Genomic DNA, 70265 nt, shown 5'->3' on the forward strand with positions numbered 1-70265 from the left:
TCGTTCGGTTTCTCAAGTTATGAGTTACCGAGACTCTGCCCCATCCAATATGGCGCATGCGTTGACGTATCGCAGCAACGGGCCAACCCCCTCAGCGAGGCGCTACAAACAATATAAATATAACCTGTGAAAATGTATTATATGAATGCATAATTTCGTATCTTACTAATTTAACTAGCAACAACAAGAACAAAAACAATTTGAATACAAATATTTTCGGTGAATGAGCGGAACCCGGATGATGTCATTCTGCTTCCGCTAGCTTTCGTCCCCCTGGCGGTATAGTGACAGAGTTCCCACGGTTCTTCTGGGTTTCACCGTTAAAATGGAAGAAAACACGGCATCATCCAACACTTATAGACTCAGGTGTTCTATTCCGGCCCACGAAATGGACGTTCGGGGACTCGCGGCTGCTGTTTTGCCGGAAGGAGCGTTCGTTTCTGTGTCCAGAGACCGGACCGGAAGGATCTGGGTCCCAAACTCAAGGTATCTAGCGTTAGCTTGCTAGCCTACAAAACAGCTTATAAAGTGACTGTGTTGTCCTAATAGTTCATAAACATTTTACGAGGAATAACCAAATAAAGCGCTTTTCATCTCGCTGCTTTATATTGCTCTAATTTCTTCTAAAACGCGTTTGTATAAGTGCTATCCGAATTAGCTTTGTCATTCATTCAGCTGGAGCACTTGTTATTGTCCTGCACATACACTTTAATTTGTACTTACTTTATATTGCATAAATATGTAATTCAGCAAAACGCACAATTACCTATTTATGTTAATTCTTTAAAAAAAAAAGAAGCCTTTAACACAAAGTATATATAATGTTTTTTTTTTTTAAATACACGTACTATGCTTATATATTCCAAAGTTAAATTCACAATACACATAAAATTAGTAAAGTAAAATTAAATCTTTCTGCTTCTGTGTTTCTAAAAAGCTATCATTTTACCAATTAATTAATTTAAATGCTATTAATCTTTCTTTCTTTTTTTAAGGTCAGTTGAGTTCAGTTCAGATTAATAATGATGGAAAACATTTATTTGGTTTGGTCTCTTTTTTTTTAAGAGCACAAAAGGACTTTAAGGAATTGTATATATATATATATATAATTCCTTAAAGTAACGCGTGAGTAATATGTTGACCATGCTCCTTGCAGGTGTATGCTGTTTGTCCCATTCAATCAACAGCTGGAAGCGCATATCTCCTTCCAATGACACTAAAATCCACTTGTTGTTTCCTGTTTGTTGACAGCCCCGACAACGGTTTCACAGAGATGCAATGTATGTCCGGCCACTCAAATTTTGTATCATGTGTGTGCGTCATTGCCCCGAGTGAAATGTACCCCAGAGGACTCATTGCCACAGGGGGGAACGATAATAACATATGCGTATTCACACCGGACCAACCACAGCCCTTGTACACTCTGAAAGGTCACAAAAACACAGGTGAGCATGGCCATTTTAAATGACTCCTTATCCATTATATAGAGAAAACAATATTTTTCATTTGACTTAATGATTGAACTTTATAGTCCACTATATAAATGTCAACATAATATTCGGGAGTAGGGAATAAGTGTTCAGTCCGTACCCCCCTAATCCCTATTTAGGGGTATCATGCAAATGTATAACTCAGCGTCATATCTGCTGTGTGAGCTTTCAAATGTTGTATGTCCACAGTTTGCACTCTCTCCTCCGGGAAGTTCGGGACACTTTTGAGTGGCTCTTGGGACACCACTGCCAAAGTTTGGCTCAATGAAAAATGCATGATGACGCTGCAGGGCCATTCCGCAGCGGTGTGGGCAGTTGCCTTGTTGCCCGAGCAAGGCCTCATGCTGTCTGGATCGGCAGACAAAACCATAAAGCTTTGGAAAGCAGGACGATGCGAGAGGACATTTACAGGTAGCCAGCACCACGTCAACTTATTAGCATCAGTCATGGCTCTAAGACATTTGAAAAAGAGTTTCGGTGGATGATGTAACCACAATCATTTGCTTTTATTAAAGGCTCATGAAGTCACCCAGCTCTGATTCATCATCCGGAAATGACTTTTTGTATGGTTTTAGGTCATGAGGATTGCGTACGAGGACTTGTGGTGATCAGCAGCACTGAGTTCTTCTCTTGTAGCAATGACACCAGCATCAGGAGGTGGCTGGTGACAGGCGAATGTGCACACGTGTACTACGGACACACTAACTACATCTACAGCATTGCCATCTTCCCCAATAGTCAAGGTTTGTCAGCCTGGTATTAGATTTTTAAAAACACAGTCAAATGGACCCCCACTCGTGCAGTTTACTGGGACAAAATGCATCTGTTTGTATGTGTTGCTGTCCCATGTGTGTCAAGTAGTTGTTTGAAAATTAGAACATATATGCTAATTGCTAGTAGCCCGTCCATTGCGTTTTGCATTAAGCTCAAATGTGAAATATTTAATTCTGCTTTGCAATAAATGCGTGTTCACCGTAATCTGGCTTTTTTTTCGTGCTCGTTGCGCTAGATTTTGTGAGCACAGGTGAGGACCGAACCGTGCGAATATGGAGGAGCGGGGAGTGCATGCAGACAATCCGCCTACCTGCTCAGTCCGTGTGGTGCTGCTGCATCCTACCCAACGGCGACATTGCAGTCGGAGCGAGGTAAATCTTTCCAAAACTTTTTTTCCCCCCCTTTCTTTCTTAAATGCATCTTTTGGCTCACTGTCTTGTCCCGCCAAAGTGACGGCATCATTCGAGTGTTTACGGAGGCCGAGGACCGTGTGGCGAGCGCTCAGGATCTTCAGGCTTTTGAGGATGAGCTCTCGAATACCATTATCGATCCCAAGACGGGAGACCTCGGAGACATCAAAGTCGATGAGCTTCCTGGAAGGGAACACCTCAACGAGTCTGGTATTGCGTTAAAAGGAAATATTTTTTATTGAAAAGTAGGGCTGGAGTGAGAGAGTCAGATAAATCGACTTTAAAAATAGGTTGGTTGTGATTTGATCTTTATTTTTTCTGTTAGTGCACCATGTAGTGGCCGAAATGGTGGATGTCTACATCAAAACGCTCACTGACTTAGTATTTATTTAGTTAATGGGTTATTATTAAAGACAATACAGCACACATACACAGGAGAGGACGTTCTAAACTTCCTAAAAAGCATTTTGGCTGTAATTATTCCAAAATGTCACCTGCCACTCAGTTTTAGGTGTTCATCACTTAACCAGTAGAGGGCAGTCTTGCACTAAACGTGATCAGAAGAAGACAGTAACAGGCAGTTGTTGATCTCATGCAGCTAACAGCTAGCTCTACTCATGGAATAATGTTGAAGTCACTTTTAGATATAATGATGTATGTGTGAGCTAAATGGTGGTGTTTGTTTACCTTAAGTGGTAATCGCTAGCGCGCTAATGCTAATCGCGTTTGCTAACCGTTTAGCATAGACTCATTTTGTTGGTGTTTAATAAAGCATATGTATAGAAAATAATAAATTATGATGATTATTATGTGTCCACTCAATTCAACTTAGTGGATTACCCCAAAAACTAGATTCATCAATTATTTGATTGAATAATTGATATGATCATCGATTTTTAAAAAGATTAAATAGTGACAAGCATAGCACTATATCTTGATTTTTATGGACATATCGTTTGAGGCCACATTGTTGACATTTTTGTTGTTCCAGGGAATCGCGACGGACAGACACGTCTGATTAAAGATGGGGAGAAAGTGGAGGCATACCAGTGGAGTGTCAGTGAGAGTCGCTGGGTGAAAATTGGAGATGTGGTCGGTGGTTCAAACCAGCAGACCTCCAAAAGTGTCATGTATGAAGGAAAGGTGAGGCCTTGTGCTTGGTGATAAAAAAGCTTAATACACATGAGACTTTATTTTCAGGAACATTGTGTTTTGCTGTAACCCTGCAGGAGTACGATTACGTCTTCACAATTGACGTGAACGAGGGCGGTCCGTCCATGAAGCTGCCTTACAATGTGTCAGAGGACCCCTGGCTGACGGCGCACAACTTTTTGCAGAAGAACGACCTCAGCCCCATGTTTCTGGACCAGGTTGCTAATTTTATCATCGAGAACACCAAAGGACACGAAGTGGGGCCCACACAACCCGCTGGTGGCGACCCGTTCACTGGTGAAGAAGACACTTTTCCCGTTAAAAGATGTGTTGCGATGTCAGAAAATGTCCAGGACTTACTGGCATACCTTGTTCTTGTGTCAAAATGTTCTTGTTTGTTGGTCCGGCAGGAGGAGCTCGTTACATCCCAGGGGCCACGGATGGAAGGCCAAATTTCGGAGGCGATCCCTTCACAGGTGCAGTATTTGGCTTGAAAACGGACAGGTTTGGTTCGCTACTGACATGGCCTGAAAACCTCTCCTAGGCTCTGGGCGTTACATCCCTGGATCTGACCCTGATTTAGTTGCTCCTGAAGGCGTGGCAGATCCCGTCACAGGTTAGCCACTTCCTCAACTGACCCAATCGGATACAAAGAGCCAAAACTGAGATGAGGATTTCGATTGATTTCCTTGACAGGTGGGGGTGCTTATTCTTCAGAAGCACCAAGACAGAAAAGCACCAACATTTACTTCCCTATGACTGATGGCTTGACCTTTGAGCAAGCCAACATTTCACAAATCGTTGGTGAGCAATGAGCATGTTTAGCCGCAGATGAAAACTTTGGCCTTGTGACATGTTTGTGAGAAGTCTGGATTTGTTCCTTTCTGGACCAGGCAAGCTGAAAGAGCTGAACGAAGGGGCCCCTCAGGAACACAAGCTCTCCGAAGACTTCCTGGAAAGTCTGGAGAGGCTGCTGGCGTCCGTCTGCGGCCCTAACGATTGCCCGCCAACTATTCAACAAATCAACCTCCTCTGGAAGGCCTCGCACTGGCCTGAAGGTACATGAGCTACAAGAAATTTAAGTGTTTTGGGCCTATGGGGGAAATTTAAGCTTAACTTATTTGCTCCCAAAAACGGATGAATACGTTCTATTTGAAATGTTTTAAGTGTCCCAAAGTCGTATTTATGCATTTTTTAATGTTTTATTTTTATTTTTTATGCTAGAGCATACAGAAGGCTTTGATGCGGCCTTTCAACTGCAGAGAACAGTTGAGGAAATGGTAGTTATTACAAAAACGACCAGCAGCTGGCAGCAGAGCAAAATCGATCAACCAGGACCATGTTGAAAAAAAGCTAATTTACCAACAGTTCTAAACAGATTTGTAAATAATGATGAAACTTAGCTATATTCTAATGCTAAATTGCTGCAAAACGGAAACAGATAGAAATATACTGTTTTTTTCCTGATGAAAGAAGAGACTCTATTTTTTCTTTTGGTAGGTACCATGTTTTTATAGCAATAGCACACAATACTCTGTGAGCTCTGCAAAATCAGTCAAAATCCAGTAAAACAGCCGGGAGCGAAGGGAGTTGCTTGAGTGAAAATGGCTGCCAGTGAATGAGTTAATTACAGAATGTTCACTAGATCTATTTTGATTATCAAACTAAAAAGAAAAACGTCTCCTTTTCTTGTACTGAACGTGGATTTTGGGGGCGACGAGCTCAAATGTTTTTGGTCTCGGGTTTTGAAAAATAACCCCACCCACGAGCGACTTGTGGTAGCTATATTAGAAAATTGATGATGCATTTTCGCCTTATCCTGAAAGTTCACCTGAAAGCCCAGGTTTTGATTTGGAGCTGAAAATAAGTGTTTCTTCTCCATTTCTCTAGATATTGTGTTTCCAGTCCTGGATATTCTACGGCTGGCTGTGCGCCACCCGCAGGTTAATGAGAGCCTGTGCGGCGAGGCGGAGGGCGTCCAGCTGTGCAACCACCTCCTGAGCCTGATGAGGCCCGAGGGCCGCACAGCCAATCAGATGCTGGCGCTGCGGATCCTGTGCAACTGCTTCAGCAGCAGCCACGGCCTAGCGCTCCTCATGGCCCAGCGCGAAACCATCTTGTCGCGGGCGGCCGACTTGGCCGCCGTGTGCAATAAGAACATCCACATTGCTCTAGCCACCCTGGTGCTGAACTACGCCGGCTGCCTGCACAACCAACCCGACCTGGAGGCCAAAGCCCAGTGCCTCTCTGTAGCCAGCCGAGCTCTCGAGACCGTACAGGATAAGGAAGCTGTGTTTCGGCTGCTGGTCGCGTTGGGAACCACAGTGGCCTCCGACCAAACGGCCCAGGACCTGGCCCGCTCCCTGGGGGTCAGCACACAAATCTCCCGGTATTCCTCCGTGTCCGATCCCTCCAAACTCGGCGAGTGTTGTCAACTGGTTTTAAAAGAACTGCAATGATAAGAATGACAATGACAATCTTGTGAAAAATCTCTTTCTGACATCGATGAACTGCTGTGCTCATCGTCGTTTGGTGGAAACACTGACTTGTATGTTCTGCAGTTAATAAAAGGACAAATTTCAAGGTTATGTATTCTATATATTCTTTTGCAAATAGCCTTCACTTGTGTTGAATGAATGATATGGTATGTGTTTATGTAAGATGTTATCAAGGGATCAAACCTAAAATTAAAACATCACGCTGGCAATTGAAAACGTTTCCTAAAACAACTTACATGTAAGTAATTTCTTCCACAACAAACGCATTGTATTATGTACTGCGTTGTAGCTCCACTACGCTGGGAGCGCCTTGTCAAATGTGTAATAGCGGAAGTACGTCACAATACAACCGCCGAAGAAGACAACATCCGTTTTTTATAATATATATAAAGTTTGGCGGTTGATTTCACGGACCTACATACTGGTTGATATTTACGCTGTGCGCGTGCAGTAGTTATTCTTGACAAATATGTAGGAAAGTCCTTATAAGTTGACGATTGTCTCATTCTACTTTTGAATTGAAGTTGTTGGCTGTTGAAGCAAAACGAAGCTGTTTATCGCTCTTCATCGTGCCTTTTTCCCCCGAAGTAACGATGGCGAGCCAAATGCAAAAACGCAACGGCAAATATTTGTGGTTTAGTCTTCTTGAGCTGGGCTTTGAGCCTGAAGAGCACCAGAATCTCATCAAGACCGCCTCAAAACACATCAACCTGGGACCGTAAGTCTTCCCTTTGTCTATGGTGGAATATTTCCTGAAACTTTCCAGTAAATTTCTATGCAAGTTAAAATTGTGATTTATGGTGGTTCAACGCTTTAAGATTTGCCGTAAAATTCGGCATCTGGTAGCATCAAATCTGGTTGTTAAGCGAGTTGAGGAGCTTAATTTAGACATAAATTGGCAATGCTTATTTTACTCTGACCGGCAACTTTCCTGCTAGAGTTATTTTGCCGTGAACGGCTTTGATTGGTAAATCGCCGGAGCGAGGAATTATTTGCCAGCCATGAAGCTGCTATTTTACCGTGATTACAGTAGTTTGGCCGTGAATAGGTTATCTTAACGATAGCTGATTGTGGGCTGGCGTGTTTCACGGTTCAATTTTGCAGATTAACTGGCTCCCGATTCCAACTGTGGCCGCAATGTCAGTCCAGTAATATTGTGTTTCCTCTCGGCAGATTCGTCACAAGCAAGCTACATTAATTGTTCACCAAAACGGCTCGTTTATAACTTCCGACTGACTGCAAGAAATTGGAAATATACTAAAATAATTAAAAGCGCTCCCCACAACACCACTAGCTTGTACACATTTCACAGATGGAGAATTTGTACTTGGTGTGGTTATTTGCCGGTCACGGCAAAATAACCACTGCGAAAGTAATTTGCCGCCATGTGCTGGCATCCACAGTCCGCAATTATGTTAGCGACTTAGCGTATTCAAGAGTGCCAAAGTCTGGTCCCAAAGAGGGCCTATCGTGACTGTTATCATCCTTGAATCAAATGATCAGTTCGCCAGCAAGCTCTGCGGAAGCCTGATGGCAATCCTTATTATTTGATTCATGTGTGTTGGAGGAAGGAGACATTGAAAACACACTGGATGGGAGTTCGCAACCTAATAATTAATAGCAACGTGTCTAAATAGTCTCTTAAGCCACTGTCTTTACGCTTTTATTGTCTTGTGCTTAATAGGAATATGTTTGATAAACCCAACAAGGATGCATTCCACATTGTTATCCAATTTCTGTTGGAAAAACTCGACCCAACACGATTTCAGCAGACATACAAGTAAGGAGACATCTTTCAGGATACGCGTGTCCCTGTGGATTCATTTTCATGAACTCTTTCTTTTTCTTCTTTTTCTTTTTAGATTTTGCTTACCTTCCTACAGTTCTAAGCAAGATGCTGAGTTTCGCAAAGCAACCTGCGATTGGTTGCGAGAAATAATGGTGAGGACTTTTTTCCTCAACCTTCTTGATGCATATTGTTTTTTTTTGTGTATTTGTGTGTTTGTATAGGTTGAAACTGGATACCCAGGCAGCAAAGTTCTCGCCTCGTTATTACTCTCGCCTGGAGGCCCCAAATTGATCAGCTTGATGCTCCATTTAGCCATGCAAGTCATGCTGAAGGAAATGAAAACGTTCATTACAGGTAGGCCCCTTATTCAGCGACAAAAAAAATCTTGGGATTTATCGTCAGATGTTTCTTTTAGATAAAAGCTCAGTTTTAGATGCTGTCACCAAGCCGACGTCTTCGTACGGCATGGCGGTGAAGAGACTCCACCTGATCAAAAAGAGCTTTTTGAAAGAGGTGGCACATCAGGATCGCGTTTTTCTGGAGGAGCAGGAAAAAACCCGGTGAGTCCTTTCTTGAGTGTCTGAATTCAAACGCTTATAATCATTTTATTGTTTAATTTTATTAAAAGTTGAGAGTTAAGATGCTATTTGTTTTCAATGCTTTTGTTGTTGTTTTTAAACATACATTAATCTGTATTGCAATAAAAAAAATCTCAGATTTATTATAAATGGATGTTTTGGTTTTATGACAAGGCAAGCGAACCATAAATTAATATATTTATCTACTTCAATTAGAACTGTTAACTTACGAAACATTTTGATTTGCATTCGCAAGTGTTCAATGTATCACTTTTACCAAATAAGTCAGCAAATCCTAAATCAGATTACAACACTCAAATTTTCAGGTTTGATAAAATAACGATGCCGTATGTGAACATGTGCCCCGCACTTCTTAAGCATATTTATGGAAGCAATAAAGCCTACATAATAGATCAACCGAAATGAAGTTTTTATGTATACATTTTTTGTTTTGTTTACCAAAGTACAGCAGTGTAATGAAAAGTACCGGTGCACTCTTTGTGTTTGGGTAGAGATATTTCACACTCCCGTTCATGAGTTCAGTGTGTGTTTGTCTCGTCTTTTAGGAGCATCATGAATTCTCTGCAAGAGCTCACAGCTGAGAGTAAGAAGTATGACGAGCTACTCGAGTAGGTCCCCCCCCCCCCCCACCCTCTCAGCTGTTATTCTTACACGATACTGCGTTAGTCTGTTTCATCGTTTGATGTTCCAGACGCTACATTGGTGATTCTGTCCAAGAGGATTCTGCTGATAAACCAGAAACGGTACCGGTAATGTTTTAGAATGTGAGATGCGTCGGCGTGAATAAGAAAGCAAGTCGCTGCGTTCAGGTTCGATCCCTGTGGGCGGCCGTGGACGGAATGCTGTCGACGGTCGCGCCGGACCGAAAGGTGATGGAAAGTGTGCTGGCGGGAGAAGTGGACCAGTACGCGCTGGACGGCGCGAACCGCCCCCTGCAAATTCCCCGTAGCCTGCTCGAGAAGGTGGAACAGCGCCCCCAGCAGGTGAGCGCGGCGCGCCCTCCCGACTGGCCGGCACGTTGCGTGACGCCGATGTGCGTTTGGCAGTTGAGCTCGGGGAAAGCCTACGAGGCGGGCCAGCTGAACCTCCTGTGTCCCCTGGAGCTGATGAACCACGCCCTGCGCCTCCTGAAGGAGGAGCCGCGCAGTGGCCTGCCGCGGCTCAACCTGCCACAGTTGCAGCAAAAACAGCAGCAGTTGGCCCATCAGCTGCAGGAACTTGAGCTGCTCAGGTAAGCTGTGCGTAACTGGGAAAAAAAAAAAAAAAAGATTAATAAACACAATCAGATCAGCCGGAAAATACGTTGGTAACAAAAGTAAAATAATAGTACTGAATACCTGCTGTGCATTTGTTGACCTCATAGGGGCAGTGTGGTTCTGTGCATGCGCAGAAGAAGTGGCTGTTTCACTTTATGAATGGCTCCCCCCCCCAGATTAGGAAGAATATACCTTTTGCGTTTAGTTATATGTTATTCACATACAAACATAGTATTTGGTTATTTTGAAGAAATATCACTCCTGGAATTTGACGCAAATTTTCTATTAGCCTGTCAAGGGAATTTTTGTTGACTTCAGCATCAGCTCTGGTAAATGTTTCTAAAACAAAGTATTCAAATATACGATGGGTGTCGTTACTTTTGTTTGTGTATGTTATTTGTTGTATGGTATAAACCAGACTGAAGCTTTCCAAGGAGGAAATTCCTGAGGTGATGAGTGGCATCGGTGAGCTGGAAGCCGAGTCGGAGAGGAAGTGGGCAGACTCTTTTAAAGACGCGTCTTTAGTCCCATTGCTCGGTGACGATCCGGTGAGTGGTCATTTGAAGTTGACACATTTTCAAACGAAGTATGATTTTAAATCCTTTTTTTCCCCCTTCTTCTTCTTCTTCTTCAAAGGCACTTGGCTTTCTTTCACCAATGGCTCCCCTGTCATTTGGAGCAGCAGTCGACGCCAGCAACGCCAGTTGCATCTTCTCCCAGTTTCCCGCGAAGCTTCCCGGTGAGTGACGACCGACGGCGATTGCCGTCCGCTTGGGTTGGGTTGTAACGTCTCCTGTGGCTCGTGCCAACTTCCAGAGAAGTCTTCAGAGTGTCATCCGGCGGAGGATGAAAGCAATATTTCCTCAGACCTCAAAAGGTACAGCCTTTTTTTTGTGTGTTTTGTTTGTTTTTTTGTGGCGGGAGGCAGATACTTGGGCAGTCCTAAGCCATGCTCTGTCCATCACTAGTCCTCCCCATAGCATCCGTGCTCTCTGATGACTGTGGTGAGTGAAGAGAAATCCCCACAGACAGATACGGAGCAGACACCACCTCCCCCCCCCCCCCCCAGATCACAATTTTTATCGTTATTCACTACACTGGCGTTTCCGAACATGAAATGCTCCTTACCGCCATCTTGTGTTTGAAGCAGCAGCAGTTATCCAGCGGCAGAAGTCAGAAGCCCGGCCGCCGAGCCATCCGAACTCAACTCCTCTCTTGACTGGCTTCTCGACATGCCTCCGTCTGCTCGGCGAGAGTCACCGTCACCTGAGCCACCGCAGGTGCCGTTTCACTTTTGTTTTGACGGTTTTGTTTTCACGTCATCCTCATTGTCCATTCGCGACGTCTCGCCAGGCCACCGTGGGGGCGGCCGGCAGCAGTCGTTCAGAGGCGACGATGCAACCAATATTAGACTTGGAATGTGATAACCTGGCTGACCAGGTATATATATTTTTTTTTTTGGGGGGGGGGGGTCAAATAAGAACAACAATGCCGTGATCACGTTTGTGTCATAGTTTGCAGATGCTGTAATCACAACCAGTCCGACAGCAGGCAGGCCGCCAGGTTTCGAACTGGAGAACATTCTCAGCCTCCTTCATGGAGATCCCTTCGGTACCAGAAAGCAGCTTCCTCGCACGCCTGAGAGTTTGAGTGAGTTGCTTGCTGCTTTTCCCGTCACTTTCCAAGAGAGCCGAGAGATGAATTAATTCATTGACTTTGGTACTTGGGGAGAATTAGGACTGCCATTTAAAAAAAATAATAATAATAAAATCCATCCTTTCTTAAAAAATGGTGCATTTGAAACTGAAAGTGCAGAAAATGCACCATTATCAAATCGATGATTCAGCTTCTGATTTGGTCCCTGATGTCAGAAAAAAGCAAGTATTTTTGTCTGCCAACATCTGGCAAATGCCTTTTTTGGATACAACACAAACGTACTACTACTTTCATGGGTCACTCTAGAAACCGCACTTTATTTACTGTTAATAAAGTGAAATTCGGATTATTTAGGCAATTTTAAGTTGCACAAGGTCTCTAAAGGATTATCAAATTAATTGACAATTATATTGATAAAAAAAAAAGTGATTTAAAAAAAATAAACATTGTCATGATTTTATGCTTCAATTCATCCTGGTGTGCCTGCCTTGTCCACAAGGGGGCAGTATAATACAATCATTCAGACGAAAGAGTGGCATGAAACCGATTATTTTTTATTTTATTTTCTTCTTCGCTTCCTTTTGTAGTTCTGGATGTGAAGAGCTGCTGGCAAAAGGCGCTGGAGGAAGACGATGCAAAGAAGTGCGACGAGAGCGTGTTCGGGTGCCTCACTCCCCGCCCGCAGCCTTGTGGCGAGGTCGCGCGTCAGCCTGGAGATTCGTGCAGCGGCACCGCTTCAGATCGCAGCAAACGGCAGTCGTTTTGGGGCACCTTGGACACAACCGCCTCCTTCAGCCTGCAGCAAGAAACGCTGCCTGAATTGTCGAGCTGCGACAGTCTGCTGAGCCTCGAGAGCGACGAGGAAGAAGGACGCGACGGCAGCTCACCTGAGCACCTTCTATTGGCTCGTGGTGTTTCGGCTGCACGCGGTGAGCAGCCATCGCCACCTGTTGTTTTTTCACTGGATCTTGAGACACTGGAGAAGATCTCGCCACTAAAGAAGCACGACTGCCTCCCGCAACTCATCACGTTCTCCCCGATAGACGACGAGAAGCAGAAGATGTTGTCTGAAGTGCATTAACTCATTGTTCCGGTTTCACATATTCCACCTCCATTGTTTGTTGAAATTTGTTCGCGTTCACAATTTAAATGTACATCATTTACTATGGAAGACACGGTTTTCCTTTGTTTAAAATTGTTGGTTCGAATTATTTCAAAGATGGTAATCCAATCACTCAGTTGAAATGTCAGTTCCGTTTTTGCTTTTTGGCTAAAAGTTGTAAAGATATGCTATAAATGTTTGTATTTAGAAGTTAATAAAGTAATGTTTTGTGGTTAATGCATGTTTGTAGTTGATAAGTAAAAGTTTAACATTTGTTTAATCTCAATGCTACATATTTGAAAGGTGTCCATTTTTGTGTGCTAGATTAACATGGATGTTACATTTCAGAATCAGTACTTTTACTTAAGGAGTTGAAACTACACAAATGTAATACTGACAATGCAGTTGAGGGAAGTGAGGCAAATTAATACACTTTTATTGTAAAAAGAAAAAAAGTTTATTTCCGTTACAAGGCTTTACTTTGAAATCCTAAACCGGAAAAAGCACACTCGCCAGCTTGACGGAGCCTGCGTGTGTCTCCGCGTCTCCTCTCCTGTCGACTCTGGGCGGTTCCGTCCTGGCTGAGAGCTTCCGAGGAAGAAAGCGCAGCAACAAAAACTACCAGCGCAGACACAAACATGGCGCCGGCGTGCCCGAGCAAGAGCCGCGGTTGAGAAGTGTGGCAAACTTAAGTCACCCACCGGCGAACTTTCACTTGGGACCGAGCGTCGAGCTAAAAGCGCGCCCGTCCGAAGTACGGAACTTGGCGAGCGGGCTAAACAGCAACTTGCTTACATGTCAACATTGTCTTTCACGGCGGTGTAAACAGCCGGTAAGTACCGACGTATTCTTATCGAGCGTCCACTTATGAGACACTTTAGCGAATGCAAGTACAGGCGAGACGACTTTTTGAGCTTCTTTAGCTCCTTCCACCGTTCGACTGGAAGTGGAGACACTCAGCCACGTATCCACAAGTGCACAATTGTATTCCTGTGAATGCTGTTTATTTCCTACAATTACGTTGACCTAGGGGCGTTTCTTGGTCCCATGGGGTCACATGCAAGAAGGACCTTGGAGCCCGACCACACTAAAAACAAGACGATAAATGGGCAAACTGTGTACGAAGTACTTTTAAAACAACTTGACTACCAACACTGAAAAGCAAACTTCACACCCGTTGCATAAACAACAGATAATAATTGAATTGTGCAAAACAAACGTTTATTAGAGAGGCCCCATGTGGGAGATTTTCGAACCCCGTCGTTCACCGTGACGTAACACCACTAGTAAACAAACTTGGGAACTTGGATGTTTGAGGCAAAACTGTAAATAGCTTTAGCCTTCTTCTCTACCGCCGTAATTTGAACGTATGACGTGTCAGTCGAAAAGAAGATATAGAATGCTGGCCGGATTTTACATTTCAATAAGTAAGTTACTTAAAAATAGACATTCGACTTCTAGCTTCAATTTGAGGGTGTTTACATCCAAATCAGCCTCTACGTTTAGAAGTACAATACAAAAACATACACTCACTCATAGGTAACGATTCGATTAGATACCGATTAATCATGATATGAATCTATAAGTCGATTATTGCGGGGAAAAAATTAATAAAAAAATTATACTAAAAATACTAATCAGTATGTGAAGATTTTTATGTTTAAATGGGCCAGCTAGCTAGCTAGCTAAACAGCTAACCAGACAGACAGACAAATGAGAGCTTTATGAAGCACCTGTGATATTTTTTGACTCTTCTAGATGGCACTCTTGGTTTAAAGGTGCTAGCTAAACAGCTAACCAGACAGATGAAGCTTTATGAAGCACCTGTTATAGTTTTTGACTCCTCTAGATGGCACTATTGTTTTAAAGGTGGCACTATTGTTTTAAAGGTGCTAGCTAGCTAGCTAAACAGCTAACCAGACAGACAAACGGACAGACGGACAATTGAAGTTTCATGAAGCACCTGTGATATTTTTGGACTCCTCTAGATGGCACTCTTGTTTTAAAGGTGCTAGCTAGCTAGCTAGCTAAACAGCTAACCAGACAGATGAAGCTTTATGAAGCACCTGTTATATTTTTTGACTCCTCTAGATGGCACTATTGTTTTAAAGGTGGCACTATTGTTTTAAAGGTGCTAGCTAGCTAGCTAGCTAAACAGCTAACCAGACAGACAAACGGACAGACGGACAATTGAAGTTTCATGAAGCACCTGTGATATTTTTGGACTCCTCTAGATGGCACTCTTGTTTTAAAGGTGCTAGCTAGCTAGCTAGCTAAACAGCTAACCAGACAGACAAACGGACAGACGGACAAATTAAGTTTCATGAAGCACCTGTGATATTTTTGGACTCCTCCAGATGGCACTCTTGGTTTAAAAGCTAACCTCAAGTAAGAAAAAATCTATTTGGCCGCATATTCAATCGACTGAAACGATTTTTTAAAACCCTTAATTATTATTATTACAATTATTATTATTATTATTATTATTATTATTATATTTAATTCAGTCATTCTAGATTGTAGACGACAACATTATTAATTGAACTAAATTAAATTTCAATCAGAAACCTTTGACTTAAACTACAACAAATTGCTGTTGAAAGGAATTCGCAGGCAGTAACAGCCAGCAGGAGTCCTTTGCGGAGACTTCCCGACTCGCTGTAGTTGCAGCGACCACAGCAGAACCCTTGTTTTTGTCATTGATACGGAACAGTGTCAATCGTCTCTCTCGGGCCCCTTTGGATCGCGGCCCTAGGCTCTCGCCTGCATTGCCTGTCCTGTTGCAACGTCTCGTCTCCACGTTGACCTAGTTATGTGGTCGGATGCAACGGTTGGAAATATAACACCTCCACTCCCTCCCCTCTCTCCCGGCCAGCCGACCGGCCCACCTTGTGACGCCTGATTGCATTGTGGCCTCGCAGGTGTTTGCTCTCAGGCGCATTGTACTGCTTCACATTCAAAGTGACCCAAAAGTCTCCCGCCAAAAATTACATTTCGGTGCATACCTCAGTTTTATGCACGTGCCAGAAACCGCCACTGCGTTTATATTGCGTTTTACAGTCATTCATAAATATATTTCTAATTTCATGTGTACCTGTAGCTAGAAAGAAAAGCGTCTCTGTTGCCGAAATAGTCACACTCTCCTTTTATTCTTGTCTGTTTGTTGTCGTTGTGGCATTCTGCTTCTTCATTGACAATCGCACCATGATTTTGCGGTTCAATAAACAATGTCTGAATTATTATGCTATAAAAGCATTTAAAGCAGCCTGGATGAGCTTTCCGATTTTTCTGTCCCCCTGTTTTCCTCCCACTTCCTGTTGAGCGTTGTCACGTTGGCTTAGGCGTGTCATTACTTGGAATAGCAGAGGGAGGAGAAGCGTGCGTGTACTCTTGCATCATCAGAAGAAGAAAAAACGGCTTTTACGTCATCTTTTCGGTGAATGCCACATGCGTCTACATGTCCTACGGGTAAAATTTGTCAGCGGCGGTTGCCCCATTGAACAGATACCGATTAGTCGGCCGACTAATAAAAAAAAAAAAAAAAAGTATAATAGGGGTGTGAATTACCTAGTACCTGGCGATTCGATTCGTATCACGATTCATAGGTCACGATTCCATTCGATGCCGATTAATCCCGATACAAATCTATAAATTGATAATTGCGATATATATATTTTTTTACTCAAATTTAGAAAATACTAATCAGTAAACTTGTACATGTACACTGTAAGATTTGTATGAAAATTTATTTATTTATCTGAAAATTCAGGTTATTTCATGTTCGAACAGCACTAAAATAAAATATTAAGGCTTAATGTTCCATTAATATAACATTCTTCCATGCTTAATGTGTGAACCCTAACCCTAAGTAAGACGTTTTGTTGAATATTCCCATAAAAAAAAATCTATGTTTAAAAATCGATTCGGCCGCATATCGAATCGATTCAAGAATTGTGCGCTGTAAATCACGATATATTGCAGAATCGATTTTTTTTAACACCCCTAATATATAATGAATACAATAACGTAATTACAGGCAGAGCATTTAAGTGTTTGCCATGACATATTTCTTTAGTATTGGTTTAACTTGGCAATGTCGCCGATTTTAAAAGAGCTCCATCTCAATGGGGATGTGAGTGTCACTTGTAAGTGTGACGTGGTGAAATGCCACGCTCAGCTGTTGCATGTGGACAGGCACACTGGCTGCTTGGCTCTTTTGTGTGAAAGAGATTAGATCATAGTGGACCCCCCCCCCCCCCCCCCCCCACGTTAAGTAGCATGTACTGGACTTACCCGCATCCATCGCAGCATTTACGAGCAAGCTAGGGCCAGCACCGGAAGGTCGAAGGTTTAGATTACAGCAGGGAACAATGGTCACAGCTCACCTGTTTTCTGGGTTTGGTCAGGTGACATTTGCAAGTTGAGCCATTGTGTCATTTTCAGGCGACAGGTGGATTTTCTTGCTTTATTCAAATTCTACAAACACATTATTAATCACAATTATTGTGTTTAGACTCGTGGGGGCACATTGTCATATTTCCCAGAAGTCAGATTACAACAATTTTCGGTTTCATGAAACTTCTTAAGCACTGAACTTATCTAGACACTGTAAAAAAAAAACTAAGTTTATTTCATTGTACACCATTTGTCTCACCAGATCTACGGTGTGTCTGTGGTGTAAAAAGCTAAGTAAGCCCAAAGAAAACATCCGTGCAAAGAACTCTTGTCTCCTTTTGTCAAAAAAAACGGCATAATCATAATAATAGTTCCAATAAGAATATGACTTATCATGTTAAAGCATTCATTCATTAGCAGTCACTCAGGCTGGAGGTGGCGAGCAAATAAGGTGGAGGTGGCCGCCTCTGAATTTTGTACACAGCAAAAACCCTGGCACTATATGGTAGCAATGAACTCAACGTATTTTAAACATCCACGTAGCTTTGCCTTATTTTTTTTTTGTTAGCTCAATGCTAACAAACAATTGAAAACACCAATGGCAGGCTAATGAATATCATTGTCACTGTTTTTAGAATAAGGCAGTCTCTTCATCAGTGACCAGCTAGTTATTAGGGGTGGGAATCTTTGAATGTCTCGCGATTCGATTTCGATTTTTGGGCCTGCGATTCGTTTCAGAATAGATTTTTGATTAAGAAAGATTTTTTATTCCAAATGATTTGATTGACAATGATTTTTGCTTCAATCTATAGATGTGCAAGGAATTGTAATGATCTACTCCAGTCTGACTCGCTAATGCTAATTAGCGCGCTACTCCCGGCACTTTTATCACTCAAAAGAACGGCTCCACGCTGCAAAAAAACAACTTGATTATGACTTTTTCCTTCTATTCTCTAATATGGCTACAACTTAACAGTGTATTAGACCGCATGGAACCACACTGCCCCAAGTGGCCAAATCGGGTACAACATGAACAGCGCTCCAAATAACGGCACACACAGACAAAGGCAAGACAGTATAAAATAATTCAAATAAAATCGATTTTGGGACATTTAAGATTGATTCTGAATTGTACTAAATGAGAATCGCGATTCTTATGAGTATCGATTTTTTGGGCACACCCCTACTAGTTATAGTTTTTTAGTTTCAATAACATAGTTTATATCCGTTGTATTGTATTTAGTAATCCATTAAAAAAAACATATGCAGGGTATCGAAAACGATTTCTTGAGAGTGTGTTTGTTTTAATAGCACGCGGCAGTGCGGGGTGACCTTACTTCTCCTCCGTTACATTAGTTTTCCACTCAAAGGGTTGATTTAAATCATGAAAGTGGACGGGTTCAGGAAAAAAACAGCACATTTATTCCTCAAGGCAGCCTGGCATTGTCGGGGCTCAGTCGCCATGGCGGCGGCGATGCCTGACTATCAGGGGGTCCTCACAAAGACCCATTTGTGTGGCAAGCAGAGGGAGGCGATGACGAGCGTGTCCACAGTCACTGTGACATGGAAGCGCTCTATAGCGAAACCTCGTTTATCGCCGTCCCATAGTCCATTTACTTCATGTTAGCTTCACTCCATATATGTGCTAACAGAAATTAGCATCGACGTTACGGTCATTAACTCATTCACTGCCGTTGACAGCTATAGACTTTTTATAGCTATAGTTGAACATTTTTTCCCCCATTTTTGTTAAGAGTATGAAAACCTAGATTTTTACATTTAGAACACATTTTTTGTTTAATGTTTAATAATCTTTTCTTCTTTTTTTTTTTAGAAAATATTAAAAAATTAGGGGCGCCAGGCGATTTACAATTTTTAATCGTAATTAATCGCATAACTTCACTAGTTAACTCACGATTAATCACACATTTTATATCTGTTCTAATACAATAGAAAATACTAGGTTTTCATTCTCTTGTAAACTAATAGAAATAGTTCAAATGAATTTTTGACGTCTATAGCCGTCAATGGCAGTGAATGAGTTAATAGACTTTCAAACAACTACGACTTGAACACACATGGAGCAGCCACACATACAAATAGAACATCCGCTAGCTTCATGCCAAACAGGCTAACATACATTAGCATAGATTTGATGGTTTGTTTTCACTCGATTCTCTTTTTTTAATAAAAGAGCTTTTTCCTGACATTGTTGTAAGGCGGGAATGAGGAATGCGCCATATTCCGGGCACATTTCCAACTACCTGGACTCTCAGGCGGGCATGCGGCACTTCAAACGAGCCATTGACATGGACGGGCACGGCGCCAACTTTGAAGCTTGAATGAATAAATAAATAATTCTGATTAGCTGCACCTAAAGAATGAAGCACTATTTCATTTGTGCATGCTTGCTAAAACAAAGTATTAATCCAGTGCGTCATGACTTCCAGGGGTATTGAAATAGTTACTTCCTTGTTCCGTTGACTCACCACTGGAAAAAGTGAACTCTTTTCAAATGCAGTCAAGTTTAGCTTCCAAAATTTATGGCATAAATGTGCTGCACTGTTGCCCGGCACTCTTCATTTAGACTTATCAGCCCGTGTGTCTTCCACACTTTCTTTCACCAGCATTCCTCGGGTCTCGCAGGATCTCCCATGACTTTCCTGACATGTTTGTCCCCCACGTGTTTCTTTCATTGTCCTCAAGGCTTCTTTTTTGCCTTTTCATTTTTATTTTCTGTCCAGCCTGCTTTCCCAAGCGGGGTCGCAAGGCTTCTTTGCTTCCATAAAAAGTCACTTTTTGGCTGCAGTGTGTGTGTGTGTGTGTGTGACATGGCTATGTTTTGTAAAAGTTTCCATCACACGATGGCTGTTATGTAATATGAGATATGGAGAATCCCATCTAGCACATAAGCACAAAAAAAAGGTCATATAATTTCCTGCTTTTTTTATATCGCAAGTTTTTCAAAGGTTTTTAGAGGATACTGTTACAAGGTATCATTTCAGGGCTTTTCCTGGCTCAAATTGAGGCAGAGGTGGTATCATCCTGACTATGATGGGTGACGGTATCGGTGCCAATACCAGTCTTATGTTAAGGTATCGGTACTCCCGGCGGCGATCGATACCATTCGTTTTACAATCGGGGCCAAGAAATGAGAAATTCTATGAATACAAAGTTGCCATTAACTTCATGCAATTTTAACTCATTCACTGCCGTTGACGGCTATATACGTCAAAAATTCATTTGAACTATTTTTATTAGTTTAACATTTTTTTCCACTTTTGTTAACAAGAGTATGAAAACCTGGACATTTTTTATTGTACATTTAGAACAGATATAACATTTGTGATTAATCGTGAGTTAACTATAAAAGTCATGCGATAAAATACGATTACAATTTTAATCGCCTGGAATCTCTTTTTTTTATTTTTTGTATTCATTCACTGCCATTGACGGCTATAAACGTAAAATATGCATTTGAACTATTTTTAATGAGCTTTTTAAAAAAATCTTCTCTTTTTTTTTCGAGCAAATAAGGTGGAGGTGGCCGCCTCTGAATTTTGTATACAGAAAAAACCCTGCTCTAAAACTAAGAAATTCTGATGTTATAATGAATGTAGAATTCGGGATGTTTGATACCACTTTTTTTCGGACTGAAAGCCCTATATATTCCAATATGGCATTTTTCCTTTAAGTTACATGAAATTAACAGCACTTTTCTATTCTTCTAACTTCTAGTTCCTGATTGTAAAACAGCTCCACCCGCCGCTGTTGCAAGAACCGACACCTTCACATAAGTAAATGATAATAATAAATAACCCATGCGTGATATTGGTACTCACCTAAAAGCTTGCTTGTCACTGCAATATTAGCTCATAACAAATTCCTAGTGTGTTTACATTCTCGCCCCCCCCCCCCCCTCCAAAAAAGATTCAGATTCTGCAATGGCATATATTTTGTCTAACAATATGATACCATTCCTTTAGCTTAATCAGAATTCCTATGAAAAGTTTTCTATGTGGCATATTTCCAAATTCCCCAAAGACACATTTCTGGAAATGTACAGAAAATGTTCACGCAAAGTGAAATCACAAATCGTTTGTCTAAATAACATAATTGTAAAAGTCTTTTTTGTGTGTAAAACAACACAAAAAACAACAATTTACCTCGATTTAACCTTTGCGGATTATGATGTTTTCTTATAGATTTTGTAAGTCTTTGTACAAAATGACCGGGAGTAACAAAATGCCATTTCCTTGTTCAGGCGCACGTCCAGCCATGATCGAGGACAAAGGTCACCGCGTAACCGACTACTTTGTGGTGGCCGGACTGACGGACAAGTCGGCGCCGCTGGAGCACGACCTTTCCGAGGCTAAGTCGAGCGGGCCCAAAGGCCCCATCACCGACCTGGCCATCATCAACAGGTCTGCGGGCGAGGCGGTGCCCGAGGGCTTCACCTGCATTGACAGCACCCACAGCGGCCAGCCGGCCAACCTAAACCACGGCAGCCTCAAGAGCCCCGAGCTCTTCCTGTGCTACAAACGGAGTCGTGGAAAGCCGCCGCTCATTGATGTCGGGTACTTCTTTTTTTAGTTTTTAGAGTTCATGAAAACTAAGGAAATAGCTGCAGCTAATTCATTAATGAAATAAAAATGAACAAACACACTCTAAAACTCTTAAATCGAAACTATAATGGAAAATCCAAAACGATGATAACGCCTGCTGATGTTTTCCCGTCACGGCAGCGTTCTGTACGAGGGCAAAGAGCGTCTGATCCAGGGCTGCGAGGTCATCCAGGCCACGCCCTACGGCCGCTGCGCCAACGTCAACAACAGCTCGGCCACCTCGCAGCGCATCTTCGTCACTTTCCGCCGCGCTCCGCCCGTCCGGCCCCAGAACTCCCTGGCGGTGACGGACATCTGCGTCATCGTGACCAGCAAGGGCGAGACGCCACCGCATACCTTCTGCAAGGTGGACAAGAACCTCAACTGCGGCATGGTGGGTCACTGCTGTTGAAAAATGTCAAACGAGACAACATTTTGTCAAGTTAAAACATTTTTTTTACATTTTTTGTCCTTCAGTGGGGCTCAAGTGTCTTTCTGTGTTATAAGAAATCAGTATCGGCATCCAATTCTATCACGTACAAAGCTGGTGAGTCAAAGCCACACACCAGTTCACAAACATTGGTCATTGTTCGTCTACACTTGCCTGCGCTTTGGCATCATGCTTTGTCTTTTTCCCTCAGGTCTCATATTTCGCTACCCGGAGGAGGATTACGAGTCTTTCCCCCTGTCGGAGTCGGTTCCCCTCTTCTGCTTGCCCATGGGAGCCAAGATCGAATGCTGGGCGCCAAACACCCGAGACCCTCTACCTGTCTTCTCCACGTTTGTGTTGACCAACGGCTCTGGTGAAAAAGTGAGAGACCTTGATTCCTTTTTTTTTCTTTTACAGTTTCTCACAAACGTGAGTAAGTACACTTCTGACAAAGGACACTTTGCAGTACCGTAATCTGGGATCCGACGATTAAAACATGCTGGGGAAAAATTCTGAAATTGTCCCTTATAACTGGACAGTCAGACAGATTACAGTAGTATAAAGTGGTCAGTGCACAGCCATGTCTAAACCGCCGGCAACAAAAGTGAGTACACCCCTGAGTGTACAATTTTCGACTTGGTTTTCTTCCACGACTTGTACTGTACCGTGTGTTGAATTTGGTCTTCATATTCACGGACGTGCGCGTTGCACTCAGGTGTACGGTTCGGCCATCCAGTTCTACGAGCCGTACTCGGTGGACCTGCTGAGCGAGAAGCAGAAGATCCACCTGGGCCTGCTCACCAGCGTCGAAAAGAAGATGATCCCCAACCGTCACTTGAACGCCAATAAATGCATCTGCCTCCTCTCCCGCTGGCCCTTCTTTGAGTCCTTCCGCAAATTCCTGATGTTCCTCTACAAGCTGTCCGTCTCGGGCCCGCACCCGCTGCCAATTGAAAAGTGAGCTTTTCATTAAAAACAAACAAACTCAACACACTTTGACATTGCATTCTGTGTAGTCACTGTCATATTTCCCCCCTTGTGTCCACAGGCACATTTCACACTTCATGCACAACGTGTCCTTCCCTTCACCACAAAGGCCTCGAATCCTCGTCCAGGTGAGCTGTTCTTTATCCTCACATCGAACCGGCTTTCCAAGCGGTGTACCTGCTTTTGACCGATCGCTCTGTTTTGTCTTGAAGCTCTCTGCACATGACACCTTGATGCTCTCCCAGCCTGTTTCTACACCTTTACCCCTCAGGTAACTCTGGAAACTTTATTATGAATAAATAAACCCTGCTATTTCCCTAAGTACAGTAAAACATTTGCTCAAAATATGTCATGGTTCCAGGCCACTCTGATGCAGTAATCGGGTTTAACTATTCACAAAGTCCCCCCCTTGGAATCGATCCACAGCTCGCTGATTGATTTATTTATTTATTGCAATTAATTGATTTATTTATTTATTTATTTTTAGCAATCCGGTGTCATTGCAGGACAATGCTGCGATAAATCTGTGTTTTCCCTCAGACATTCATGCAACTTTTAGGAGCTTCTTACTCTCCGAACCTTTAACAACTTGCAAAGAAATCAGTTCCTCAAGTCATAGATGAAAAGCGTTTACAGAATGAAGCGTTGGCTGTTCCCGACCGGTCACCAATCTCTGCTCTGCTCTTCCTCATCACCAGCGGTGCGGATTATGGCACCCTCTTGATGAATCTAGGATCTGAAAATTGTGCTACATTGCTGCACTTTGTGCTGCTGGAGAACAAGATTCTGCTGCACTCGCTCAGGCCAGCGGTGCTCACCGGCGTGGCAGAGGCTGTGGTGGCGGTGAGTAGAATGGCATTGGCCAGCTTGGCGAAAGAAAGCCATATGAATTGTTTGGAAGAAATATAATCCAAACAAACTTTTACTTGGGGCCATTATTACATGTACACAGTTGCCCCTGAATGTATTTTATTACCAGTGTATCATTTTAACAAGAAATTGAATTTGGTGATTTGGAAAATTGAAAATGGTGACAACCAATTATAGATGCTATTGCTCATTTTAGCGAACAAATCCATTTCAGGAAAAACATGAAGTAGACTGAACTTAATTTGCTTTAGTGGGCCACACAAAAATATTTTTTTAATTCATTTAAATATTTGGTTAGGCAACCAAATTGATCCCATGTCTCTCCTCAGATGATCTTCCCCTTCCAGTGGCAGTGTCCCTACATCCCGCTGTGCCCGCTCTCCCTGGCAGGGGTCCTCAACGCCCCATGTCCTTTTATCGTGGGCGTCGACTCCCGATACTTCGACCTTTACGACCCGCCGGCAGATGTCGTCTGCGTAGACCTGGACACCAACACGATCTACTTGTGCGTCACAGCTTCTTTTGACTCCATTTCTCTTTCTCCAAAAAGCGCATAGTGTACATAAATCTGTTCCTGGTGACTTCCAGGTCTGACGAGAAGAAGCACAACAACTGGAAGAACCTCCCGAAGAAGCCCTGCAAGAGCTTGGTCAACTGCCTGAGCAACTTGCACCGTCAGCTGGCGACAGGTACAAATCGACACAATTGAACCAAATGCAATCAAAAATGTCTTTGGCTCTCCTGTCTCAGTTTCAGTCCGTCAAACGGCGCAGACGGACTCTGCGGTGGACATGACACCCATCGAGGCCGACTTCACCTGGCACAAGAAGAAGACCGCCCTGGAGATGGAGATCCAGGAGGCCTTCCTGCGCTTCATGGCCTCCATTTTGAAAGGCTACCGCTCCTACCTCAAGCCCATCACCCAGGCTCCGTCTGAGAAGGCCACGGCTGCCGACTCCCTGTACGATCTGCAAGGTAAACAGATGCCAAGGTGTACCATGGCCACCACGGTCTTAAATGTTTAAAAACAAATTGTTATAAAAATATTAAATGTTAACTATAAAATGCAATTTCTGAAGAAATTGTGTGTGAATGTTGAATGGGGGGAAAAAATGGACATCTGTAGAATGATATTGAATGCTATTGAAACGTGGAATTGTATTCGTGAAAATGTCCAGTATATGGTGAAAGAATGTGAAATGAAATTGACATGATATGGAATGGTATTGAAAGATATGGAATGTTGAATGATATTGAATAATACTGAAAAATGGAATGATGATTATATTGATTTTTTTTTTTAATGCGGTCATTTTTCACATGTTGAAAATTGTTTCCAGTGCAAATTGAATGAGCAGAACATTAAGAAATTTGAACAAAAAATTATTTTGAATTTTTGTTGAATCATGTGGTAATGGAAATTTTGGGTAAAAAAATATGGATTGTGGGAAGCCTGTAAAAAAAAAAAAAAGGGAGAATAAAATATAATCAAATGAATGCAATTAATGGCTAATGTAGGGACGTTCCTTTGTTCTCTCTGCTTCAACCTGCTGACCAATGTAGTAGTAAAAACCAGGTTTCTTTCCTCCTTGCAGGTTTTCTCAAAAGCAGAGACCGTGCTCACCAGAAGTTCTACTCCCAGCTCACCAAGACCCAAATATTTATCCGCTTCATCGAAGAATGCACTTTTGTCAGCGATAAAGACACCGGTTTGGCATTTTTTGACGACTGCGTTGAAAAGGTGACTGTAAGACCTCAATCAGTGTGTTCTTCTTTTTCCACTCTTTTTCTGATCTGTCTTTCTACACAAAAACCTTTACGTCTGATTGTTTTCAAAACTCAATTACTGTCGTCTCATGGGTGGCTAAGGAAGTTTTCTCTGATCCATTCTGTTTCTTTTACTGTCTTTCTACCTCCTGCAGCTCTTTCCCTTGTATAAAATCACCGACAAGGGCACCAAGGTAATTTCCTATGCTGGAATCAAATCTTTTTCTCTCGTTAATACTATAAATAAACTTATCGTTTGGCATTCACGCCCCTGCTTCTCTTTCCCTAATTCCTAATGACAATTAATAATTTTTTGGGGGTTTAATCTGAAGCAACATTTAAAAAAAATTCGTATTGACGCTCACGCCTTCCCTGCAGGTCGAGGGAGAATTGTCAGAGGACACCAGACTGTTGGAGCTGGACGAGTCGCAGAAGAGCGAGCACACCGTCTTCGTGATGCCTCCCGAGCCGCCGGCTAAGGACGGGGACGAGCCGCACCCTAAATATACGTGAGCCATACTTTTGAACTGCATCACTCAAACACCTTGAAGCCGAAATGTTGCAGCTGCAACTTTGTGAAGGAAACAAATACACAGCGGCTCCTTTTGGTTTTGTTCGCAGTGGACTCCCAAAAATGTAAGAATTTATACAAATATTATTCTCGAATAATAAAAGTGAAGAATGAGGTGAATAAAGCAGCAAAACATGAGAGAGAAAGAGAGCGAGGTCAAAAAAGTCAGTGTTTGCCTGACCGCATTTTAAGTTACATAACACACCGATCCTTCTGCCTTCAGGCAATTAAGTAGGCACATAATCAGAAAACCATATTTCTCAAATATACACATTTTACGTGCAATGTATTTATTTACCTGTTAGCTTTTTGCTTCAATGTTTCAATCTGTCAATCAGATAATAATGTTTAATAACAAATAACACATAGGGACTAACCATCAGTATCAAATTGTGACCAAAAAACAGATACACTAAAAACAGCAGAGGCCCTAGAATTGAACCCTGTGGAACACCATATCTTATACATGTGAATTTATATTGCACATATTCATCCGACCACTTTTTTTTTTTTTTTGCTTGACTGAGTTAGCATGAGGGGGTTACAATAATTAAGAAATTACATGACATACCATCACATCAGTCATAAGTGGACATGTCATCATGAATCATATAAACTCCTGCGCAATATGTTCGCTCTCCAGCTACAAAGGTTTCCCCTGGCTGAAGATGGAGCTATTTGACCGTCCCAGGGAGTTACGGCCCGCAATCAGCAGCAGAGCAGCAGGCGCCAGCCTTTCCAGCAGCCCCGCACTACTGGCAAAGCGGACCAAGCAGGTGTATTCAACATTCCCGGTCCCGCTCCTCATCCTCCCTCTCACCTGTGCTATTAAAACTAACAGTGTGTGCTCGAACTCCACCAGGAGATCAAGCTGGCATACAAAATGGCCAAGCGCTTCTACAGCGACCCTCAGCTGTGGGCCCGCTATCTGTTCAGTCACTGTTACAGCCTGTGGTTCATCTGCCTGCCAGCCGCCGTCCGCCTGGCCAAGTCTAAAAGCCGCGCAATGCAGCAGGCCTACAATGTCCTCTTAAAAATGAGGACGACTGAGGTGGAGGTGTTAGATGAGGTTCGTATCGTACCGTAGCTTTGGGGTGCGTCAAATAATTTGCTGTCAGCTTGTGGTATCGTTTAAAAATATCCTTTCCTTTCTCCTTCCTCTCAGGTGTGTTACAGAGTAGTTATGCAGCTCTGCGGCGTTTGGGGTCTTCCCGTTATGGCCGTGCGCGTTCTGGTTGAGATGAAGAAAGCCGGCGTTCATCCCAACGCCATCACATACGGATATTACAACAAGGTCTCATGAGATATCTCTCGCTTGTTAAACTATGCAGACGCCGCACAAACGCTCCAAAGTCTAAGCGTGTGCGTTTTTCCCCTACAGGCAGCCTTAGAGAGCCCGTGGCCCAGCCGGAACCGCAGCGGCCTCTTTATGTGGACCAAGCTTCGCAATGTGCTGCGCGGGGTCGCTCAGTTCAAGCAGGCACTGAACCAATCTTCACCCAGAAAGAAACCCACAGTGGCAAACACAGGTGGGTTGGGTCTGTGATAAGTCCCCAGTAAAGGTCCTCGTACCAAATTAGCACAATTGTTCTGATTAACACTAGAAGGCGCGTCATCGGACCGCTTGAGTCACTGCAGCGCCGACAGCTCGGGGGACGTGAACATGGACGAACATCTGTTTGCTCGGAGCCAGCACGAAGGAGATGCCGCACACAAGAAAGGTCAAATGAGTCAAACTTCCGTCATAAAACCGGGTGGCATTTAATAAAGTAGGAATCCTTTGTTACAAATGTTTATTTCCACCACCCACAGGTAGACACTCCGATCAGGGCTACGGCTCCAAGGATGAGCTGCATCAAGAGATTGCTGACCAGTTGCACTCGGTGAACCCTCCTACCGATGAGAGAGGGAAAGGCAGAACGCAGCAGAACGGTATTTAGATATTTGTTTTTCATCAAATATTTTTTTTGAAGCACATTTGATCACAAAGTAGTCTTAATCCAAAAATCGATTCTCATACCATTGAAACTTGCTTGGAATTTTTCTGTTGTATGTATGGCAAAAGTTGGTTAAATGGACCTTCTGCCATCTAGTGGAAGATATTTTATTTGTTCTGCCTGGCAGATACATTTTGGCATTGGTAGATGAGCAATACATTACATGTAGTAATTACTGTCAGTAATTTTCCGACCAATTAAAGCCTGCTTATCGAGTAACGCGATTGAACTGTTGCACAGTGTGCAGGGTCGTGCAACATGTTCTTAAGAGTGGCTTTTGTGGCTCTTCAAAACTTTTAACTGCTGATGAACAACGTTGCAGATGTAAATGCGAATCAAAAATGCTGTCCTTTCATAAGAATGAAAACAAAAAAGAACACAAAGGGTTGCACCGACCGATAGTGACATTGGATCATTTCTTGTGGCATACCAGATGTCCTCACTTGCTTGTAAATTTCTAATAAAAAGAGCCTGTAGTTCGTTTCGTATTCTGTCCAAAGTTATAGTTGACGGAAATTTACAAAATAACTCAAAACTAAAATTGAAAAAATATTTTCCTTAACTAAGTAAAATAAAAAATTATAATAAAAAAAAACTAACAACAAAATATAATTATAGTGAAAATATCCTTTGTTTCCATCTTTGTTATTATCATGCATGAGCTTTTGGTGTTCATGTTACATTATTTATGTAATTATTTTGGTATTGCTGTTCAGTACAGAAGAAGGAAGGTCAAACAATTATTAGTTTATTTTATTATGTAATAGTGACTTTTTTTCAAATCTTGAACTCAACAAATACTCTCTCTCGTTCTCTCTGTATATAGATATATATATATATATGTATATTAAAAAACTCAACTCAACTAAAATAAAAAAATAATAAAAGCGAACAAACTTGCTCTAAAAACTAACTAACTTGAAAAAAAAACAAAGTCAAAAGGAAATAAAAACAAACTATAATGAAAAAAATCAAATACTATTTTCTGTCTGATGCGTTGGTGGATTTATATTTTTAAACCAGGAGGTGACATTTCTGGATCCGTGGACAGCGCCGTGGCGGTGGCAGAGCCTCCCAGTCCCATCGACGCACACGCACCTGTCCCCAGTATTGTGAAATTGTCCACTGGGAGCTTTGACGCTGGCAACGAATCAGGTAAGAGGGAAGATGGGGTCTTGAGTTTGAACCAAGAGATGACAATAATTATTCATCTTCCGCAGTTAAAGGAAAGCTGTTCCGACGGCACAGCAAGCCAGATGACGTGTCTCTTCCCGATGACGACGCCTCACCCAAAGCTGGCCGCGCGGCCGATCAGCCTCACAAGCAGCGGAAGAAAGCCTTTGCCCAGCGCAGCAGAAGTTTCAGCGCTGAAACGCGGGCCGGAATGCTCTCGGAGAAAGACGTCGACCACATGGCCGGCCAGCTCGGCGCCGACGCCCGCATCCTGGCCGCGGCGCTTTCCACTGGACAGGCTGCAAACAGCCCCGCCGGTGCTTCCAAAGCTCTTTTTCAGGACTTGGAGGAAGAACCTGAAGACTTTCAGGGCCTGGTTTTAGGGACGCTAACAACAGAGGAAGAGAAAGATGTGGATGAGTATGAAGGAACGACAGAGAAGCCGGAACGGAAACGGAGCGAAGCAAATGAGGAGGAGTCTGGAGTGCGCCCCGTGAACCTGGAGAGGGCGGACGTACAGGTGGGCGCGGATCCTCTTTCCCTCCTGGTGTCAGAGAGACAAGAGTCGACCTCCGTAAATAGCCAAGAGCCCCCACGCTCCGCACCCGCCGTGGTGTCCCGCAACTTGGCGGAGGAAATTGAAACGTACATGAGCCTGCGAAGCCCCCTGGGCGCCAAATCCACCAGCATGGAACTCAAGCAAGCGCAGGGAGACTCCATCGACGGTCCGCAGTCCAAACAGTCTCTGGAACGGAGGTCCAGCCTTCCCGCGCCTCCGCCACAAACTCCAACGGGCTCGCCGGCCGACACCCCCAAACGCAGCCCCGCCGCCGTCACTCGCTCCAAAACATTTGCCGCAAAGACCAAACCGCCCGTCAAAAAGAGCGCCAGCCCGGCCGTAGGGTCGTCTTCCCTGTCGCCGCTTATCAAGTCCTCCCAGGGAGGCTCGCTGGGCTCGGTCATCAACTCCATTTCAGCCATCAAGATGGACAACTTGTTGTCGGGGCCTAAAATTGACGTGTTCAAGTCTGGAATAAAGCAGGCGGCTAACGTAGCCAGCAAAATGTGGGTGGCCGTCGCCACCGCTTACTCGTACTCGGACGATGAGGTGAGGATCTTTAGGGGTCAATTTTTTGGGGGTCAATGCACACCCATGCTGGAAAGACCTACCTTTATGTACACCTGTTATATTGCGGACCCCCAAACTTTGGCTTCTTCCGGTTCTTTCGTCCTTGATCGAATCTCGTCCTTCTGCAGGAAGAACAAGGTCAAAGCGGAGGAGGCTTCCCCGCCAGCCTGGATGAACACATGTTGACCGGGCCCGATGTGGAGAGCGGCCCGGAGAGAGGCGCCAACCCGGGTTTGGTGGCCAACGGCCTGAACCAGAGCTGCACCAGCATCGGCAGCAGCAGCGGCAGCAGCGACACGGGCCGAGGGACGCTGCACACACGTAGGCGGCAACTCAAACGGAAGCCTTCAATGGCTTTCTGCACTAAAGTGGAGCAAATAAATGATGCAATTATGATTTTTAAGACGTGAAAATAACTTGTAATGACAATGAAGAATTACATTTTAGTGTGCATCTTGCCAATAAAAGACGATCTAATACATATCTCGCAATACGGGGTGCATTATGGTTCAAGGACTGAACATTTTAAAGTGAAATGATTTCATGACTCACATCTTTTATAGCAAAACAGATTTTGAACTTGCTCAAATGCTTAAAGTGTTGTAAATTCCAACTAGGCTAAGTTGTTATCTCCTTTTTTTTTTTTTTTTTTTTTTTTTTGCAGATGCAACCCCCGGGCGAGCGGGCAGAGCTCCCGACTCTGAGCAAGGCTCTTCGCACCACGCCTCCTCCTCCAGCATCTTCCAGAACTACGCGCTGGAGGTGAAAAGCGGAAACGAGCCGCTTCACATCTATCCCTTGCGCACACGCTCGTTTTACATGCGATGATCGTCTCCCCAACAGGTGCTGATGTCCAGCTGCTCGCAGTGTCGCTCTTGCGAAGCGCTGGTGTACGATGAGGAGATCATGTCGGGGTGGACGGCCAACGATTCCAACCTCAACACAAATTGTCCTTTCTGTCAGGCGGCCTTCCTTCCCTTGCTGCACATTGAGTTTCATGACTTGCGCACTATGACCGGGTATGAATGTGTGACGTGCATCCCAAATTGGAATGCAGTTCATTGGCAGTTATTTGTAGCCGTTCTTTGTTCAGGTTCTACATGAATCCCAGTGCTTCTGGAGACAGTATTCACAGTTCCAGCGGTGGACAACCAACAGCGTCAAGTGGCGTGAAGACGCAAGACCACGTCGGTTTTCCTGTGGAGGAACCAAGAGAGACTCTGGCTCACAGTCCTGGAACACATAAGAGGTAAACTGTTAATTTATTTATTTTATATGTCCTCTCACCATTGTCAACTTTCTCCCGTTGTGTTTGCAGTCTGGTTCCAGAGCCGGTGCAATCTGACCCACTTGGTCTATTGGAGCACCAAGCGTCAGCCAGAAGGAGCAGCGGCGGCACGTCACTGACGCGTAGCAACAGCATTGGCGGCCCGCTACAGAACCTGGACTCCCCCCTGCGACCCGGTCACGGCGTCTCCACCACCAGCCTCCCCGGCAGCCTGCACGAGGTGTCGGTCGGTACAAAAAATGTCTCCGAAGCTTCTCCTAACATGTCTCGTAGTGCCTGCTGCTAAACTGCACTGTGATCGACCAACAGGATGGGATGGCGACCAAAAAGCCAAACCCCAAGCCCGTGACCGTGCCATACCTAAGCCCCTTGGTGCTGCGCAAGGAACTGGAGACTCTTCTGGAGAATGAGGGCGACCAGGTAAGACCGAGTTTCCAAACGGTCATATATGACTCTGATTATTTTGTGCCTCATCATTCCCATTGAATGGAAATGCCATTAACCCTTTGCAGCCTTCCCCCCAAAAAACAACAACATTTGAAATCAGTTTTTTTAAATTAGAAAAATAGCAAAAAAAATTACAAATTGTGCTTTAAGCGTAAAAATTTTTTTCCCTATAATTTTAACTGATATTAAACACAATTGTTCATTATTATATAATTTCAAAGTGTAGTACTACCATAAACTCAACTTTATATATAACTTTAAATCTAACTTAAAAGAACATCCAGAAAATAAAATAGTAGGAACTTCCTACTATTTTATTCCTACTGAGAAATAAAATAAAAATACATTTAAAATAATAGAAAAGCAAAAATAAAAAGTAAAAAAACCTTGGCCAATTAGGGGGGTACTATTAACTCATTCACTCCCAGCCATTTTCACTGAAGCAACCCTCTTTGCTCCTGGCTGTTTTACTGGATTTTGACAGATTTTGCAAGGTCTACAGAATATTGTGCTCTATTGCTATAAAAAATGGAACCTACCAAAATAAATATTGGAATCTCTGCTTTCATCAGGAAAAAACATATATTTCTATCTGTTTCCATTAGAATATAGTTACATTTTGTCATTATTCCCAAATCTGTTTAAAACACTGAAAAAAAGAGCCTCTTTGCAACATGGCCTTGGTTGATCTCGTATATACTCTGCTTCCACCTGCCGGCCGTTTTTGTAATAACTACCATTGCTTTAAGCGTTCACTTCAGTTCAGAGGCTGCATCAAAGCTTTCTGTATGCTATAGCATGAAAAAGCAAAACATGTATAAATACGTTTTTGGGACCATGACAATATTTAAAATAGAAAGTTTTTATATGTGTTTGGGAGCAAATGAGTTAATACAACTTGTGTTTCACAGATTAAGACGAATATATGGCCGAGAGTATTGTTATATTATAAGTGAAGGTAAATCCCTCCCGTGATGTCGAATGCTAATTTTTGCTAGCTGGTTAATAGAGTTTTCCATTGAGTGATAGCATTAAGCTGGCAATGTACCTAAAACAATTGGATTTAGATATAAAATGTATTAAATATAAAATGTGTGTATTTTCTTTTTGTTGTGTGTTTATTAGTTTTATATGGTGACGACAGAAGAGCAAACTAAATCATGATTCAAATTCAATTAAAATGGAGATGGGACCTTGCTGCTGTGTCCTAACAGGTGATTTACACCCACAAGTTCCTCAGTCAGCATCCCATCATCTTCTGGAACCTCGTGTGGTATTTCCGACGCTTGGACCTGCCCAGTCACCTACCCGGCCTCATCCTGACCTCCGAACACTGCAACAACGGCATGCAGGTTGGACGCTCTCTCGGGGTCGTTGTCATTTTTGTCTTTTTTCCTGTGAGGCGTTCAAGTGCGTTTGTGTGCGTAGTTGCCGCTGACGTCGCTGTCCCAGGACAGTAAGCAAGTATACATCCAGATCCTGTGGGACAACATCAACCTCCACCAAGAGGCCGGAGATCCCCTTTACCTGCTTTGGAGGACCTTATGTGGGTGAAAGTGAAAAAAAAAAGAAGTGAATTTAAGCAAAAACAGGTTAACTCATTCACTGCCATTGACTGCTATAGACGTCAAAAATTCATTGAAAAATTCAACTACTTTTGTTAACAAGAGTATGAAAACCTAGATTTTTTTTATTGTATTAGAACAGATTTGTGATTAATCGTGTGCTAACTAGTAAAGTCATGCAATTAATTACAATTAAAATTTTAATTGCCTGACGCCCCTAATTTTTAATACTTTTTTCCTTACAAAAAAAAAGGATTGTCAAAAATGTAATATTTAAAAAGAAAAAGAAAAGATTATTAAAAATTAGGGGCTTCAGGCAATTACAATTTGTAATCGTAATTAATCACATGACTTCACTAGTTAACTCACGATTAATCACATATGTTATATCTGTTCTAAATGTACAAAAAAAAAATCTAGGTTTTCATACTCTTGTTAACAAAAATGGAAAAATATGTTAAACTAATAAGAAATAGTTCAAATGAATGAGTTAACAGAGAAAAATAGCAATTTCAACAACAAGCATATTTGGCTTTATTTTGGTTCTTATTAGTGGAAAAGAAGGGTACATTGGGGCCGACGGATCACCAGGAGATCCGCACGCTCCTCAACACCATCGTCCGCAACATCCAGACCAACGACGTCTACAGCCCCATCACCCTGCTGATCCGAGAGCTCAAACGCCGTCCGGAAGGCATCAAGCGGCAGAGGTACCCCCTTCTCACTTTTATGTCCGTGACTTGTCGTCTCATTTTTCCCATTCCTTCTCAGGAATATTTACAGAGAAATATTATTCCTCTCCCTTGTGGCGTTGGGACGAGAGAACATCGACGTAGGTGAGTGGATGCAGCATCGTGCCCTCTCTTTTTTTTTTTTTTCTACTGACATTGTTCTAATTAGGACTTTTGGTTTGCTGTGTCCGCAGAGGCTTTTGACAGGGAGTACCACCTGGCCTATGAACAGCTTAGCGCAGAGCAGCTCAAGTCTCTGCACCACATGGATCGGCCGCCCAGTGCCAACGTCCAGTGCTGCCTCAAATGTTTCGGCACCCCGTTCATCTAAACGCTTTTGACAAGTGGGTGTTTATGGAAAGCAGTTTGGAGATTTATTCTATGTCCTTGATATCCATCTTAACGTACTCGTGTGCTGTTTTTCCTCACTAGTAAGACAATTCAGTGCAGAAGGAAAGTTGCTATGCTTAATCTCAAAGATATGGAATAAATGCTCAATCGTCTTTCTGTAGGTGTCAGATAGTAAACTGGAAACGCCTTGACGGTACTTCGTCCGCTGAGGATGCAATACCGAGCAGTGCCTGTTAGTGGCACTGTTTCTCTGCTGACAGATTATTCACTGGGCAGAACGTGACCGATTTGTGTGTGTTGGTTATTTAGACGTTGACTGTTCTTAGTGCACTTTCAGAAGAAGAAAAAAAAAAAAGCAGTAGCTCAAAATAAGATGGAGCTCCAGAAATGACATGGGGGCAAAAAAGAAGAAATTGTGGCCACAATATACATAAAATGTGTGAACAAAATGCAGCCATGAAATACATGTACGTGACAAAACTGTCCATTATGGAGCCACACTTACTCACACGTTAGCAATTTGTTTGCATTTATGTTGTAGCCACAAATTAGGATTTCATGCTCACAAGTGAGCATTTTGTGTGCAATTTACAGCAATATGTGTTCACAAATTAGAATTTCGTGCTGACGAGTTATGTTTGTGCGCACACGATATAGCAATTTTTTTTTCTCCACTTTCACATCTGGGGCTCTGTAAATTCACTTGTCATGTGTGTATATATGAAAACATATTTTGATGTGGGGCACGTGTCTGCCTGTCTAGTTTGTTTGATCACGTCTTAATGCATTTTCAAGCCCCTGTTGGATGAGTAAATCCATGTCGACTTGTAAAAAAAAAAAAGGCAGACAATCGCTAATTAAAAGTCACAAGTGTTTTCCCGGTAACACATTGATTCGCACATGCTATTCCCCGGCCCATATTTGACGCGTAGCCTTTTTACGCTTGCCACACTCTTTTGATGGCAACATTAGTAAAGTTTTTGGGGGGCTTTTTAGTACTGCTGATTTATCAATTTAAAAACATTCCACGCCATGTGTGCTGCGATAGAGAGAAGGAGCACGGACATAACCGAACACATTCCATTTTCTAAACTGATCGAGTCGTAGTGAAGATCAGGCGACGTCACCTCGGAGTCTTAACTCAAAAAAAGAGTTTCTCTATTTATTTTTGTATTATTGACATATGAATTGCAGTCATTCTAGTTACTTTTTTTAAATGACTAATAAGCATTTTAATGCTGAATGAGAGATTGAAACCTGTACTGATTTCTCATACATGATCTCTCACCGTCCTGTGGTAAGGAATTGAATGTCTACATAGAAATATGCTGCAATAAACAAGTATGTGACAGACTGAAAACAAATGTGTTTTTATTGGGAACCATGAAATTCTATTTGTTTCTCTTGGAGGCACCGCTTCCAGTAAGTGTAGGTTGTTGGACAAAAAATGTCCAATCAGATTTCATCCTCTGTGTTGCCATGTCAAACTAATCTGCCCAGTTTTCATTAGTGCTGGATCATTTTACTTCAACTGTATTGGCAATGGGACCGTTTCTTTAATCAATTGGATTTGATTGGTAAGATCAAAACTTGTTACAGTCAAGTTTGACTCAGCATCACTTGGTGAGTATGATTTAATCATTTTGCATTGCGTTTGTGTATAGTTTTGATGATTTTATACTTGTTTGTGTTTGCAGGATGGACCAGGAGTCGGGTGGGACAAAAAAAAAATCGGGTAACAAAAGTCAAATCCTGATAGTTTTTTTCTTCTTCATTGGTAGAATGGTGATATACACATCAACCAAGGCTGTGAATGTAAAACAGCTCAAATTAAGTTCTAATATTTAAGGTTGCTTTCTTTTGACCGCTTCTGAGTCGTGGCGAAAAGTTTGGGCACTCATGAGGTCGTTTTCTACTGAAGCTACCACTCTTTTTTTATTAGTTAACAATAATAAGCGACAACAAATTAGAATTTTGTTATTTGTAATCAGTTATAGCAGCAAAGTGTGGGGTTAGCAGCAGAGTTAGCCGTTACTGTGACATGCTAGCTAAGCAAGCTAACCAAAAACAGCTCAAATTAAGTTCTGATATTTAAGGTTTTAGCATTTCCACCAATAGCAGAATTATGGCATTCCATTGATAAAAATGAAAACATACACACAAAATTAACTAGAATAGTCCACTTGCCTACTTTTAATATTTCACTTTCATGGGTGTCGTAGCCATTCGCCCTTAGGCCACCAGGGGGCACCGCAGACCATGTTTGTTCCATGTCGATTTGAAGAAAGTTTGACCAAATCAATAGTCACGTGACGTGAAAAATTTCATATTTTCTATCACACAGAATGCCATACCTGGATATATAACATAAAGTCAGTTTGCAAAGATGGAGGGTGTCTGTTAGGAGGAGCAATGGATGCGCATGCATATATTTGTCGTAATGAGGGCACCACCCTGTGTGTGTGTGTGAGATCATTAAAGATGCAGTGTGTGTGTGTGTGTGGGTGCACATCTTTTCCTTTGCCCGTACTTAATGACGCTGCTGCTGAGTCAGCCGGCTTGCAGAGTGAAGAGGATGAAAGTTGAAGGGTGATGGGGAGAAGGAGAGAAGCCAGGTTGCTCATGTTTTAAATGGTGGAAAACATGAAACAAAATCCATCGATCCAAAGTACTCGATGGCGTATATTCATCATCCTCTATGGAAAACAACTCATTTACTGAGGAGATGTGACCGTCCGTCCCCATCAATTGCCAAAAGATGGTCACTGATTCTCTTCCTGTTTATCTATATTGTTTAATTGCTATATTGTGATGTTATCATTTTACTCTGCAATTCCCAGCACAAGTGTGTGTGTGTGAGTGAGTGTGTGTGTGTGTGTCCGTAAACAATAGAGTTGATTAGGCGTTGCGTGGCGGTGACAGCGCTGAGCGGAGATGATTAATGACGCTCCGTTTAATGTGATTAGTGCATTAATACCTCCTGTGATGGCTGAGACTGGCTAACGCTGCGAAAGGTCAGCACGCGCGCACACGCCATAACACATGCGCGCGCGCGCGCCTCGGCAACGGATCCCCCAGCAGGTCAGACGACATTGTTCCCGGTTTGTTTGCTTTTGCGTCACACGCCATACGTACTTCCGGTCTCTGATGGAACTCTATATATCTGTGGTTGCTATTTTGTAGATGTGCATCAAAATCACAATGACAACCTGCATTATAGCTTGATATTGTTGGAAATCATTTCCTTGATTTCTGCGTGTTCAAATAAATTCAAAGTGGAAATCTGTGAACAAGTTTGCCAGCTTTATTTCAGATTCTGAAAGTCACCTGTAGTACTGCTCAATCATCGCAGCTCACCCACAGATGTGCTCTTTACAAAGTTCATGCGTGCATTTATACATATGGTTCCCTCCCCCTCATTGACCATTCGGCCCTTTCTCAGCATGTGATATTTCCTGTCACCCCAATTCTACACACCCCCTCTCTTATCTCTTCCTTACGGATGTGGGCCACACTGGGCCCCCCTCTTGATCTTGTCCTGTCAGCAGAGTGAGATACAATCTGGCCAACTCCTATTGAGTTCTTCCAGTCCTTAACAAACATGAGGTATACAATTGGCTTCCTAGATAAACTATTGACCTCGGGAGAGCTGGCTCCAGAGATTCCTGCATACCTGCTGTGTGGATTCTGACACCTCACTTCCTTAGGGGGAAAACAGACCACATTCTACCACAGTTATATTCATCTAACTAAAATCAAAAACACTTTGAAGAATATATATGTAAAACAGAAAACAATATTAATAATTGTAACAATATATATTTTTTATAGAAAAAAATGTTTGAAACAAGTCAAATTCCTTGAGATCGTTAATCTCATTGTTGTTACCCGCTTGATATTATTGTCGTGTTATGCGGCCTATTAAGGACTTTGTGTTGCTTTCTGACCCTAAAGGCAATTAAATTGTGAGCGTGTATCATTAATATGTTGTCCTCATACGCTATTAATCGCCGTTGACAGCTCATGATTGATCTTCTCATCATTTTCGCCCTCCAACACCCCACAGTAGAGCAGGAAAAAGGGTGCCTTCTCACTGGTGCCCTCTTGTGGTCCAGTGTAGTACTTCTCGCATGTGTTTTCATTAGCAACTTGTCTTTGTGTGGCTCCCGGTGTCCGTGATTGTGCCGATAAAGATGCGAGAATTACGCACTCCTCCCCCCCCGGCCTTCCATCGCGGTCGTTAGGACGACAGAAGCGCAGGGAGGGATGGTGGCCGATAAGACCGGCGGCAGGTTTCACCTTCCGAGTGTTTTATTGAGCTCACCTTGACGGTAGGCCTCGCGGGGTCCCGGCTCGACCTTGGCGGGCGAACGCGGGCCAATAACTCACGGTGGCGCAGCAACAAGGTTCTCGGGACGCCATCATTTCCACGCTGCTTCCTATTGACCGCTTCGGAGTCGTGGCGAAAAGTTTGGGCACTCATGAGGTCGTTTTCTACTGAAGTTACCACTCTTTTTTTTTATTAATTAACAGTAATAAGCGACGACAAATTAGAATTGTGTTTAGTTTTAATCGATTATAGCAGCACAGTTAGCCGTTACTGTGACATGCTAGCTAAGCAAGCTAACCAAGCATGTTTTGCCGTTTCATTTTCGCAGGCACAGTTGGACAGTTAGTCGACCACGAACAAAAGTTACGAGTGTCCACTCCTTTTTGTACACTTCGAGGTGAAGTTTGCAGTGTTAAAACTGGCTCACAAGATTGAACAACAATAAATAAATAAAAACGACAATAAAATAGTGATATAACAAGCCTTGTTTGCGATGTGTTTAGCATGACTTTTTCCTTATGGAGTGTTACTTTTACACTAAAATATTATTGTTTTGAAATTATTTTATAATAAAAACAAAAAATTCCAGAGGTGTATGTGTCGCCATATTTTTAGCAAACTCCTGAGGCACAAGTTAACAGGTCACACTTTACTGCATCGCATCAATCCGTTCGTCCTCTCCGTTTTCCTTCAATGGCGTCTGTGTTCCACCCCCTCCCTTTCCTGCCTTATCGCAGCCGGCTGGGTCTGACGTCGTCCACGCACACCACACACACAAACGCGCTTAATTAATACATCGATTTAAATGGTGATGGCTGTGTGCTGAAGTGATATCCACCCTTCTAGTTAAAAGTCTCTTTTTATTGCTTTATCAATGTTGGAATGAATATGATTTAACTGCTCGTTACACACGCACGTCTGCCGGCTTATTAATTATAACGCTAATTAACCTAGCACTAATCATTTGGCCTCAGAGCGTGTATGCGTGTGTGTGTGCGTGTGTATAAATATGTTAATTTGATTGGCAGATATGATGGATTATAGCGGCATACGATAACGACAGTGAAACTTCTCTTCAAAGCGCCCGCTTCCAGTCTGTAATTCTGCCTGGCATTCGGATCAATAAAGTTTTTTCCCATGCCACATCCCGCGTCCTCGTTGAGTTTGACGGGAGTTGGCGGCGGCGATTGGGCCCGCCGTGTTTTTTGTTTGGTTGAAAGCACTCGGACTCAGTCGTCTCATGTTGGCTTTGGTAATAGTTTTAAAACTCTTCAAACGAACATTCCCGTCAACCAATCGGCCAGATCCGATTTAATCAATGGTGGGAAAAGTATTCAAACTGCGTATTTACTGTAAGTAATCAATACTTGTTTAAAGAAAGGTAAAAGTCAAAGTACAGAGCCAGCTTGACTCTTGACTCGAGATACAAGCAGTTGTAGCTAATGCTAACACACAATGCAAAATGCCATTGACGAGCTAACGATGAGCATCAACAAGCAGGCGTATACTCTTTATCCTCTGCGAAGAACCACAAATGTGATTGCGGTTTACTGAGCCACTTAGTTGTCAGTTGAAAAATGCTCAAGAAGACCTTAAAAAAAAATACACGATTACACCCATCCTCTTTAAAGCAGGACTGCCTGAGCGCGCTCGGTGGACCCATGTGACCCTCCCCAAGTACTGGTTGGCCATCGCTGTTGACAGCAGGCTGCCACTAGGGGGCTGTCATTGTGATGGATGGCGCTGATTAGACGTTAATAATGAAATAAACATGACACAATATCCTCTAAAGCTCCTTAACCATGGGCTGCTTTGGAGACGGTGCGTCGCTTGTCTCATACTGGAAACAGTGCGGCTAATGGTCGCTGTAATTTGGAATGTGGTGGCGAACCCAACTTTTGGGAAGTGCAAATTTAGCTGGCCTTTAACCTTAAGGAATCAAAGAAAGTATCTGCTATAAACGGAAAGCAGGACACTCCGGTAACCGACAGCAACCGTCATCAATCAGTGTGCAAGACATGGCTGCTGGCAAAGGCATCATGAATAGAAAAGTCGTGTTTTTCATTTAGGCGAACCAAAGTGAGCTAAGTTGACGTAAAGGACAAATTCAGACGACGACTGGTCGAAAGCTCCGCGAGTTTTCGTTGACATCATCCCATCCCTCCATCTTTCCCGGTGTAACGTCGGCGGCGCGCTCTTCCTCCGCGCTTCCTATCAAGTCTGTTCTTTCTGGATGAGCAGCTTTTATGTGGCGTGTGATAAAGAAGGGGAGCGGGGGATGAAGGGCAGAGCGGGAAGGAGAGGTGGAGGACGGACGGAGGGATGGAAGGAAGCACCGGGAGGTTTGTGATGGAATTTGTGTTGGATGCTTTTGACGATCAAAGTTTGTTTCCCACGGCCGGAAGGTTCTGGAAAGAGAAGGAAAAAAAGCGTCTTTGTTGCAACTTATTTTAAGAACAGGAAGTAGAAGACGCAGCTTTGGGACTGAGGGTACCTTTGGAATCAGATCCTAGCCACAGAACCACAAACTGCATGTTTTAGTATTTTGTATGTGGATTAGTTCAAATTTGATGGGTGGGACGTAAAATGTCCTCCAATGCTGGAATGACCCATATAAGGGATTTTATATAATGGACCTAAAAAAAAAAAAGTCAACAAACAATATTTACATAGCGATTGGGGCGTAGGCAGTTAGTGCATCCGTTAGCATTTAGCATTCAACTAGCCCTGGTTTCTCGCCACGGACCCCGACTGCCATTACAGAACTCCCGCGGATCATCATAAATTTGCTGACATGCACACACACTAATGAAAGCTACAACGTGTGTGAGTGAGAGACGGACGGTCGGACTTAAAGCTCACATAAAAAAATAAAATAAAATTGCAAAGGCCTCTAGTGATGTTCAGACCGCTGTGTGTGACACGAGCTCGACATCCTTTCCAACCTCATCCTCCCCTGGGACCAAGAGCAATTTCTGTGACAGGTTTTCCCACTTTGCTCCTTTTGCTGCTCTTGTCACCTCTCGTCGCGATGAGATACTTTCCTCGCGACTTGGCCGGGGCATCGCTGTCTCTCGCCGCCGCTTGATGTTGTCCAAAGCGTGCGCTTCATCTTCCGCGAGGTAACAGCGCCCTCCTTTTTTTTCTCCCCCCATTCAGTCGCAGCGTCTCGGTGTAATGGGATTACACGGGATTACAAAAAGCAGCCGGTCTGTAATCCACACCACTCAATCCCATTTACGGACGAGTAATTCCTCCTCGCTGCTGCTTTTAATCTTCTTTCACTCCTACCATCTCCTGGTGTCGATTAGTTTGCTTTCAACCCCCACCCTCAAACATCCAACCTTCAGCAAGTCAAAGGTCAACGTGAGCGGCGCTGCGCGCCCACATGCATTAGGGACGGATGTAAAGAGCCTGTTCATTAACAACACAGCAAAAGTATCAAATACGGCAGGAACGTGATTTGCTAGCGCCTGTTATTTTTTATTGTCAAAAACATAAAAAATGAGAAGTAAGCCACACAATGTACTTCAATGCTAACACATAATAGACACACAAATAGCATCTACGTAGCAGCAATATTAAATTATTATAGGCATATATTCTTTATCCTCTGCAAATAAATTACTGCATTTTACAGTGTCGCTTAGTTGTGAAATTCTTCTTCTTCTTTTTATGAATTTCTGCAATACACTGCCCCTGGTGGCAAATTAAATTCATAAACCCACTAGGGGCCGACCCATGAATAGTGAATATCTGCATAATAAATAATACTCATTGAAATGCGTTTAATAATAATAATAATAAATGTTACTAATAAACAAAACAAACAATGCGAGGTTGGCTGGCTCCACTTCCCCCCAAAAAAGAAGATCTTGTGAATTCGCGGGTGGCTAACCGCGAGTATGCAGGGGTCCACTGTACAAACTTTCTTCCCGAGCATCTGGCTCACAAGTCCAACCCTCTCCCCTCCTGACCAATCGCAGCGGCTGTCCTGCACGGCGACGTCTCTGATGGGCCTAGCCGCATGTCGCTCTCGTGGCAGGGGCGGAGCCAAGTTTGTGCGTCTGCTTCCAAGCGAGTGGTTTGTACTCGCAGAGCGGACGTGTAGGGCACAAGTGCGCGACGGTGCAACGCGAGACCCGCGACGACTTCAACGAGAGGACAAACCAAAATAGAACACGAGACTACGGGAAAGTGTCCGGGCCCCCTTCACTTCCAGCATGTCGCTACCCGGCTCCCCCTCACTCCTCCCGGCGAGCTCGGGCGCCCCAACTCCGGCCACGCTTTACCGCTCGCCTCCGGAGACGGTCCACACTTCAGCGGCTCCCAGCGGAACCTCCAGCCCGGCTCACATCAACTCCCACCCGCACTCGCTGTCCCCGCGGCTCAGCGGCGGCACCGTGCTCGGCGGCTTCCTTCCCGGCTTGGGTAACGGCGCCGCCGCCCCGCTGGTGTCCGGGCTCGGCGGGCTCGGCGGACTAGGCTCGCTGGGCTCGTCCGCCTTGAGCTCCTCCGGGCAGGGGCCGTGCGGCGAGTGCAAGCTGGTGGAACTGCACGGCGTCAAGGTGGCCAGTTTCGGCGTTCACGGCCAGGAGCTCATCTGCCTGCCGCAGGTGTTCGACCTCTTCCTGAAGCACCTGGTGGGCGGCCTGCACACGGTCTACACCAAACTCAAGAGGCTGGACATCACGCCGGTGGTGTGCACCGTGGAGCAGGTGCGCGTGCTGCGGGGGCTCGGCGCCATTCAGCCCGGGGTCAACCGCTGCAAGCTCATCTCCAGGAAGGACTTTGAGGTCCTGTACCAGGACTGCACCAGCGCCAGGTTAGTTCGCAATGTAGAATATTTCAAAACAACTTCCTCAACTAAACTTCAAGAACTCAATTGTGTGGATTTATTCCAATGTATCTCCTTTCGCCGTTCAGTTGGAAATATGTACAATTATCCATTTGTTCTTCACGTCCACCACAATCACAGCGGTACATGTCAGAGGTAATAATGAATCATGCGAATGCACATGCAACAACACAGCTGGAGGGCCATTGTTGCTGAACACACACTCCCCCTACCCTTTTAAATCATATTGACATTCCTCCAGTGACCCCCCCCCTCCTATCCATCCACCCCCCCCCTCTCTTCAAATCATGAGCTGGGAAAGGAAAAAAAAAAGAAAAAAAGATGAACTCCCACTGGGCTTCATCTTCTCAGCCACTGAGCGTGCATCTGCGCCTGGCAGTCAACACAGTGCAGGTGCACCTCCTCAACCAAACTTTGACAAAACTGGGGGGGAAATAATGGAGTCAGTCAGAAGACAATTGGAGCTTATTTTGTTAAATCATTTGAAAAAGCGGGACAAAAACGTCCTCTTTTCCCCTTTAAGCAGGAAGAAGCTGTGTGTGTGTGTGTGTGTGTGGGGGGGGGGGTGTTTGTGTGTGTGTGCATGTGTGAATGGATAGTGAGTGACAGGAGAGGGCTTACTGATGTCGAAGTGTTATTCTGGGCTCTTCTTATCACGACAGGCTGTTAGAGACAACACACACACACATTCAGAAGATGAAGCAACACGGTCACACACGGTTAAAGATTTTTTTTTATGCATAGTTGCCGCTAATGTCGTTTCAAAGTAGATTATTTGATGACGTCATTGATATTTTTTGCAGCGTAAATGGATAACTTGTATATTTTGCAAGTGACCGAGTTGTGATTTTGGTTAAATATTTCCACGCAGTTGTTGATGGAACTGCTATTGTCGACCACAAGTTAGCTATTTTATTTCCACAATTTCAGACCCAGGTATGAGGTTGTTTTTGTGGACAGTTAGCGTTTTAAAAAAAATGGATACTTGACTCATTGAGCCATTTTCAGCAGTAAAAAGTTAATAATTTGTTAATGTCCAGTAATAATTTGATAACTAAAATGTTTTTTATGTGAAATTAATACACACATTAATAATAACCCTAACCCTAACACATTTTTTTACCCACTTGCTGTCGACTGAAGATGACATCACCTGTGCTGAGGGAAGTAGGTAACGACCAATCATGGCTCACCTGTTTTCTGGGTTTGGTCAGCAAACTGAGCCATGATTGGTCGTTACCCGTTTCCTGAGCACAGGTGATGTCATCTTCAGTCGACCACTGCTGAAAATGGCTCAATGAGTCAAGTAGTCCTTTAACATTTAAGAGGTGACATCTTGCGAGAGCGCTACCCATCACGCCGACAAATTCAAGATAACGATAATATATATATATTTTTTGTTAAAATGAATAAATTTGCCAATTCACAAATAGTTTTTGTGAACCTTGCTACTAGCATGGCTAACATCAGTTCGTCTCTATTACGACGTAGTGAAGAAAAGCATTTTCGGAGTATTTTTACTGTTGTGCTCCATTTTGATTTTATCTATGTAAAATATGCTGTGCATTTAAAATCATTCAAAATATTAGTTTTTTTATAGCTAATATTGCTAATATGGTTTAGCCACAATGTTTTTGCTGAAACTTATACCATCAGAATCTGCTACTGAGGCGGATTACTAGCTAGCTAGCGAGCTAGCATGGCTAACCTCAGTTTGTTTGTTTTGTTTGGAGAAAAAGAGTCGCCGTTGCTACTAATTTTCTGTGAACTACTTTTAAGGTTGTACTACATTTAGATTTTATTTTGAAAAGTACGACTGTTTATTTTCTTTTTTATGTTAACTAATTTACATACAGTAACACTTATAATGGGGGAAAAAGTGATTTAGCCCAACATTTCAAAATAACCCATTTTAGAGCATTGATCTCTCACTTTGAACCAGTTTTAGATCAGCTGGCAGTTTTTCATTCTTTTCCGAGGAGCATTAAGTTGCTTTAATGGAGCAGAGTGGATCGTAACGCACACCTCAGCCAGAAGGCAACGCGACTGCCCGGGTGTGCACACGCAGTATGTGCGAGTGTGTCTAGTACAAAGCGACCTATCAGTTTGCATGCGTCGTTCGCCAGCAGAGCAGAGGTGCCCCCGTGCGACGGCTTTTACACGAGATCGCGAACGCGAGCGATGGCTCCGACGCGACGACCACGCTTCCCGTTTGTGGCGTTTAACAGCGATGTCGGTTTCTGTCTGGGAATTCTTGCGAGGTGCTCTCTCTTTCTTTCTCTCTTTTGACTCTGTATTGTCGATGGGCGGGGGAGTGAGGGATCATAAGTAGAGAGGTGGAGATCAAAGTAAGAAATCCGACCCGCTGCACCGTAGAAAATAACTTGATCCACCCTGCTTTTGTGTGTGAGTGTGTGCGCGCATGTGTGTGTTTTGACTTTTTGAGTAGGCCGCTAACTAAATGGCTACATGTTTTATAGTCTTGGTCCGAAGATGACATTTCGGATGCGCGGATCGGAGTTCAAACGCATTATATTGCAGACATTCAAAAAGGCTGCAGTAATATTGAGTTTTTTCGCATAAATAATGTATGCTTGTTGTAACTATTCTTATATTGTCTGTCACTATCGGATATTTTTAAAATCGATTATTCTATCGATTACTCGACTAATTGTATTCATTTTAATTTTGCTTTAAAGTGCATTACAAAAGCGTTTTTTCCCCTGATTACGTTTATTAACCAGTCAATTGGCGGTTAATTCGTACTTCGTATTGTATAGTGATAAATTAAAAAAAAGGGCGGGGTGGGGGCGGGGTTTGATTTTGTTTGATTTTTTCAACTATGTTACCGGTTTGGTCATTGTTTTCCAAAGTAAAAACAAATGTTGCAAATGTCTTATTTTGATTAAACACAGAATATAATCAGTTTTCTTCATGAAGGACTACAGAAATCATTGACCAATCACTGATGATATGCTGAAATCAGAGGATTTGGACAAATTTAAATTAAAAAATGGCTCCAAACAATTACTCAATTATTAAATTAGTTGTCAACTAATTTGATAACTGATTACTTGTCTGTCTACATTTGTTGCTGATCATTTGTGTCCAAATAGCCATTGCGCCGTTGCTAGTTTTGTTAGCATTGCGGTAAGCCGTTTGGTTAAATACATTATTTTTTTATTTTTTGTTTAGTTCTTCTCAATCTGCTATTCATATTAATGTACATACAGAGCGTGTTCAATAGAAAAAAGTTATTTATCCAAACGGATCAATTTTAGAGCTGTAATTGCGATACTGCAGCAGTGTTATAATATAGCTATGGATTTTTCATTATAGTTTTTAGTTTTTACTTTAGATTTTTTAAAGTCAGTTCGTTTTTTTAGAGTGTATCGTTTTAATTTATTTTTTATCAAAAATGCTTCATTTTTATCAGTTTTAATGTTAGTTTTATTTCTATATGGTGTGTTTGTCGAATGCAAGTAAAAAAAAAAGAAACTTATATAATACCATACTTGCATTTCAGCAATTTCACTGACTTTTTTCCTCCTTCAATATTTTAGAAAATAATATATACTGTATGTTTTTTCATCCTAATATCAATTTCAATGGGTGTCAATTCTACGCAGATTTTTGCTATTCGCGGGCCAGCACAGTCCCTATCCCACACTATTTGCAACTGGAAAGTAAACATTCACAGCCAACCGCATTAATGTGTACGTTCATAACAATGCCAGACCAAACAGTTCACCAAATCCTATCCAATCAGAGTACGCCTACAATGAGATGCATTCCAAGCCTCTAGGCGGCAGTAGTCAGCCAAATACTGCTCGTCTTGACGTCACTTTACCATACGTCACACAAGCACGGACTGACCGCCGATCTGTATATATGCGGATCAGTGCTGTCAGCGCACACGACTTTTTAATTATTTTTTTATTTTTTTATAATACTTGTAAACAGTCAGAGTACACCATTAACAGAGCATAGAGGAAAACAAAGAGGATAAAATACAAAATCTTAAAAAGCTTCACTTGTCTTTTTTTAACAACTTTTTTTCCCCACTCACTCCCCACACATTTAGGGAAGCAAATTCACTTCTTATTTTTTTTAACAACTTGAGGTATGTGATTGAGTAACGTGTGTAAAGGACGACGTAAAACTTCCGTTTACTGACGAACGCACGCGCCCGCAAATATTCACTTTGGTTTTTAGAAACCTTTTTTTTTTTTAATGAAATGTATGGATGACAGGCAAGCCGCAGAAAAACATCTCCCGTCTGCAAAAAATAAATAAAAACAACAACCTGGCTACATGACCCCATGACGCAATAGAAAGGCGACTGTTTTGGTGTTAAAATTTTAGCACACTGCTTTGGCAGCACCACTAAAAAAAATGGCCGAAAGGATGGGATTGAAGGTGATGGAGGCAGAGGAGCAGGGAGCGGGATGTTGTCGTCGCCAACAAGATTATTATTGGATGCCCGCGAACACGCACACACGCATACACGCGCACTTTGGTGCACTTAGCAGATTGCTTTGGAAATGGCATTAGGGAGTGTCACAATGGCTTTTCCTCTCGTCCGCCAGGTAATCTCTCCATCCCTTCTCCTCTTTTCACAAACTTCCTGTTTGTTTCCTCCTTTGACGGGCTTCCTGTTTCCTCCTTTTCGTCCAACTTCCTGTTCGATCCCCAAACGCTGCTTTTATCCGCCTCCTTCATCGGCGCCTCCGCCCCTGCACACCTTTCAAAAACCAACATCCGCACAAGCGACAGATTCAGTGTGCGGGCGTGTCCGAAAGACAAGTTGTTATTAATGAAAACATGGAAAAGATGTCACCCGACTTCAGACGAGCAAGCGCACGTCAGTCCAAGTGTTGCTGCGGAATAATTGCAGCCGAAATCAATTAAATATTATTGCGTGTGCGTGCGTGTGTGTGTGTGTCCTCACTTGCAGACAGCGTGTCATTAACATAAACTTTAATTAGCATGTGGACACATGACAGAGGTGTGTGTGTGTGTGTGTGTGTGTTCTGACAAACTTTATTCCTCTTTTTTTTGTTTCCCAACTTAGTGTAGATTTGGTTATTATTTATCATTTGTGTGTGCGTGCCCATCAACAACCCCCACCAGACAGCGTGTTATTGATGAAAACGTATAATAATCCATTTAAAAATATGTCATCATGATTAGAATAATAACAGTGGTTAAACTCATCATTTGTGTGTGTGTGTGTGTGTGTTAAATGTGACGGTCCAGCCCCCTTCATTTATTTCTGCAGTTTCTTTTGTTTTCCCCACCAAGACGGTGGGCGACAACATGAAGACAAATGTGCTGTGGTGGTCTTGATGAAGACACACGTTTATTACCTGAGTGTGCGTGTGTGGTTGTGATAGCTTGTCACGGAATCATCACGCTCACTATAATTTTCTCCTCACAGTGAACAATGTGGCCTCGTCTTTTCAGTTTGTAACTTCCTGCTTTTTACCTCGTGTGTGTGTGTGTGTTTGTGTGTGCGCGCTCTTTAATCCTCCATCTTTGACTTATTGGTGTCACCCATAAATCAGCGCGACGGGCAGCAGGGCGGGCAAAAGACGGTTGAAAATGCCATCAATGTCCAGACTCTATTTTTCAATATTTTCCTATTAACTGATTTCTGTTTGTGTCGTATCAACAAACAACCTCCTCAACTTTTTACATCCTGATAGGTTTGGATTCGTGCCTGATTTGATTCTGATAGAGATTGTATTAAAAGTTTGATGTCATCGATCTGTCATAGTGAAAAATGAATTGAAACTAAAGTTCATTTGATGACTAAAAAAAGAATGTAAATCCATGTACCAAGAATCATTTTGATTTGCAATAAAAATACATCATCGCACTCTTTAATTGCAGCTAATTCAATTACCTGCCAAAAACAAAAGTCTTTTTGTGTGATTCTCAGTGAGAGCTGTAAATCTGACATGCTAAGCTAACGCAAGTCACTGAAGCAAGGTTAAAAACTAAAATTCAAAAAACAAAACTAAAAACTAAAATGATTTTTAAGAAACAAAAACTAACTGAAACGACATTTTATGTTTTACAAAACTAACTAAAATTATAGCAAAAATGTCCTTCATTTTAGTCTTTGGTAATACATTTAATGCATGAGCCTGTGGGGATGATTTTAAAAGGGATTTATTTAGATATTAACCTGAATAAGGACGTTTGAAAGTGTGCCACACAGAAGTGACGTCATCTAGCAGCAGCCAATAGAAAAGCACCTTCAGATGACGTCGCTCCCGTGGTGTTTGTTAAATATTGCGTAAAGGTAATACCCATTTTAAAAATCTTTTTTAAAAAACTAATACTAAAACTAAACTAAAACTAAGCATTTATTAAATAACTAAAACTAATAAAGTAAATAAAAAAATCTCAAATGAACATTCTAAAACTATAATAACCCTGCACTGAAGCCAAGTTAGTCTTCAGAACAAATGCTAAACGTTCAGTTAAGCTCCGCTAAAATAAAAAGGCGAAACGCTAAAGCTAGGCTAAAATAATCGCCGTAAAGCTAATTTGCGGCCTCATTAATCATTTATTTGCTATCTGCCCGTAACTGAAATGTAAATAGCCTGTTTAACCTCCACTTACACGTGTGTGTATTTGCGTGCGTGTGCAAGTGGCACTGTGTGAAGGAGTGTGTGTGTGTGTGTGTGTGTATGTGAGGGGGTGTTGGGGGCGGGTCGCTTTCAAGTTACAAAAGAAGTTAATTAAAAATGAAAAAGGAGAGCGGCGGGCGGAGGAGGAGGAGGACGGCTGGAGTGGACGGAAGCAGCCGGGGGTGGACGGAGGGCAAAGGGAAGGGCGGGAGGGAGCGTTTTTTTTTTTATTGAAAACGGGTGGACAAACAGAGCGTAATTGGCTGGGGCCGCGGGGGCTAAAGGGGGGGGGGCTTCAAAGAGCCGAGCGCCGCGGCGAGCAAATGAAGAAAGAGTGCGAAGATGAGGCGGGAGGGCCAAAAAAAAAAACTAAAGTGTCGACTCGGACAAAGTGAAGATCAGCACCTCAAAGAGGTAAAGTTTGTCATTAAAGAAAAACTTTATTTGATACCACACACACACAAACAAAACAAACAACAACTTTATTTGCAACCACAAAGACGCCAAATAGGCTTTGGAATTGGGCAACCGTCAGAACTGAGGCCGCACCTGAGCTTAATCGCCGTTAGCATGTAGCGCGCATGCTGGCAAGATGGAGGTTTTTGCCCGCTCGCCGTCTGATTGAATGGAAGCCGAAAGGTTGCGACCTCTTTCTAAACAGTGCGCGGTTCTCAGCATTAATCAAATAACACAGACACGCACACACACCACTAGTGCTGACCTTCACACACCCGCTTGCACGCACATTGAACACGCATCTGCTTAAAAAGAGAGAGAGAAAAAAAGTGTTCGCTTGTGTGTGTGTGTGTGTGTGTGTGTGAGACCTGCCCAAACATTAAATAGTCAGCCAGGTGGACCTATAGAGGATTACACATACACTACCAAATCGAATGCATTGTGTATTTTGCTTAGCGTGTGCGTATGTGTGTGTGTGTGTGCGGTCGTAATAGTGACATCTGCACCGTTGGCTAAACAGCTTGCAAATATGCTGATAAAAACAATGCCGGCAGCCAAATTTACAACTCCTATAAAAGACACGCGCATAAACACACACACACGCACACTTACACTCAGAGGACGTATTATTGGGAGATTTACGGTGTGTATGTGTGTGTGTGTGTGTTTGGCTTTATTGCGGTTTACAAGACAGCAAGAGCGTCTATGTAAGCAAGCCCGTGTGTGTGTGCGTGCGCGCGCGCGTTTTGTCTCGAAAACGGCACCCACTGTGGATTTCGTTTCTCAATATCAAACTTGAGCGTTGCTGCTCGCTGTAGCTATTGTCACGGCAATAATTGCGGCCGGGGGTCTGTGCGGAACGCCGTGAATAATTGACAGCCCCTTTTTAGAATGTTTAGAATTGTTGGGGCGAGTGGGTGGGGGTGCGAGAGTTTCGGAAAGTTCTGCAGCTCGGTGTAAATATGTGGCCTAACGTGGACATAACGTTTGTTGACGTAGGCCATATTTGCCTCTGTGAACCTTTTTTTTTTCTTCCCACTGTGGAGTACATTTAGACTTAGTTTGGCACTTTTGCGAGGACCGTGTGACGTGCACGGCCAGTGATACGGTCTAAAAACGACAACTTGGATTTGTGTCATGGAATCATGGAGTGTCCAAAGTGAAGGCAAGAATGTGAATCCCTCTCAGGTCTCATGTTGCCGCCTCCTCCTCCCCCATCCCTCCATCCTCCTCCACCTCCTCCCTGTGCTTGGAATTAGACAATGAAAACAATGACATTGGTGTCTGTTTCTTTTTGGTTTAAAAAAAAAAAAAAAAAACTCCCCCCACTTGGCGGTGACCTGGTGGCGCTCTCTCGCTCACTTTTCCCGCCGTGTCATTTTCACTCATCCATTTTTCTTCTTCCGTCTTTCTGTGTGGTTTCATGCTCCAGCAGCTCCATTGTCCACCCGGGGAAGCTCATATTCACGTTTTTTTTCTTCAGTCAGTGCTATCTGAATACAAAAACAAAAGTAAAACTGTTCAGTAGTTGACTTAAATAAGAGCCCTGCGGAACGCCAGTGTCAGATATCACTGCCGAATTTGCTGTTGCTCACGCATTTTTTCACATCCTCCTTTTTGAAGTGATTCCAAGGACAAGAGTAAAGCTCCTCTTTACAAAAGGTGACTTGAACAAGAGCCCTGCGGAACGCCAGTGTCAGATATCACTGCCGCATTTGCTGTTGCTCACGCGTTTTTTCCCATCCTCCCTTTTGAAGTGATTCCAAGGACAAGAGTAAAGCTCCTCTTTACACAAGGTGACTTGAACAAGAGCCCTGCGGAACGCCAGTGTCAAATATAGCCTAATGTGCTGTTTCTCATGCTTTTGTTCACATCCTCCTTGTTGAAGTGATTCCAATTGTGGACCCAAATCTCCTAAATAGAGCGCCGTCTATTTCCTGGAGGCTCCCACGAGACGGGCTTATTTTCTTTGCTCGCAGTTCCACAGGGTCAAACCAAATGCGATCTGCTTGGCTTTGAACCCAGAAGAGCACGTGGGAGAAACGTGACGGCATCGTCGCGACTCTCTAACCTGGTTTGGGTCGCTCAGAAAGTTTGTGGGGAAAGAGTCCGCGTTTGGAGCATTTGTGGACTGAATGTCTTCCTCCTGGTGGTTGCTCATTAATCAATCCCTCCCACCACTTTTCTTTCTCTCCTTCAACCATTCAGCTCGCCCGTCACACATCTTTGTCTTCCTCTCTTCTCCGCCAGATGATTCATTCCTTCTCCGAGCGTCTTTCTTTAGTTTTCGCCCTCGTCTTTGAGTTATTCCACTCTTCTTTCCTTCCCTTTATGTGCGCACTGTTGTTGTTTGCATTCCTTAGGGATTGGACAAATCTCAGCCATGTTTGTAGCTTTTTTAACCCCCTCGCCCCCCCCCCCCCTTTGCGCACGGGTATGTAAAGAGAGATGGAATGTGTGTCCCTGCGATTATCGGCGTTTGTTTTTGCGCGCTTGGACATCGGCGCGTGCGTGTCGAACATGAGAAAGTTTGTGTTTGGATTCGCACGCACGCACGCACGCACGCATGCAGAGCAGCGTTTCCTGCCGCGGTGGATAAAAACGGCAAGATGATTTGTGCTGTTTGCCGTTGCCTTGCGCTTTGTTTGGATTTGACCTCTGCTACATGCTAACAGCTAAGGAGCTCGCGCCACTACTTATTTTCATGCAATTGTCTCTTTTTCTTGTGTGCATTCTATTTTTTTCGTCCAATCAGATTTCACACACACGTGTTAGCTAGCGCTAGCCCATGCACCTCCGACTATGTGACTCGCCACTGAAGGCGCAGCGATCAAATTCACAGCCCCCCCCCCAGTCTCAACCAAATACTTCAGACTGTCAGTCAGCTGTAATTAACACGGGAGACACGCTGACTCCATTAAAGCGACCGGACGTTGACTCAGCAGCCTCGGAGTTGGGTCCGAGTGGCTGCGCCCGGAAAGGCAAACGATCACGTGGGCCACCCCGAGCGCGCTGGCTACTTAACGCTCGAGCCAAGGTCGTGTAGCGGCACGCTGCCGCGTCATGGAGGAAGTGACAGCACATCTCGACGGTCGTCTTCCTGGTTTTTCAGCTCGCCGCGCGATCCTTTAATGCGGAACGACACGTCTGCTGGTGCGGGAACGCCGTGCCACTTGACGTGATGTACGTTTGTCTTTTGGAGCGGAACGTTCCACTCGCCACTTCCCCTTCCGGGACCTTCCGCTGGCTTACGGGTGGTCACCAGAGGCTAGAGCGCCCGCTGCTGGAAGCTAGTTGATTAGCTTAATGGATTTGTAGCATCTTGTGATGTAGATACGCTACTTTTCCTGGCTTTTGTTGTTTATTTTAGCCATGCGTAGCTTGAGAAACGTCCATTTGTCTGTTCATTTGCCAGACGTGTTAGTTTAACACTGTAAAACTTTACAACTCTGGCTAGTTTTATGACTTCACTTTGTACTGAGTTTGATCCGTGTGTGTGTGTGTGTGCGTGCGTGTGTGTATCATACTAAGTTGAATGCGTGTCTATGTGCTTATCTTAAGTTTGGAATGTGTGTGTGTGTGTTCTGTTAAATGACCAAGTTATTCCCCCACTCCCCAAAAATGATGCGAGTGTTTAATTTAGTAATAATATATTCTGGGAGATGTGATGTGTGTTCGTGAAAGCACTGTGAGAGAGACATCTGTGTGTGCGTGTGCGTGTGCGTGTGTGTGTGTGTGTGTGTGTCCACTGTGACCCAGTGTAAACTAATATTGATTCAGCTGTTGGTGTTATACACGAGTCATAAAACTGGACTTATTGTAGGATCCAGGCTTTACCTTCTCAGTCCGTGCGTGTGGACAGAGAGCACATGTTAAAAGACACACACACACACACACCCTCACACACACCCTCCAATTTGGGTAGTCGTCCTGAAGTTGACGGCACAATAATTTGACTTTTCATCTCGCGTTGCGCCCTCCTCTGATTCTTCTCGTCCTTTGTTCCCGCCTTTCTCCCTCGTTCCCTTCTCCTTATCCAAATAGAGGACACAGACAATCCAATAAAGCGCACCCCCCCCCCCCCCCCACACACACACACACACTTGTCTCCCAACAGCTGTGGTGTGTGCGCGTGCACGCATGTGTGTGAAGCACCGACTCAGCAGAAAAGAAGGATGACACCCTCTGAGTCGGACAGGAATGTCATAGGGTGGGGGGTGGGGGGTTCATGGGGGTGAAGCCATAAAGGAAAACTCTTGGAATGACACGTGGTTGAATAGATTTTTTTCGGTATCCAATTACAGCGATTTATTTTCCGCTTTACATTTGTCAAAAATAGGCTTTTTTTTTCCCTCCAACCTCTGCGGATGCTGACACATTGTTCACGTACGACCGTTATGTCGCTCGACATGAAGTTTACCTTTCATTTAAAGCCAATCCCACGCCTTCATCCCCACCTGGCTTGGCTGACAAGCCGACTGAGAGATAAAAGATGGCGGCACCGAGGAGTGAAGGAGGACTTAAGTGATGGCAAGAGGAGGAACACGGAGGGATGAAAGATGACAGGCGACGGGCGGGCGAGCGAGGCATAGACTCATGGGAGGGAAGATGGAGAGAGAGAGATGAAAGATGTGTGAGGGGGGGGGGTGTTCGGGGAAGAGATGACAGGGCGATGAGGAAGAAGAGGAGGAGGAGGAAGAGGAGAGAGGTGAGCGTCCTTGCACTGTCAGGGGCGATCGATGGCACATCATTTACATTACACTGACTTAACGGCCAGGGGAGGAGGGGGGAGGACAGGTGAGAGGGGGTGCGAGGGGCTGAAAATTAACTACAGTGAACCCCCATTTATCGCGGGTGGACCCTGACAGAGAGAGAGAGCATAGAAACATTTTTATATCGTTTTACATTGACCAATGATGTAAACTCGTTAAAACACACTTTTAAAACCATTGTAAATATATTTGAACGGCAAAAATTGCTAGCATAAAATGCATAGTCCAGTAAGTGTAAAACTTGAGATTTCATTCCAAGCTACTAGCTTGATGCTAACATAAAATGCGAAAACGACAAACGGAAACTAGCATCGATTTTCTGGTTTAGTTTGCAGTGTGCATGTCATTCTCGCTAGTTTTCCAACTTGGTGTGTGTGTGCTACTTGAGCTACGTACTGAGGGCAGCAATTCAGGTGGCCAATTGGAACGCATCCTCCAGTCACATGATTTCAAGAGGGCAGCCACTGTTGAAATAGTTAGCGTCGGTGACGCACGATTAGCCAGAATGTGTTTCTGGGGTGCTTTACGTGATGGACCCACTGATCTGTATATATTACTGGGTAGCAGATAGGCCTGCCTAAGACTTTGAAGCCGCGTGGCCGCCATATTGCTCCTCCCAAGAAACGTTTTCTCAGTACTTAGTATAAACAGCATGATTTATGTTTTACATTTGTTAAACATAAACAAGAGGACTTCGGACATTTTACTACTTGCCTTAAATACATGTCTAAATTATATGCTGAAAGATGTTTACAGGAGGAAACTTGTATATATTTTTTATTATTATTAAAGAATTATACCTGTAATTCAACAAAAAATGCCTCTGCCTAATCTAAAATTTAGGTTTAAGGAACTGAGCGATAAAAGAAAAAGGGGGTGTTCAAAGCAGCACTTGCTAAAAAATTGTCACCCCCCCCCCCAAAAAAAAAACAACCACCCACCCCCGCCCTATAGTGAGAGCCTACGAGCTGTAAATGTCCTCTCTGTACGTGTACGAATAGTTTATATACAGTAGTCTGCTCGCGAGATGGGAGGGGTAAGATGGCCGCCCTGTGGCTTCAACGGCTTGCATGGGCGTGGATGGGTTATCGGCTATCCAGTAATATACACAGATTAGTGGATGGACCACTCCGGAAGTGGTCCTCTTTTGTCTTTCAAAATAAGAGCATAAGACAGGAAGTTATAAATGTTGCTAACCTCATTTGGAACTGGGCTCATTTGGTCATTATTGTTTATCTTATGTAAGGGTGAACAATTAATCAAATTTAAATCGACTTTGTAATGTGATAGAATGCAATTTTCATATCGTAAAGGCTCCATTTGGGGCATTTCCCCTCTGAAAATGACAGTATTATCGGCTGTGACCTCCCGCCGCCATATGTGCCCTTCCTTCTCAACATAAAAACTTCCCGTTGTTCCACTTTGTTTTGGGGAACTTCAAAAGGCGTGTTGGGTGTCGGGGTGGGGTCTGTTGTAATTTTGCCTCCTAAATGCTAACATGTGAGAGCATTGTGCGCGTGTGTGCGCGCGTGCGTCTTTGCCAACATGCTGAGGAAGTAAGCTAATGACGCTTGAAGCCAGCGCACACATTCACTCACACACGTTTGTACAGACATGCAGACACACGTTAGCCCATCGACCTGTATAACTTGTCTCGTCAGCAATTGTGCGAGTGTGTGAGTGTGTGTGTGTGTGTGTGAGGTGTTTAATATTTAATGGGTTCTAGTTAAATATGCAAGAGTGTTTTTGCCTCCTGTCCCGAAGCACACCTGTTCCTCGATAAGAAAGGGTGGATAGATGGATAGATCTTCTGGGAAGGGCAGGAAGTGAGGCGTATCATCAGTCAATTCAACTTCCTGTTTCTTCGTCTTTCTTCTAAGGTGCTATTCGCCCTCCCCACCCCCCTCCTCAAATTATTTGCGCTCTACTTCTCTTAGCGATCAATACTTGTTATCGGCCGCCTCGGCCGTCTGTCTTCCTTCCCCATTTATGCGGACAATGAAGTCATTCATCTGTCCAATCAAAGAAGCAGAAGCTCGGAGGAAAGTAAACATCCATCTCTCTTACGGTGCGAGGGTCCATGATTATGATGTGGGGGATATTTTTGTTGTCGACTGTAATGTGATGAAAGTCCAGTCCAAGTCAATCAATCGGATAAAAATGGATTTTTTGCTTTGCGAAACAACACTTGGCATTTCCATCCTCACGTTTATTCACTTGTATGTGTGACTTTGAATGTGTGTGGTTTTAAAAGGCGTCGGCCTGTTTTTTTCTTTTGATGGCCGATGAATTAAAAACGGTTATTTTTGCTTCGGCGGGCGCTTTTCTCTTTTGTCTACTCTGAGTCGGTGGCTGTTGACTCCCTGCAGCATTGGCCCGCCCACAGCACCATCTGATTGGTTGCTCGTGCAGTGCTAACAGCCAATAAGCAGCAAAAGCTCGGCTCTTCTGTAGACGCTCACGTGCAGAAAAAAATCGACTGCAGACGGGCCACCGGGCAGTTAAAAAGGTAACTTAAAATTTCTACTATTTGTATTAAGTAAAGTTGCCCCTGCTAGCTGACAATGCGTTAGCTCGCCATTTAGCGTCTATTTGGGAGTTTGGGAGCAGGCTAATAATTAGCCCTTGAGCTAACTGCTAGCTCGCGCATTAACGGCTATTTGGGAATTAGCGTGCGGGCTAAGTTAGCCCTTGAGCTAGCCGCTAGATTCCGAATTAACTATTATTTGGGAGTAATGTGCTGGCGAACAGTTAGCCCGCGAGCTAACCGTTAGCTTGCAAATTAGCGGCTAGTTGGGAGTTAGCGTGCGCGTTAACAGTTAGTCCGCAAGTTTTTATTACTAAAAATTTTAACACCAACTTTTTATTTTTTTTGCAAATTAATAATCGGCCTCCTTGACTATAGTCTGATAAAAAGCGTATCGGTCTATCTTATATGAATAGCACTTATTGACTCTTGAATTGAGGAGGAATGAGGAAGAGCCCCAGACAGGAAATGGACAGATGAGCTGGACAGACGGCGGGACGCGAGGAAGACGAAAGATGCTCGCTAAAGAGGGGCGACCTCTCACTCGGCCCAACATATTGACCGTACCCGCCTTTGATAAACTGCACTGCTGTCTGCGCGCGCGCACGTGTGTGACCTCTGCTCGTCTCCCGCTAAATCAATCCGTCAAACGGGTGAGCCAATCCGTGCCTATTCACCGCCATGCCCGTGTGTGCGTGTATGTGTGTGTGTGTGTGCGCGCGCGCGCGACCGACCCTGACCGGCCATCAGAGCCGATGACGAAGTATTGATCACGGCTCCGTCGCCATAGTAACGGCCATTTGGGAGGACAGGAGACGGTGGGAAGACTTACTTCAAGGTGGCTCGTCAGACCGCAGTGTGTGCGCGTGCGCGTGCGCGCGCCTCAAGACAAAAAAAGAAAGAAAGAAAGAAAGCGGTGTCGCCGCGCGTCCTGAGTGCGACTGTTTGCCGACTGCAGTCAGTTTGCCGGCCCCTATGGCAAGGAGGACAAATGTCTATTTAAGGCTTTGGCTACAATCAAGGTTAACAAATGAATGTAGGTCAGTGTGTGTGTGTGTGCGTGTGTGTGTGACCTGCTCTTTGTGTGGAAGAGCGAGTGGACCATTGACAAGGATTAATACCCGACATATGGCAACCCGACGGGACACACACAGAACAAAGAACTGTAATGAGAAGACGATATCATGTGTCTTTGGTACACACACACACACACACACACGCGCGCGAGCATGTGCTCATGGAGTAGCATGACGTAGAGAGGTGAATCCGAGTTCAGATGAAAAGTAAAGGTTCATGTGGTCACCTCCTTCATGCTGCGTTGCTTCACTCTCACGACGTGCGTTTGCCAAAACGGTGCCACATCTTTTCACACCCTCGACCGCGCTCCTCCCGGCGGGGCCCTTCCTCCGAGGAGTCACGTGACGACGGAGATGTTTTGCAGAGATGCATCTTGGTGCTCTGGCTGATTTTTTATTTATTTATTTATTTTTTTGGTTCCTCGCTAGGTGTAAATGACTTTGCGGGGCCATCTGTTACAGCGAGTTGCCCCGCCGCGAGCTGGCCTGCTTGGGTTTTATGTTTAGTTGTCAGCTGAGCGCGTCGCGGCCGTGTTTGAGCGCGTGTAGCCGCTTTCCTTTCACAATAAAGTGCGGCCAAGGTCAAGAGGTGACAGGTTCAGTGGTGGTTGAAATGAAGGGGAAGTGCTGTTAAAACTGTTCCACCCCCACTCCAGAAAAAAAAATAATAACAAAGAAAATAATAATAATAATAATAATAAACTAAGGCCTAAGATACTAAGATGAGTATTTTTTAGGGAGGCGGAGTGGAATGTTTGGATGTCATTATTTTTGCCTTATGTTGTAATGTGTTAAAAAAAAAAACTGCAAAAATTGGGCCAAGTTTTGCCGATTTTTATAATGGCTGATTAAATTGGCCAGCCAATTCATCACTCAGAGCCTATCAACGCAGAATTTTTGTTTTAAGCTGTTGCCGATTCCAATATTTGGTAGAATGGTTCCGAAACCCGATGAATCGGCTGATTAGCCGAAAAAGTATATAATGGATAAAATAACTTTTTGTTCCTTTTTATGTTTTAACGACATCTGTTTTACATGACTTTGTATTTGAGCATTCGTTTAACTTTACAACAGGGAGACGAATGATTTATTTATATTTATATATTTTTTGAAAGAGAGTGCGTTTGAATGCCATCGTTTGTCTTATGTCGATCAAATTGAAACGGTCGATTAATCATTCAGGCCCTCCGATTTGGATTTTGTTAGGGGCTGAGGCGCGGATTCCAGTATTTGGCAAGACAAAAAAACTAATAACTCATTAATCAGCTGATATAAATAAATACAATAATGCTTTAACGATAACTGTACAATACTTCTTTTTTTTTTTTGGCGGGTGTTATGTTGTAATGCTATTGTGTTGAAAGAAAATGACGCACGATTTTGGGGTATTTTAAAAGTGCTAATATTAAATTGGTCAGTCGACTAATCGGCGAGGCCTTAGTTGACTTGGTGAACGCTTAAGACTGCAAGTCAAAGTGTTTAGTAAGTTAACAACTGTAATTGAAGTAGATAAATAAACTGTCCATCACATTCATGGTTCATTTGCATTTACAGTATTTGAGCCTAACGTAAGAGACTAAAACATTCATGTATAAGAAATATGTGATTGTTTTAATTGCTTCTGTTTGTTAAATAATACACGGAAAAAATATCACAATCGCAATTGCGTTCTTTTTCAAAAATGGATCACCATGTATATTTCTGCAATGAATGATGCCGATTTGTCCTCTCCTTGTCTTCCCGCCCGCAGCTCTCGTCCGGGTCGTCCTCCCAAGCGCTGTTCTTCCGGCGCCGGCATCCAGGACAGCCCGAGGCTGCTTCACCCGGGCCTCCCCGGCCTGCTGTCCCCCAACCTGCTGTCTCACACCGGTCAGAATCTCTCCCTTCCATTCTCTTGCCTCTCTTTATAGCACCGAGGAGGAGGACGACATGACTAAAGGGGGACGGGGGGGGGGGGGGGGGGTTCGACCAGATGTGTGGAGTAACAAGCAAGTGGCTGGAGAGATGGAAGGGATTAAAGAGGGGGTAAGAGGAGATGGAAGAAGGGAAGAGAAAGACCTGACAGAGAGAGAGATAGGAGGTGAACGAGTGCAGGCGGCATGCTGGTGTGATGAATGACTCGTCTCCTGGGTCCCACTCCTCCATCTGTCCATCTCCCCCTCCCTCTTCTACATCCTCGCCTCCTCTCTTCTTCCACCTTCCAACTTCCTCGGAGTTCTCCGACGCGCCTCCTCCTCCTCCCCGCTGCAGGATTAATAAAACATGCTTGTGTTTAGTGACATATGGACACGGCTCACTGTGGCATACTAATGACACACGCACGCACTCGCGCGCGCGCGCGCGTCAGGTATGTGTGTGTACAGAAGTGCGAGTGTTTGGCGAACATTAGCGGATCCCAGAGAAAACATTTGCTCACTTATGATCGCTCATTAGTACACACGCACAGTTGGCAGCCATCACGCGTCAACCTCGCCCGCCCGGCCCTCGCGTCCATGGAGACGCCCGGTTGCCGGGGGAGACGAGCTGTTGTTTACGACCTCGCGGGCTCAGCGGCGACGGCGGGGGGGGGATAGGGCGCGCGGGAGGCGTCGGCCAATCACAGATGGACATTTATCACACGGCTGGAAAACGGCGATCGCAAAGAGGCAGTTTGGGGCGGGAGGCCGCAGGAGAGAGTTTTGATTATGAAGTCAACCTTCGACACCCGATAAACACATGGGTAGCCTGTAGCCCTGTTCTAAAAATAGCTGAGAGCGATGGGACATTGTGATTTCCAAGAAGTGTGACCATTTGAAAATGTTTCCGCCGCGGCGATGGTCAGCTTAAGTGTGTGCGTGCTAACCTTTCAGGGCACTCTTTGTGCCACTCATTTGAATTGTTAATTCAACGCGCGCGCGCGCTCTAAACCGCTCAATGCTCGGCCTTGTCTCGTCGACAAGCGCACATCACTTCCTAGAATGGAGGAATCCGCACCGCATGCTCGCGACAACTTATTGCACCGATAATCACGCGCACCTGCACACACACACACACTCATACAAACACACTCAGGAGAGTTGCGTTGATTACAGATGAAGCGCTTTCGGTCTTCTCGTGAAAAGAATATACACTCATCTGACGACGGAGAGTGTGTGTGTGTGCGTGAGGCGTAAGTGTAAGAAAGGGTAAAGTGGTTTTAATGTTTTTGTTTTTTTCCGTCTCTGCTCGTCCTTTGTTTTCACATGTCAAATCAATGTTCTCCATTCAAATGAATTGGGGGAGGGGGCAGTCATTTGGTGACGCAAAAAAGAACGACGACGGTGATAAAAAAAAAATGGCGTCTCGGACATTCCGGAGCGAGCTAAAGATGGCCGACTTAAGTGCCGGTGCGCGGCCATTAAACCTGTCGGACTCGGCGCTCACGGGAGCATAAAAAAAAAAGAATAGTGCTTTTCTAAATCCAGAACACAAAGAGCAATTCCTCTCTTTTGCTGTTTGTTTTATTCAAAGTGTCACTCCGTCTCTCAGAGTGCGCTCGTCCGCTCGCTTGGAGGCGGCGCGCACCATCAAATATTGAGGAGCCAAATGGGGCCGGGTTTCACGCGAGTGGGGTCTAACGCGGGCAGCGGGTCGAGTCCAGAAGACGCTCCACTACGTCGGAATGAAAAAAACAAACAAAAAAACACACATATTCTGTCCCAATGTTCGAAAGTTCGTATTTGCTTTGCGTTGTGCTTGCAAACTACCAGGGGAAAAGCTAAGCTAACTTAATATCGCAGAGGCTAGCGTGCTAGCGCAGCTAAACAATATTGTTCCACGTTTCATATCCACTCCTCAAATTCTCTAATCAGTGTCGGCCAATAAGTTACACTCCCGACAATTATCATGCTCACATAAGTCAAAAGAGAAGCCATGCTAATTGCTAAGCTAATGTGAAATGTAGACACCACAACCGGAAATGATTTGTTTCTGTAAAAAAGGACGTCAGCCACAACAAGGAGACTTTGCATTGTTCTTGCCAACGGTCGGGAAAAGCTAGGCGGCAGCGCTAAGCTAACTTTCTATCGAAGCAGCTAGCGCAGCTAAACGATACTGATCCACGTTTCATATCCACTCCTCAAAATCGCTAACAAGTGGCGGTCAATAAGTTACACTCCCGACAATTATCATGATAACAAAAGTCAAAAGACAAGCCGTGCTAATTGCTAAGCTAATGTGCAATGTAGACACCATAACCGGAAATGATTCGTTTTGGTAATAATAACGACAGCCACAACAAGGAGACTTTGCGTTGTGCTTGCTAACTTCCAAGGAAAAGCTAAGCGGCGGCGCTAAGCTAACTTTCTAGCGCTGTTCCACATTTTGTATCCACTCCTCAAATTCTCTAATCAGTGGCGGCCAATAAGTTACACTCCCGACAATTATCATGATAACAAAAGTCGGAAATGATTCGCTTTGTTAATATAGTAGGCGTTAGCCACAACAAGGAGACGATAAGGTCAAACATGTTAGCATATGAAGGAGTTTTTTGTTGTTTTAAAATAATTTTCTCAAGAAATTAGCTTTGCTAATTAGCTCTACAATGTAATCCATTAAACAATACCGTTGAATCAAAATAGTGAAAAAGCATACAAAAAAATGCTGACAGTGGACGTTTTTGTCCAAAAACGAATGGTGTAAAACAAAATACACTTTCTCGTCAGACTGAAACATTGATCAAGGATTAATCAAACGCGTATTAATGTCAGACGCTCTAATAATACATTTAGAAAAGATCTATATTTCATAATGATTGACATGGATAATTATTATGAGCATGGAATGTGCATGGAGTATTTGACGATTAATAAAGAGAAGTGTAACCATATTGTGAGCACGCACGCACGTGCAGGTTGTGATGATGCAAGTCTTTGAAGCAGTCCGTCAATCAATCACGCGCTAATTCCCAAGGTTCCTCGGTCGCCATTAGCGACGGGGGTCGATGCTCGGTAACCGTGGACACAGCGGAAAGCCATCGATCTCGGCAAGCGTGTGCGTGCGCGCGCGCGCCTTTGATAGTCGTGATGGAGAACAGTATCGCGGCGCTCCCATTCTATCGATCGTCTTCCGAGCGGCCAACTGTCGGCGGCGGGCGCGAATCGGTCTCCGCGATGTTTAAGTTGGACCACCGGCGACGCGCCGCAAATTTCGGACAACGTGGCTGTCTGGCCAACCACGCATGTCCCCGTCGGACAACTGTACTGTTTTGTGTTGTGTGTGTGTGTAATGAGCATTCCTCCAAGGCCCTCAACCGTGACTGGGGCAAAATCAACACACACACACGCACACACACACACAGAAAAACATGCATGCATTCCTTCAGACACACACACTCGGGGTCATCTCTCTCACTCTGCTGGTTGTTGTGTATAGAAGTCAGTTCCAGGTCAGCGCACTGGGCCGGGGATCTTAGTCGGTACAAAAGAGTGTGTGCACCGTGCGTGTGTGTGCGTGTGCATGCATGCGTGTGCGCTTTGTCTCGCCGCCGATCCGCAAATGTGTCCTCGGGGCGTCTGAAACACTTGAACAAAAACCACTCAGAGGCGACGCGCGCAACAATGGCAGTCGGCATGCGTGTCACTCGGGCGCACCTCGGTGACGCCACCTGGAGGCGACAGGAGGGGGCGCGTAATGACTAGTGTGTGTGTGTGTGTGTGTGTGTGCGCGTCAGGCCTGACAGCAGCCGCCATGGCCGAGCTCCAGAAGCTGCACAAGATGAAGATGATGATGAGTCTGCAGAACGGAAACGAGTCGGACAATGACGACCTGCACTCCAATGCGGGTAACGCACACTCGCACCCGCACATATTTCGCCTTGCTAAGAATTAACGCCAAAGGCCAAAAGGCAAACATTCAACAAGCATTGATGTGCGTTTTAATCCTCCAGCAGCACATGTAGACAGAGACATTATAACAAATCTCACAGGTGTATGTTCTTTATCCTCTGCAAAGACTACCTCCATGTTCAAACATTAAGGATGTAACGATAACGGCGTGATATTAAAAATTGCCACAATATCATCGTCCGCCATGTTACGATATTAAAAAAGAAGCACATGTTAAAGGATGAGGTTGCATTCCATTTGTGCAGTTCTAGCACCCTCTGGTGGTTAGTTAATTAGTGCAGTTTAATTTTAATTAGGAATGTTTTGGCCACTTTGGCGGATATCACTCCCATGAATCAGTCATACCGTGGCAGCAAATATTGTTCAACACTTTTGGCCTGCTTCAGCCAAACACAGCATTGTGAACTACATAGACCATGATGCTTTGGGCTGCTGAGCCAATGTGACATGGCCAAGCCAATTTTTTTGTCACTAATGTTATTATGTACAAAAACACAATATTGTGCTTTTTTTAACCATACAGTATTGTGACCTTTATTTATATATATCACCATGGAGCAGTCCCGGATTGATAATGTGAAGAACTCCCTTGAGTAAATCACAATGATCAATCTAGCTATTGCCGGTTACGTCCTTTCCTCAATATCGCAAAAATTATTGTATCGTGAGGGTTCATATCGCGATATTTATCATATTGTGACGTTTGGACATCGTTGCATCACTAACAGCCATCTCCACCTACTGCAGAGTAGGATTTATTCCATGTCAAACTTTGTTTGATTTAAGTATCAGTGGCTTGTATCGGTAGCCTCTCTGAGTAGTCAAATAAGGCACTACTCGCCCATTCCTCGTCATTTTATTTATTTTATTATAGAGCAGGGATCTCCAAATCGGACCTGTTTTCCATGCTCGCCTCCTCCAACACACCTGAATCAAATGATCAGCAAGCTCTGCAGCAGCCTGATAACAATCCTGATTATTTGATTCACGCGTGTTGGAGCAGGGAGACGTCGAAAAGGGACAAACTTGGAGACCTCTGTTATGGAGCGATTGTATTTTTTGGAATTGCAACGGACGACATGTCAAGCGTGCGTGCGCTTACGCTTGACGTGCGTTCAACAAAGAGTCCATTATATCTCAGTGTGAATTATTGAAAGAACACAAAACAAAAAAGCAGAATGGAGAAAGGAGAAAGGCGAGCCATTCCCGCCAAATGGCCGGCAGGACCATTTTTGAAAAAAAAATCTTGCAAATATAAAAATCCTACTCGGAGTGGCGCTTTTTTTTTTTTTTGCGGGAAAAGAAATCTGCGCGTGACCACGACCACAAGGTGTACATACCGAGGGAGAGAAAGAGGGGGAACATCTGCCCATCTGTTTATATTTCTTGTCTTCCTGGTGTAAGCGCAGAGGGGATGAGGCCCAGCTGTCACACACACACACACACACGTGCACACACATGTACGTGCACGGCGCAGAGAATTCATCGGGCAATAATAGAGAGAGACGGCTGCTAATTCAAACTAATGGAGGGAGATGAAGATGGATGAGGGAGCGAAGAAGAGGCGAGCGGAGGGAGCGGGCGGGCGGGCGAGCGAGGCAGCATTACACACAGCGAGAGAGGGGGAGAGAGAGAGAGAGAGCGAGAGAGAGAGAGTGAGCGACAAGTTTTGCAGGAAGTTGCCGTGTCTTCACGCCTTCGTCATGTGTGCCCAGGAGGAAGCGAGTGCTCCTGGGACAAGGAGCGACTGAGCAGCCCCCCGGCCGGAGCACAAAGCGGAGGACCCGGAGGAGGAGGCGGGGCCATCCCGGCGGGAGGCGGCGGCGGTGGAGGAGGAGGAGGAGGAGGAGGAGGAGGAGGAGGGCGGGGCCCGGTTTTGGGAGCTGTCAATCAACAGCAACTCCAACAACAGCAGCAGCAGCAGCAGCAGCAGCAGCTGCTCGCCAACAGTGAGCGAGCGCACTCACCTTTCGCAGCAGACCCAAAGATAACTTTGAAAATGACCATTCATGAACGCATACAGAAAAAGGTCCGCGTGTGTGTGTGCGCGCGCGCGCGTGCGAAAAGGTTGGCAATATTTGTTAATGTACGCCATTTAATCTGTTGCCATCTCCTGTATTAACACTCCGCCTGGATTAATCAGCAGACACTCAACTAAATGACTCAATTCATCAACATCACACACACACACAAGCAAGCGTTGCTTCTTATTGCAAGTCGTGTGTTTGACACACGCACGCACGCACGCACGCACGCGGCGGGAGGTGACAAACACTCACGTTGATGATTGTATCTCTCGAGTCGTCAGGACAACAGCAATCAGCGTTATTGTTTCACGTTGGCCACGCGCGCGTTCCCGAAGAGGGGTGGGGGGGGGGGGGACTGAAACCAAACAAAACAGTTCACCTTTAATATTTAACCCCGGATGCCAAGGCAAGTTCAACTGCGGGTCACACAGCCTCTTAGATTTGTTTGGAAATGCGTTTAGCTTGGTTAGCCGTTAGCTTGCCTGACTCTTCTCCGCGTCATCGTTTTTGTTTCAGGACTGGACCTGCCTTTCATGATGATGCCCCACACGTTGCTGCCCATGGGCTTGCCGCCCGCCTCCGTCGCCATGGCGATGTCACAGATGAACCACCTTAGCACTATCGCCAACATGGCCGCCGCCGCTCAGCAGATACACATGCACCGGGCGCCCGTCATCAAGGTAGAACCCGCTTGGTGGTTTTAATAGTTTGTTTTTTATTTAAATTCCGGTCGTTTTTAGAGTGAGTTTGTTAGTTGTTTGTTTTCGAAAATGCTTTGTTTTACTCGTTTATGTGTGCGTGTCGGGTAGGAGCGGGTGTGCGACAGTCCCTCTCTGTCGCCCTCTGTTGACGAGACCAACACTCCTCTGCAGTCGCAGCCCAGTAGCTCGGCCTCCAGCTCGCCGGAAAGACTCGGTATGCAGTATTTTGGGGTATTTTTGTAAATCTTTGAATGTCTCACGATTCGATTCCGATTTTTGGGTCTGCGATTCGATTCAGCATCGATTTTCGGTTAAGAGCGATTTCTGATTCAAAATTATTTGATTGACAATTATTTTTGCTTCAATTTATAAATGTGAATCGTAATGATCTACTTCAGTCTGACTCGCTAATGCTAATTAGCGCGCTACTCGCGGCACTTTTATCACTCAAAAGAACGGCTCCACGCTGAAAAAAACAAACTTTTATTGGAATAACTTGATTGTGACTTTCCTTCTACTCTGTAATGTGGTTACAACTTAACAGTGTATCAGACTATGTGGAACCACACTGCCCCCAAGTGGCCAAATCGGGTACAACACGAACACGCTCCCAATAAAGGCACACACAAACAAAGGCCAAACAGTATAAAATAATTTAAATAAAATCGATTTTGGGACATTTAAAATCGATTCTGAATCGTATTAAATGAGAATCGATTTTTTTGGGCACACCCCTTCTTTACACACAAAACGACATCTGCAAAAAGAGGTCAAGTGTGCTTGCTTCAAGCTGCTTCTTTGTTTACTACTAAGCTGACATTTGAAAACAAAGACAAATTAACATGTTTAAACAGCAAAATGTCCAACCACACCATACATTTTTATCCAATGCGAAGTGCAGCTAACACGCTAACTTAATTTAGCATAGATGGTAACTATCATGAATAGGATGCATGTTGGAATGGCATCTTGACAGAGAGGCTACCTTTGTTTGAGGGGGAGGAGCTAACTTGAACCTGCGAGTTGTTTTTGTTCCTTTTATTTTTAAGGAAAATGTAACGGTACCTGTCCCCTGTAAAAAAATAAAAAATAAAATCTTTACACACACGTACACAGACTGACTATGGTTTTCCCTTTCAGGCCTGCTGTCGGCTGATGCAGATGTCGCACTGGCCAACGTTGCAACACCCATCAAGAAAATCACAAAGGACAAAGGTTAGACCGCACGCACGCACACACACACACACACACACACACACACACACGCGCACACACTTGCATGTCAAAATATTCTGCATATTATGCACCTTTATCCAAACCTTCAACCATTTCCTTTTGACAACTGACAAATCATCCGCACTTTCTTCATCTCCTGTATTTACACACACACACACATGCGCACACGCACACGCTCACAAACTGAAGTGTCAGGATGTTCCACCGCTCCTATTGATCACTTGTCTCTGAGCCATCAATCAGACCGATGAGGATGGTTGTGTGTGTGTGTGTGTGTGAGAGAGAGAGTGAGAGAGAGAGAGGGCGAGATAACGTGAATGGGGCAGGGCTAAAAGGGGTCAAGGGGTGCCCCACTAAAAGCACGCTGGGCCTCTCCCGTTATTTTCCATCCTTGGAAAGGTGACGCAATCCCTGTGATACCCGCCTCTTCCAAACAACCAGAAGATAAGCGCATGTGGCAGAGGAGGAAAAGTATGGATGAAGAGGCAGATAGGAGATTAACACACGCACGCACGCACGCGTGTGTGTGTGTGTGCGTGTGTGTGCGCACGCGAGCGAGGGCTGTAGAGTGCATCTTCATCAGCGTTAATTTCACAGCAGAGTTAACTCAGTTGTCAGTGTGTTAGGCATTAAGGGCTGAGCAGACACTGTGACGCACTCGCAATGAGCGCACGCACACACGCATACACGCACACACACACACACACTTAAACCAAGGGTGTCTTTAATCCCTGCCAATTAGTACC

At 44.0% G+C, this 70265-nt stretch overlaps 4 protein-coding genes and 1 non-coding gene across 9 annotated transcripts in view; all 5 read left to right on the plus strand.

The window, feature by feature from the left end:
* Nucleotides 1-249: 249 nt before the first annotated feature.
* plaa (phospholipase A2-activating protein) lies at nucleotides 250-6414 on the plus strand. The gene is made up of 13 exons (XM_086058116.1): nucleotides 250-486; nucleotides 1252-1445; nucleotides 1680-1901; nucleotides 2066-2233; nucleotides 2500-2635; nucleotides 2715-2884; nucleotides 3666-3817; nucleotides 3904-4123; nucleotides 4237-4302; nucleotides 4371-4442; nucleotides 4523-4630; nucleotides 4720-4884; nucleotides 5717-6414. Exons 1-13 carry the CDS (start codon nucleotides 326-328, stop codon nucleotides 6283-6285), a joined length of 2403 nt encoding a protein of 800 aa, XP_085914242.1. The 5' UTR covers nucleotides 250-325; the 3' UTR covers nucleotides 6286-6414.
* Nucleotides 6415-6683: 269 nt separating this feature from the next.
* On the plus strand, nucleotides 6684-12963 carry haus6 (HAUS augmin-like complex, subunit 6). 3 transcript variants are annotated; one of them, XM_086058121.1, is made up of 16 exons: nucleotides 6684-7042; nucleotides 8009-8104; nucleotides 8187-8265; nucleotides 8335-8467; nucleotides 8529-8673; nucleotides 9258-9320; nucleotides 9404-9455; nucleotides 9522-9695; nucleotides 9759-9943; nucleotides 10387-10516; nucleotides 10605-10707; nucleotides 10785-10845; nucleotides 11116-11248; nucleotides 11322-11408; nucleotides 11483-11618; nucleotides 12212-12963. In XM_086058121.1, the coding sequence occupies exons 1-16, from the start codon at nucleotides 6918-6920 to the stop codon at nucleotides 12703-12705; spliced, it is 2196 nt and encodes a 731-aa protein (XP_085914247.1). In that variant the 5' UTR covers nucleotides 6684-6917; the 3' UTR covers nucleotides 12706-12963. The 3 variants fall into 3 exon arrangements, with proteins under 3 accessions (XP_085914247.1, XP_085914248.1, XP_085914249.1); XM_086058122.1 differs by having other exon boundaries at nucleotides 11119-11248; XM_086058123.1 differs by having other exon boundaries at nucleotides 6824-7042; nucleotides 9522-9943.
* LOC147159472 (small Cajal body-specific RNA 8) lies at nucleotides 10887-11017 on the plus strand. Its single transcript, XR_015090637.1, has one exon.
* Nucleotides 12964-13256: 293 nt separating the features above from the next.
* dennd4c (DENN/MADD domain containing 4C) lies at nucleotides 13257-36389 on the plus strand. 3 transcript variants are annotated; one of them, XM_086059575.1, is made up of 34 exons: nucleotides 13257-13558; nucleotides 21386-21698; nucleotides 21867-22119; nucleotides 22203-22272; nucleotides 22367-22536; nucleotides 22871-23112; nucleotides 23204-23270; nucleotides 23355-23413; nucleotides 23841-23985; nucleotides 24342-24517; nucleotides 24601-24701; nucleotides 24763-24987; nucleotides 25608-25753; nucleotides 25935-25973; nucleotides 26158-26288; nucleotides 26994-27126; nucleotides 27213-27419; nucleotides 27516-27644; nucleotides 27732-27879; nucleotides 27955-28071; nucleotides 28163-28282; nucleotides 29371-29502; nucleotides 29568-30628; nucleotides 30778-30970; nucleotides 31314-31411; nucleotides 31493-31668; nucleotides 31743-31898; nucleotides 31968-32163; nucleotides 32247-32357; nucleotides 33599-33736; nucleotides 33813-33930; nucleotides 34503-34659; nucleotides 34721-34785; nucleotides 34875-36389. In XM_086059575.1, exons 2-34 carry the CDS (start codon nucleotides 21400-21402, stop codon nucleotides 35009-35011), a joined length of 5715 nt encoding a protein of 1904 aa, XP_085915701.1. In that variant the 5' UTR covers nucleotides 13257-13558; nucleotides 21386-21399; the 3' UTR covers nucleotides 35012-36389. The 3 variants fall into 3 exon arrangements, with proteins under 3 accessions (XP_085915701.1, XP_085915702.1, XP_085915703.1); XM_086059576.1 differs by having other exon boundaries at nucleotides 27958-28071; XM_086059577.1 differs by lacking the exon at nucleotides 25935-25973.
* Nucleotides 36390-43466: 7077 nt separating this feature from the next.
* LOC147159474 (dachshund homolog 2-like) overlaps nucleotides 43467-70265 on the plus strand; it is a 32553-nt gene continuing 5754 nt past the window's right edge. Inside the window, exons 1-7 of the mRNA XM_086059371.1 lie at nucleotides 43467-44186; nucleotides 61442-61560; nucleotides 65381-65491; nucleotides 67271-67504; nucleotides 68099-68262; nucleotides 68392-68497; nucleotides 69424-69498. Of these exons, the coding sequence (XP_085915497.1) occupies nucleotides 43585-44186; nucleotides 61442-61560; nucleotides 65381-65491; nucleotides 67271-67504; nucleotides 68099-68262; nucleotides 68392-68497; nucleotides 69424-69498 (1411 nt within the window). The 5' untranslated portion in view covers nucleotides 43467-43584. The remainder of the gene's footprint in view (nucleotides 44187-61441; nucleotides 61561-65380; nucleotides 65492-67270; nucleotides 67505-68098; nucleotides 68263-68391; nucleotides 68498-69423; nucleotides 69499-70265) is intronic.

The sequence above is a fragment of the Leptonotus elevatus genome, chromosome 17 (assembly GCF_054856555.1).
Source record: "Leptonotus elevatus isolate MCC_2025b chromosome 17, RoL_Lele_1.0, whole genome shotgun sequence".
Taxonomy (NCBI): Eukaryota; Metazoa; Chordata; class Actinopteri; order Syngnathiformes; family Syngnathidae; genus Leptonotus; species Leptonotus elevatus.

Excerpts from the sequence above, each read along its gene's own strand:
- plaa (XM_086058116.1), top strand. The coding sequence starts at position 326 with ATGGAAGAAAACACGGCATCATCCAACACTTATAGACTCAGGTGTTCT. Across the intron at positions 2,234-2,499 it reads CATCTTCCCCAATAGTCAAG|ATTTTGTGAGCACAGGTGAG; the intron begins GTTTGTCAGCCT and ends TCGTTGCGCTAG. Across the intron at positions 4,303-4,370 it reads CGGAGGCGATCCCTTCACAG|GCTCTGGGCGTTACATCCCT; the intron begins GTGCAGTATTTG and ends AACCTCTCCTAG.
- haus6 (XM_086058123.1), top strand. The coding sequence starts at position 6,918 with ATGGCGAGCCAAATGCAAAAACGCAACGGCAAATATTTGTGGTTTAGT. Across the intron at positions 9,321-9,403 it reads AAGTATGACGAGCTACTCGA|ACGCTACATTGGTGATTCTG; the intron begins GTAGGTCCCCCC and ends TTGATGTTCCAG. Across the intron at positions 10,517-10,604 it reads CATTGCTCGGTGACGATCCG|GCACTTGGCTTTCTTTCACC; the intron begins GTGAGTGGTCAT and ends TCTTCTTCAAAG.
- dennd4c (XM_086059575.1), top strand. The coding sequence starts at position 21,400 with ATGATCGAGGACAAAGGTCACCGCGTAACCGACTACTTTGTGGTGGCC. Across the intron at positions 22,273-22,366 it reads TTCTATCACGTACAAAGCTG|GTCTCATATTTCGCTACCCG; the intron begins GTGAGTCAAAGC and ends TTTTTCCCTCAG. Across the intron at positions 23,986-24,341 it reads TGGCAGAGGCTGTGGTGGCG|ATGATCTTCCCCTTCCAGTG; the intron begins GTGAGTAGAATG and ends GTCTCTCCTCAG.